General features: G+C 37.9%; 1 long non-coding RNA gene across 2 annotated transcripts; it reads left to right on the top strand.

Moving 5' to 3' along the window:
- Positions 1-43,574: 43,574 nt before the first annotated feature.
- LOC106890980 lies at positions 43,575-70,356 on the top strand. Of its 2 annotated transcripts, none has more exons than XR_001412605.1 (8): positions 43,575-44,308; positions 44,670-44,769; positions 45,198-45,345; positions 46,389-46,700; positions 47,431-47,499; positions 64,946-65,132; positions 66,616-69,142; positions 70,221-70,356. It is a non-coding gene; the product is annotated as an uncharacterized LOC106890980 (long non-coding RNA). The 2 variants fall into 2 exon arrangements; XR_001412606.1 differs by having other exon boundaries at positions 64,905-65,132.
- Positions 70,357-72,089: the final 1,733 nt, after the last annotated feature.

Below are 72,089 nucleotides of genomic sequence, written 5' to 3'. Positions count from 1 at the left end.
AGAGAGTGTCAAGGCAGATAGATCCAAACTAAGCCTCTCATTTCACCTGTGTGTTGAAGATTTTTTTGAATGCCATCTTCCCTATCTTTCCTGAAACGTTCTAAATTTGCATGAAAATGGTTAGTAGAATAGAAAGCTTTGAGGATTACTGATAGAGCATGATAGTGGTGTGGGTTCCTGTAACCATGCTATGGCTTTATAAAGGACAAGTTAGTGAGTTATAGAAACTCTCTGTCTTGATTTTTCATCTAAAGGATAATGTAAATACTTATTGATTCCAAAAAGATACTGTGAGGCTTCATTAAACAAATATAGCCTTTTACAGAATAACAGCTAGATGTTGATTTGAAGTCAATGGTGACATAGCATTGTATTGAAAGAATTCTTGATATTATTTAGTAAAATGCTGATGTTTTCTTTTATTCATATCTTGTAGGTTTCTAAGTGTCAACTATAAGATATTTACAGAAGTGTAAATTACTGCTACTTATTACCCATTCTCCATTTTGCATGTAGGTTGTGGCAATTCATCAAAAGTAGCAGAAAAAGTCCAGTAAAAGAATCCTCTTGGATTTTGTACACAGACTGTATGTATGAAACAAAAGATATTCTTGTAGCTTAATGATTTTGTATGGGAGCAAACTTGAATGAAATGGTTGGTGGTTTTGTTTCTCTGTCTTTGAAAAGCAAACCCAGTCTGCAGCTGGCTTAATGCCTGGTAGCTAGTTACAGTGGCACGTTAAATCTGTCAGCTGAGAGCAGATAACCATCCTGCATTGATCTAGTTGAGGAACTATCTTAAGCAGCACTGTGTCATGGATGCTGTCACAAATGAAGTGTAAGATGCTAGCAACTGTTGTGTTCCCATTAATTGTCCTGATAATGATACTGGAAAGGATGATCCTCATCATGGAAGTGATTAGCCTGCATTCAAAAGGGTCTGCACCTGCTTTTATTGAGTTCAGAGGCAGCTCTGAAAGGGGTTAAAGTTAGCCACTAACAGTAAATTTGCAGTATAGCAGGCATGAGCACACTTTTATTCATCCCCCCTCCTCCCTTTTTTTTCAACGGCAATTAATTTCATCAGTGATTCTCCCTCCTATCTGGTTTATTGCTTAGATACTTCTATGGCCACCTTTGCACCATGTTGGACTAGTAGTATCAATTTAATTGGAGGCTTACTGCACAGCTCCCACAAACCCCACTGATTACTGACATGGGTGATACTACTGGAGCATGAATGATATCAGGAGATACAAGGGACGAAGAGGTTTACGTCTAGAGCTCCCGAAAGGAGTATCTGTGAAGCCATCTTAAGGTGCCAATTCCCAGCAAGCAAAACTGACTCACACATAGGCTACAAATATGCAGCCTCTGGATAACTTGAGCATCATTTTTGGTGAGTTAGTATTCCTGTGACAGAGGCAGTCATGCATCCATTCGGCCCATGCTCAGAGACAATCAGCTGGGATCTGGAAGCTGCACAAGTGCATGAATTCTGAGCTGACCCTGCCATAAGCTAGATGAGAAACACTGCATTTCAATTGGGATTGCACTCTATATCATTGTGGCTTCCAGACTAGAACTGGATTGTTTCTTGTTGATTTGGAGGACAAGCCACTAGAATTAGTACCCATGGGGAAATAAGTTCTGCTGACTGATCTCTCTGGTAAGAGTAAAGTGGAGATAACATTATGCAGTGTGTAAAGATACAAAGCAATTTAAAAAAAAACACTGGCGTCTTCAATGGAAGGCAGCAGAAAAAAATATTTCATTTCTTTTGTCATATAATCTAGTGTGCTGCAACTGAAAGAATATTTACTTTCGAAGTAAAAAGGGTTACATTTACTTTCATTCAATATTTATTTTCATTCAATTTTGAATTAACTTTTTATTTTAAAGTGACTGGGATAGGCAAGTGGTAAAAAGAATCTTGCTTATAATGATTGGAGAGCTGTTTTAAAGTTTTCATTCTGGACAGTATGCAGTGTGGAGAAAAATCTAAGGATACTAGTATTTTCACATTGCTCAAAAGGTTTTTAAGGTCAGAATAGATTATTCTGATCAGAACTTGACATCCTGTCTGCAGCATGTGCCACAAAACTTAACTTGTCAAAGGAGTTTCTTTTTCTTCTTGCTGCCTTTAGCTCACCTTGACTAGCTTACTTGGAATATTCAGGATCTGACAGGCTGCAAGGAAAATATGCTGGAGTTTAGAAAACATACCCGTCAAATCAAATGGGGAGACAGTCTGAGTCTAATATTATATTTTAAGGGGAACCAATCACCACAGTATTATTCTTTTCTTTAGTGTGTATACATGCACATACTTCCCACTCATCCTGAGTGATTAAACTTACCAACAATGGCTTACCTTCTGATAGACCCTACTGACCTAATTACTGCAGTGAATGAGTTCACCTTTCTGCACAGCTCAGGTTTGGGCTTTAAAGACATCCATTATGGGCCTTATGGTACATAAAATGCACAACCAAAAATTATTATTTTCACATCAGAAGGGAAGTTACGTAGCAAGGATTAGGCCATTACCATCACCAGTTTCCCATTTTTTTAATGACTTTCCCAGTTTCCTGAAAAATCAACCCAGGTAATACTGATTTTACAGAATATTGAGTAGGTGAAGAACTGCAATTGAGATCCTTTGATATCCTTTTATTCCAGTAATTTCTAAAGCCACCTCTTACTTACCACTGCTTCTTTTATAACGTTGTTTATGTCATTATATTCTAGAGCTCCCTATCCCAAAAGGTTTTGGGGAATATCTGAGAAGAAGGTTAGGTAGAAGGAGAATCTTTTCATCTCACTTATTTTTAATTCTTTTTGGTCTTTAATGTTCTCAGTGTATGTGTGTGTGAAATATCATTTGGCCAAGCCTTTTTTACCTATTCAGATCTACTTCATGGTCTCATCTGTAATGGAACATGACATGACAGTGAGGAACAAGTACTCTCGGCTGAAAGCTGCAGCATAGAGACAAGTAGCCAAGTTACTTCTCGGCCAAGGCAAATTACGTTGACACCTGAAGAAAAGTGACAAGATTATCAGGCTAGTTTTGACAGCATTGGCACGGATTGAAGGCTTTTGTGTCTACTTAAGGCCTACAGCAGAAATGACCCAATTAAGAGGAGTGCCCAAATTGAACGATGCTAGCTCTTCACACGTCTGCATGAGGAAAACAAGCAGATCCCCTTAACTAATCATGTTAGCGCTGCTGACAGCCCTCACTGTACCTCGAGGATTTTCCAGCTTTGTTGCTGTGCCAGTGGGGGTTGCATGCGGGGGCTGGTGAGAGCACGTGCATGGAGCCATCCTTTGGCTTGTCAAGAGCATGGTGGATTACTCTTACAATTTCATGTTTCGGCTGGACTTGCAGAGAACTTCTCCAATAGCTATAGCTCCTATTTTTAAACAGCCACAAGAAACTGATTTATCTGTCAGTGCAGGAGAATGTGCTTTGCAAAGCAGTAAGCTACGTATCTGGGTCACACACTGTATGGTGTGAGGCAACTGTGTGCAGCTCAGTCAGGAATTAGACAGCTATCAAATGTTGGTTTTGTGGGGAAGGAAAGAAAGAATCCTCAAACAGCGGGGAAAGAGTTGCCTTTGGGATAAAAATCACCATATGCTAAGCTTCTACTTTGCCACAAGCTTGACAGCCGTACTTTAAAGACTGTCTAGAGGAATAAAGTCAATCAGTCTCTTTGTTCCACAATTTTTCATGAAAAAGGAAAAGCAAGCGTGTTTTCATTGGTTGAAACTTTGTTCTGGACATCAATAACTGGAACAGGTACCCATAAGCTCCTTTCTAAACCATCCTAACCTACGTATATTATTATTGTAATTTTAAAGGCGTTTGGAGGAGGAAGGCATTTTCATTATAAAAGCAGCCTAGCTTAGCATTCTTTAGGGTAAGAGAAAGACATAAAAATCAGTCTTTTGCTTGGATTCCTGTGGGAGTCTGATACAGTCATGTTTGTCTTAAACACCTTCGCTGGAAATTGAATTGACTAACCGTTGGCTGTACCAGCTCATGAAGGGGTCTGTGTTGCGTTGCTCAGCTTCCATGAAGCTCCCACCTTGAAAGCAGATGCTATGAGAACTGAAGCTCAGGTAGTTGGGAAGGCTGCAGGCTCTTCTGGAGAGTGAAAAGTGTCTCAGCTGTAGTGACAGCAGTGGTGAGGGAAGATTGCTAAGCTGAAGAAAGCACAATCGATTTCAGTCCAGGAACCCAGTGAGAAATCAGAAGACATTGGGAGTTTTGCTGCTTGAGATCATAGTTTCAGGCTTGAATCTGCCCCTTAGAGAAAGTGGCAGGGCTTAATTTCTACTCCTTTGACAACATAATCCCTTACTGGGAAGAAAAATCTTTCTTTTATTTAACTATGAAGTCCATGCAGATCAGAAACAGGCCTGGATCAGGATCAGTCAATACCGCTGAATCCTTCTAAAGCAGCTTCAGATAACATGCTGATGACATTCCTAAATTAAATTTTAGGTTGGTGGCTTTTAAATGACAGAAGAAATTGTATCCTGTTTGTTTTGCTGAGGACTTGCTGATCAGGGATTTGTTGACGTGGATTGACCAGCGTTAGAGGGTGAGTAGAGCTAATAGGGCTTTGGTGGCAAATACGTGTGCAATACAAAGCAGAAGCAGGGGGAACGCATGACTTTACATTTCAGGATCTTGACACAGCATGGCAGTAGTGGCAGAATTGACATGGTCAGAGCGCAGCTATCTATCTGAAGACAGAAGTACAAGACAGGGAACACTAAGCTTCAGAAGGTGATGAAGTCCCATTATCATGCTGTCCTTGCCTCGCATGGCCAATGCTGGTGGACCCTGGACACCCCACACCTGGGTGCAATATGTGGCTTATGACAGCAGCTCTCCAATGCCTGGGTACAGACAGAAGAGAACATGGCATGAGAAAAAAGTATAACAATCATTAAGAAGAATGAAAAATGTCCATGGATTGTTGCGTTATGTTGCCATCCTCTTTTTCTTCCTAATTTTCTTTAGTACAGCAGATTATTGTAAGTTTTTAGCTTGTGTGGTACTCTAATACAAAATCTTTGAAGACAAAAGAAATATTAATTCGATTAATTGTCTCCTTTGGGTCTTTGTTGCCTTTGGTGTTTTTGAGTTAAACTATTGTGATGAAATGGAGAAAAGGACTTTACTGAGAGGTTCAAATAAGCAATTTATTTGGACTTCACTCACAGGTCCAATACGTCACTTTTGCAGGTTCTATGTGTACAATGATGATTACACTATTGCAATTTAAAAGCAATTCGTGGAATACACTATTGTGGCCTACAAATGATCCCAACCAGTAACAACACAAACCACAAGCGTGCTAGATATGAATACCTTAAAAGAGTGCACCAACCACAATCCTAATAGCATGCCATATACCATAAGTATGTTTCTTAATCACTTACCCTCTCTCTCAAGTAAGGTCACTCAATCCCTGGGAAGTTACCCTGTACAGCATCCTGGACAAGGAGGGGACGAATGTCCTATAGGCCAAGGTTATCGTTGGAAGATTCCCCATTTTTCTCCCCAAACCTTGTGGTTTATATTTCCTGATTCTGTGAGGGTGCAGGATTATGCCTGAGTGGATTACCCTATCTGGGATATTTACCTCTGGTGGTGTGATAGCTAAGACTCTGTTGCCAATTTTGTGAAGTCTAGCACTCAAAGTCATGGGAATAGTGGTGGGATGGGACTCAGGGCAGTTTGTTTGTTAAGGGAGCTATGGCTCCCATCAGTTTCAGTTCTTATTGTGATGCAATCTCAAGACAACCCCGGGCTGAGGCATTTTGCAGCTTCCCCCAAGTTATCTCTGCATAGAAGAGGCAAGGCAGAAATGAAGCTGAGTTGGATGACAACTCCCTGCATCTCACCTACTGTGCTCTGAAACTGGTTTGGCTGGGTGCTCCCATACAACTATACAATTGGCTTGGATAGAAGTGAATTGGAAAAGGTAGGAGTTTCATTTTTTATTTCATAAGAGCTCATCAAAATGGATTGATGCTAATTGACCTGTGTAAAAATGAAAACTGTAAGCTAAAAACTGTATTTCCTACATTGAGGGCAAGTACAAGATAGCAATGTCTGTCTTTTGAATGCTTTACTAGGAAATTGTTCTTTACGTCCCTTGTCCTTCCATTTTTCTCCCTCTCCTCTGGTCCCTGATCAATTTAGCCACTTTCTGGCTGGCAGCAGCCCTAATGTGTGGCATTGCTCCACCAAGCCTGTTGGTTCTGAAGAGGCTCATTAGCTACCTCTCTGTTCCCCCAAATACACTTATATTCTGTACTTTTATATCCCTGTAATGAAGTGTTCGGCTAAACTGAAGCTCCCTTTTTTTGCAAGGCCTAACTTTCTGAATGTAGTCCAAGGCTCATTAACACTATTTAATTCCGTGGCAGGTTGCAATCTAGTCAAAGGCAAAACAGATTAAGTCAAATTGACATCTACCTCACATTACACAAAAGTGTATCTATTGTCTAAGAATGTCCACGACATTCTTGTATGTTTTCTGAGATATATATATACACACACATAAATATGTCTAATTTAAAGGATACAACCTTGTTTGGCCACTCCAATTTCACCGTTGTACTAGCAGTTGTGCAATGGTTTAAATGGGTAGCAACATATACTTGCTGGATTGAGAAGACAGTATCTGATTTGCATGTTTTTGAATAACAGCCAATGTTACAGGGTTTCAGTAGTTCTCTTTCTGAATTTAGTGTGCCAGGAGAATAAATTATAATATAAGAATGATTCTAATCTATTTATCTTACATGAAATACTGTATATCACTTGTTTGTATTTCGGTAATTTGATATTACTGAATGTGGGAAAAGGGACATCATAGCATATATATAATTCACAACTAAGACTGTTCTTTTTTTTTTTGTGGAGACCTAGAACCACTGCTATGATGATTATAAAAAAAAGATAATTTAACGTAGTAACAAATGTAAATACAAGGCTTCAAGTTACAAAACCTTACTTTGGATTTGTAGGCTTTTGTCAACATGCACCACTTCAGCTCATATTCTCTGATCATAATGCAGCCAACTGTCTCATGATGTTCAAGAAGGGAAGATTTATGCCCCATTTTTTCTGAGAGTGAAACTTTATACCTCTGGCATATTGCAGGTCTCCAAAGTAACTCAGGCTTCCTTTCAGAGATTCAGGCACCTCATTTTCATAACCTCTTACATTCACCTCAGTAAAACTCTGTGCTGGAGTTAGCATGTGGAACAGCTTGCATGGAAAACTTCATATCTTTCCCATGCTTTTATGCAGAAATGTAAAAATGTCCATCTGGCAGTACGTATTGATACCTACTGGCCGGTTCTGTTGCTGAGAATTTGCAGGCTACAGCTAAGGTTAACCAGTACATTTTAAATATCACATTCAGATTTTGAAGATCATACAATGTAAAATATCATTTTACTAATGCACTTTTTGCATACAGGTTGTATGTGAGGTAGAAATGTAAAGTCTTTGCTGAACTTGGACTTAACTGTTCTTTTTTATAAAGGTTGGTAAATTTGCAGGGAATTACATCAATCTGGAGTCAAACTTTAAGTTTGCCATGGGGGCATAGTATAAAACTTTCCTTTTGATCACGGCCATGGTTTTTATTTAAAAAATAATAATAATGTGAAGTCTACTCTGCAAAAGTGTTGCAACTTTGAGCAGATATCTGAAAGCTTCTGCACTATTCTAGCAATATTAGTTATTGAACTTGAATAATATGCATGTAGGAAGGGATTGCAGGGTAGAGGACTCACTTGAGTCAAGTGTTTCTATGACAGAATTAATATGAGCTACTGTAGCTTTAGATCAGCGTTCTCTGATGTAATTGCATGGCTTAGGAAACCTTGTGAAGTGATATTGAACTTGTAATTTTCATTCAGTTTCCTCTTTTTTTGGTGACGTCCAGTGCATACAGACTTCAAGTTGAAATACTGCTTTTGAGTGGCCATTGACTATCTTATAAATAGTACTGTACACATTTATAGATTTCAGGCAGATAGGGTTACAAAACCAGAATAATAGTTTGAATAGCCAAAATAGTAGTTCCTCAAATACCACCAGGGGAAAAATCCATTATATCTTTCCATGTCTACTTTCAAATTGCATGAAAGGAGTTTTTTTCAGCAAAATTAAGTGTTCAAAATTCTGTTACTCAAATTCGTTTTGTCCTGGAATCCTACAAAATAACAGGAGGGATTGGCCGAAGCTTTAGATATCACATTGTGAAAATGTATATTTCTTATTTTCTTGTTTAATCTGGTGTGTAAACTATGCTTTAGATATCAAGCATGAAAAATGAACACAATAATAAAAAAGAAAGAATACTAGATATTAACTCCAGGAAAGAATCTCACTTTCAGTTTAAAGCCAGACCATGAAGGAAGGTGGCTGGACGAGTAATTAAAGCTCTCTTGTGGAATTCTCTTGTGGAGGCATTTTCCTTAGTAGGTTTAGCCAAATGTCTGTTCCTATAACTGCCACCCAAAGGTAGAGCACCTGGTAATTATTGTGTTCTGTTTCAGTACAGGAATGTTTCACAGAGAAAGTTATATAGGTTTTACTCCTAAAAATTGTGAATGTGTTTGGGCTAAAAGATTCTAAATACAAGTAAAATGCATTGTGTTGTTCACCACCTCTCCAAATAAAGAGGTCACAGTTTTTTGTCTCTTCAACAAATCAAAATTTTCCTAACCGAAGTTGCCATATATTAAGACATGTAACTATGTATCACATATTGATTCTGTCCTGAGAATCACTGTACTTTTAGAAAGTGGTTCTTTTGGTTATCTGGTTATGTGAGAGAATACAGTAATGCTATACATGCATTCAGAATTCATTAAAAAAGTCAAAGGAACAATGTGGATTTACAGATCAGAAGCAAGTAGGCACATTGGCAGGTGTGGCTGTGGGGTTTGCAGAAAGCCTTAGTGACTGATCGTTATGGAGGTAGGGTGACTGACTACTGGTGACTCAGTCACACCAGTAGGGACTTCACCTCTCTGTAAATCAGATTATTGCAGCACATGAGATATTTCCTATCAGCGGAAGGAGAAGCTGTTTCCTTCCAGTGAGTTCTTGTGGACTTAAAATATTCCTTGCCTACCGATAGTTTTACCTACAGCCCAAAGGCAGAGCACAAGGAAGGCTCTGAAGCTGATCTGTGAGGTCCTTCTGTGCCCCCAACCATGGCCGAGTTTAATGATGCTCAGGGCCCATGTAACTATTGGTCTTTCCATAAAGCTTCCAAGGGTGAAGGATCTGGCAATGAAGGTGAAGGCTCTGAACAAGGAGTAGCCTCACCCTTGGTTTGGGTGGAAGGAAGCCAGGCTCCTGTGTGATGCCTTGGAACTCCCGTATCCTCCTGAAAAACAGACAGGGCTGTGCTGCCACTTGCATCTCAAACTAAGCAATAGGCTTTTTTCTCAGAGACCTCATTGATGTGAAAAGGATTAGCTAAAGGTCTTTCTACTGGAGAAGGTAGTCTGGGGCTGGGAGAGACATTTAGGAGATTAATTTCTGACTAACAATATACCTAACTGTTATGTGTTAAAATGTTATGTCTTACCAGTCTACAGCCTTCCTAATACGGAAATATATTTTAAGTGGGTAATCAGATTTATTTTCAAGGGTAATTTTGCCACAACAATTGTAGAAAGCTGGTATTTGAAAATGAAGGCAGAGATTTTTCTCAAAGCAGTGCTGAGTAATTACAGTCTTCCTGGTGCTCATATATTGCTCTAACTTCATTTTATTACCCAATGCATCTTTCTTTTTTCCAATTAGCTTCAAATAATTCCCATGCTTGAACCTTAGAGCAGATTCAGAATTATAGAGATGACATTACACAGCCTGTCCTCTAGGCTTGCAAAACATATTTCTTTTAAGGTGCCAGGAAAACAAATGGAGAAACAACTTCTGTTGAAGAGTAGAAGTACCTCCAGGTATCTATTTATTTCAGATTACTGTTTCACATCCAGTCATAGGGACTTTTAAGTCAAAAGGTTTCTTTTCTGATGTAGGCACAACGTTATTCATTTTAAAAGCATGCCTGTTAGCAGAAACTTTACTTATGTTCACTTAAAAATGTGTCATTTGGAAAATTATGTAATTGGGTGTTCCCGTTCTGGGTGATACTTATACATCAAAAGAATTTTCTTTTGGGGGAAGTATTGCTAAGTGATTGAGATCATTTGGGGCACCTATAAGTGGAAAAAAATAAATACTGAAACAGATCAGTGTATTGTACTTTATTGTTGTACTACTGTAGATAAGTTTGCTACTCTGCAGCCCTGCCAGGGACTGGGGAATATCTTCATCAGTGCTTGGACATGAGTAGCTTTTTTGCCTTCATCTCTATATAGTAATTCCTAGTGTAGTGGGGTGGACCCCTATCAGCTGTACTTACTAGGGTTGTTCTTAATCTGTCATAATGAAGGGAAGGACAAGGAACAGAGGGTAACGGATGGAAGAAATTGTGTTTGCTGTCACATCAGGGTAGTGGTGGGTACAAGGAACAGGAGGTGATAAGTAGAAGAAGTGATTGTAATATTATGTTCTTTGCTGTGATTTGAGGAATGTTTTGATGCCTTAATAGAACAGACTATTTTCCACTCAAATGGAGGAAGAAACCTTTAAGGCTGAAATCCTACAAAAACGTATGTGCATTCTGAACTTGGATTGGAACTTTAATTTCCTCTCTGATCAACAGATGCTAGGGCACATTCATATGCTTCCACTGAGTTTATTAATTCTATAACCTTTTTTCTGCGATGTATAAACATAGAAGAGTTTGGGATGAAAATATGCTCATAAAAATTACCTTTTGCCATAATTCTCATTCCATGTCCTGTCAGAAAACAACATCCTTATTTGTAACAGGAGATATAGACTGGCACTCTTTGCCTGAATGGTATTCACTGTTATTACTTCACTAGTTAACAATGCTAACTACAATGTGATTCGTGTCAGCATTCCTGCAAGTATCTCTCAGTAAATCAAAGTAGGTATGCCAGGGCTGTTACTCAAATTCCTTTGGAAATATTTACAGGAGTATATCAAACCTGTTGAATTATAGATACTAAATTGCTGGGAACATACTCATGAAAACAAATCTTGTTTGTATAAGAAAGCAGGCACAATCATTCTTTGAACTGTACAATAAATCTTACTGCTCTGAAAAGGCTGAAAGTCATTTGCATTTGGAAGAGGTAATGAAACACATCTTAATAGACTTAAATGTTCACCATTTTTAATAAAGAACAGCAGAATATAACCATTTTATAGGTGTGATCAGGTGAGTTCTGTGAAATTAAGGTTTGGTTCTGCAGCTGGATCTTGTTCATTGCCAAAACTTTCTTTTGTGGCAGCAAATCATGCAATAGACTTGCAGACAAGTATAGCATCAGAGCTATTATCTTATGGAAATAAACAAGAGCCATTTGTTTAGTCAGCAAATGTATGCTTAATAAAGAATACAGATGACTACAACATTTTCAGAACTGCTGTTAACTTGATTGGTAAAATGGTCTCTTTAAAGAATTTCACTGAACTCAGGAACAATAAAATATAATAGAATTGGTATCCCCAGGGGTTTGCATGATACTTGTATAATTGTGAGAAATTAGCTTTAACACAGCAACTCTACCCAAAGGTAGAGTTCTATGCAGCTTCTCTTTTAAGACATAGTTAACATTTGAAAATATTCAATTTTCTTCACTTGTTTTAAAAGAAGACACTAATTTCACATGCAGCTTTGCAAACTCCGAACGCAATCCATTCCTGTAAGAAAATGAAGCTATGCCATAATAAAGTCTGAATGCTATTTCAGAATTAGTACCCAGTGGTTTTTTTTTTGTGACAAAGAACATGGGTGTCCCAGGTGAAAACCTTTTTCCTTCTGAAGAAAAAAAGTTAATTTTTTCTGTCTCTTCTTCTGCCTTTCGTTATAAAAATAATTTTAATTTGTCTATGAGGAGATATTTATTTTTTCTCAGTACCAATGCAGAATGAAAAACAAATGCCCATCATATCTTAAGGAACATCTTGTTTATACCACCTATCTACATTTCCATTACTGTATATGTGCACAGCAACACTGTACACTCGGGGAAGGGGATGGAGGTATTAAAAATTCATTTGATTCTTCCTATAGGAGTCTTTTTATGGAAAGATAGCTTTTTCCATCTTTTATAAGTTACTGAGACATGCTGATGTTTAAACTGTGGAGGTGCTTTTTTTTAGACTTTGACTATAGAAATTTTGTTTAGTTAGGGGTCAATTCAATTCTTCACAGACTTTGTAATATTTGATTGCGTTTTTTCGAAATTGGCAGGTAAACAGGCATAAATGATAATAACAAATAACCAGAAATAAAAGCAATGAATAGACAGTTGTATAAGACAGCACCCACCTACAACTTTCTCTTCTGAGTTATTGCAACTCTAGAGAAACAGACTGAAAAGGACTCCCCCCTTTCCTATTAAAAAAAAATAATCAAAAAGAAATCTACTCAGGTGCAGCACTACATTGTCTTTCAGAAGAGTCAGGGGGATTCTCATGCGAGGCCCAAGAAACTGTAAGATTTGCTTGTTATTTGTGGCTATGTGTATTTTAGGAAAATCTATCATATCGTATAGAGGAAAGAGAAGAGTAAACCCAGTATCTATCATTCTTCAGCCAGAGCCCATTTGATATGTCAGAACCTCAAGAAGAGCAAGAGAGCTGCCAGTGCTCCCTGGAAAGCATGACCTCATTTTATGTAGTCTCTTTTTCTTGTCACAACCACCTCTTTGTTGCCTTACCTGTCTTTGGTGCCAGGTAACCTTCTGCCCTAGAAATCTTCCTTATTCTGCCCTGCACCCAGGTGCCAGCCCCATGACCAGAGCTACCATAAGTCAAAAGCTCCCACGGTTTCAACCCCAGAGGAGCCTCCTTTGCAAATCCCCATGCTGCACGGCAAATACCAACCAGCTCCTTAACAAGCCAAAAGGTCTTTTGAGAAGGTCTCTGAATTGTTTCATCCACCTGAGAGCTCCTTTCTGAAGCAAACAGTTTTGATGCTCTGAATACCAGCCCTTATATCTAGTCCCCAAAGAGCAGCATCTTTTTGAACTGAAGAATCAATGATGTTACCTAGGTGGATTATTTGAAGCCAGTTTTGTTGTTGCTCTGTAACCTTAGTTCAGTGACAGACACTATGATGGGGTAATTCTTCTGATTCATTTGCTTCCTCTTTTGTTTGTTTTATCACATTTCGCTAACCTGTCCTTTGCTTCTGATAGTATCTTATGTGATCTTTCTTTCAGTTAGATCATCTTGTATGATTACAGAGACATTTGATAATGCTTCTCTACAATATTCAAATGCAAACAATACAATATAATATATGCCAAGATATTTCAGCTTAGAACCAAACAGAACTGAAATAAGAAAAGAAGCTGGTCTGTGATTTGTTGTCCTTTGACAACGCGAGGACGATATTGTTTTAAGCATAAAGCATGCCTAAAAGTTGCTTATATTACTTTAATACGACAGCTAGGTATGAAGGTGGCAGACAAAGCAGTATAAATTATGTAAGCTTGAAGGCAGAACAATTGCAGTGGAAATCAGAAACCTTAGTGTGTATAGCAGTCAGGTCTTTTAACTCAAGAAAGAACATGGAAAAATAGCAGCAAAATTATTCTGTGACATTCGCACTCTGAGACAACAGCAGAAGCAAGCAAAGTGCTTTGAAATTCAACACCTATACCAGGAGTATTTTAAAAAGTGGAATCACCTTTTCTCCCTCTTATTAAATACTAAATACTGCTACTAGAAGAAGGAGATGCGTTTGAAATTTAAAAAAATTCAAGGGGCCTTTTACAGCCACAGTTCCAGAGGAATTCTGTTTCAAATTAAAAAAAAAAACAACAAACTTTCCTCTGTCCCTAGGTTCATGTTATAATTTGCTTTCAGCTGGTCTCAGAGCTGCAGGGAAGGCCAATCTCCAGGTGCAATGCATTCAGGACACAGCTTCGGTTTGAATTCTGAATTGGGTTCTTGTGGTGTGAGGAATGTTCTGAATATTTACATGTGTTTTTTCTCAGAGCACCACTGTCCTGAAATGCGCTACGTTTTTGGATTGACATAACTGCTCTGTAGGAGCCATTTGAGTCTCTCAGGTAAATGCAAAACTAGTATTAGAGTCTTAAAATGTATATTGTGTGAATTCTCTTTACTTACCTGACTAACCTTCATTTTCAAAACTATTATAATCTGTTGTGTATATCTGTCATTAAAAGCTCACCTGTAAGCTAATAGATTGTGACAGCTTTTTTTCTTTATTATTTGAGCAATCCTGGGCTAGAATGTGCATGAATTTGTACAGACCTTGGAATCTATGGATTATTCATCGATCACGAATGTGTGCTAGGACTGCAAGCTGAAAATCCCCTTGAGAGTTTTATTGGAGATGTTACTGCATTTTCAGCCTCACTTCGAGATGAAATAACATCTTGATCATTTTTATTTTTCTCCTTGAATAGTCAGCACATAGCATTTGAAGAACGGTTTGTAAAGGTAACTTCATCATCATTGTGTTAGAAAAGTAATTCATCTTTCTCTCCCATTTTGGGAGTTGTATGTTTTCTTAGGGAAGATGTCCCATGGAAGAGTGTGTGTGTCTGGGGGTGCCCTTGCTGGGCATCTGGGAGAGTCATAGCACCTTGTTAGGAGCGGGAGCAAGTGCCATATTGAATGCAATGATTTCTCCCTTGGGATAGGGAGAGAAATCATCACAGGGACTCACAGGGGCATTCAAGTATTTTCATAGGGTGGAATTTACTGTGCAGAGCTTTCATTTTCAGCAATAAGTTGTACATTCAGACTCATTTATTGTTTCACTACATTTTATGGATAAAAAAAATATTTGACTTGTTGGCAAACCAAACACAAAAGAAAAAACAACCTACCAGATTTCTAATAGCTTTATATAATGTTTTTATTTTCTTTGTATAATTTTAAGATTTTTGCAGTTCATTGCATGTGTGGGGTAGGAGGAGCAAAGATATGAGATCCTTAGAAAACTCTCCAGGGACAGGAATCTTTCTTCCAAGTTCTGACTGCTACTACCACACCAGGACATAAAAGGAATACATCTGTCCCCTCTTGATGTAATTTGAATGTGAATTTGATCTTCCTAAGGAAGGAAGATCAAATACCTTCTATCCAAGCACAAATAAAGAAAGAGAACTGGAGAGTATAATACTGTTTGACGTTGTCGGAGGTAACATGTAACCTACTGCTGAGCATATGTTACAGACCTAGCTATGTCAATATACAGAGAGTGTGTCTATTATAGTCCCACCTAGAGACCTTGATTCTTCATTTCAGACAGTAGCAACTGAAATCTTCAGCTCTAGAGATATAGCTGTAGTTTGACAGCCTTGACCTCAGTCTGTACACAAGGGATTAAACATGCTTGTTCAGGCTGTAGACTGTGCAAAGAAGGATTTATGTAGTGCTCAAGTGCACCCCCTCTTTGAGTCTTTGTTAAAATGGAAATAGCAGCAAATTGGGGAAGAATCTACAGGGGCTTACTAATGAGTCTAAGTGCTATTTGATACAACATGCATGGCTGGCTGCAGGTGGTCCCAAGCTGCCTGTCCTTATTCTCCATGCTTGGTTAGATACGAGTCTACTATTCCTGGGTGGGATATAGAGCTATCATCCATTTGGCTCTGATAGTTTTACAGTACTACTGATCACAATAAATTACCTGTACTAATGTGAAGAGTAACTCGATGAGGACAGTTATTTTGTAGCAAAGCTAAACACCACATGAAGAAGGAATGGAAGAGCATATATTAGAGATTTTTTTTTGACAGGCTAATGCAACATAAAATTTTGTTGTGCTTTGAGAGAGAGAGGTTCAGAGATGCCGCTGGAGAAGAGAACCAGTCTCTGCTGGAGTCGTGTACCTCCTCATTACAAATGTCCTCACAGGACCAACAAGACATGAAACTGCAGGAATAGCATACAAGATTTTTTCAGAGTAGTACTTTTTTTTTTTTTTCATTTGGAAAAATCTTATAGTAATAGAAATTGAAGATTTTTTCTATATCTGTTAGGATTTTTTTTTTCTGATTTTGCTGAAAAAGCTATTCTAGAGCTAAATGTTGTGCATGAATAGGGATTTACTTCTATTAAAAAAAAAACCAAACAAACAAAATCCCAAAAACTAACTTAAAGAAAAAGAAAAACAAAAAACTTTAAAATATCAGTAATTATGGGTCAGGAGAGAGATATTTTCTCTGTCCAAGTCTAGCTGTGAAATAACTGACCTGGAGGAAACTACGGTCACTCTCTGTCCTTGCAAAGCCCAGCATCATACAGCTGTTGTTATAGCTGTGCACTGGACATGGTTAGCATCATAACTTTAGCAGGTTTTATTGTCTTTCCTTAGACAGATATGAACATTGTATATTTGTTCTTTATACATTGTTTGTTCCTGGAAATCAATAAGAAAGTTCAGACAATGCAGTAGTCTTATTTCCTCATGTTTTGAAACAAAATCCCGTTGTAATGCCTGAAACATCTTCAAATGATTTCTCCTGTCCTGATTACCTTCTGAGGGCCATAATATGCCATTGATTTTATTTCTTTTTTTCTTCTTCTTTTTTATATTTTTTTTTTTTAAGGTAGAGCTTCCTACTGAAATCAATGGGGAGTTTGCTTAAAAATCAATAGGGTGTTATGGCCCTGAAACCTAGACAAGGGTGGCTCTTTAATCATATCAGAAAAGGTGATTAAGATGCCACAAACAAACCGCTAATCCGCAGGCATAGGAACAGGTGTTAAATTAAGAGCAACCATCTTTACCAGAACCTAACTTCATTTCATTTCAGTGGGAGCTTTGCCTGAAAAAGAGCTGTATAATCAAGTAAGAAATGCGAATCAGTGTCATCAGATTTATTAATCAAACATTGGTTGCTAAGATAAGGTCACTTACCAAGAGCAGGTTGGTCTTTAAATAAACTACACAGGCAACATCACTGATTTATTGGTTCAAAGAACTTTGGGTCCCTGGGGACTAGGAAAGCAAGAAACGAATCTGGCTGTTCAGAGCATCAAACTGCCTGTTCCCAAATGAACAGGCTAAACTGACGAAACAATTCCAAGTCTTTCTCAAAAGACCCTTTGGAGCTTCAGAAAGCAGACTGGACTTTGCATATCAGGGATTTACGGAATTACTCCCATGGGAAACAAGTAAGTGGAAGCACAGATTGCTTCTGGTTATACCAAACCTTCCCGTAGTCCGAAAGGGTTGCATTTTGATTCTTTTTAGTAAGCTGAAAACAAATAAGCATCTTTAACATTTCTTATTAACCTTAATTTTTTTCCCTTTGGAATCTGCAGCTTAGTTGACTTAGTTGTTGTGTGAAAGTCTCCCCATTGTTTTCAATAGAGCTCCATACCCATGCAGGGAACAGAAGTTAAGAAGACCCTAACCAGGAATTTTTGTTCACCAGTCCCATGCTAGGGTATCTTTTTCACAGTCCAATTTTGCATATGGTATATTTTTGGCAACTGAGTAGTAATAAAGCCAATAAAACTCTTGATAATAGTTTTGTAAGCAGTATGGCAAATAGGGAGATAACTGTGTTTAAATAAAAATGTAGAGACTGAAGACTAAGTTTCTCCTTGTAGCAATAAATGTAGTGATACATTTATTTACAGTATTAAAGATATTTCTGAGAAAATTGGTCCTGAGGGAAAATGTAGGCAGAATGTGTATGGTTGCTCTTAAAGAGGTGGTACATGTGTTTTCTCCTGTATCAGTTGTACCTTAGCTCTGTGCTTAAGGTTAGAAAGCTGGTCATGGTATGAACTTGGTTATTATTACTTCTCTTGGCTACTTTTACTTCATCCCCAAAAGTGAGTTTGAAGAGTTGTAACAATTTTCAAAAGCTGGAAGAACTGGAATCCAGATTAGTAGTTCAGCCTGTAAATTCAAGAATCATTTATTTTCTAAAATCTGCTTATATTATTTTGCCACTGAATACTGAGCAAGGCTTTTGTTCATTCTCCATACGTGGTCACTACTGCAAACAAATAAGTTTGCTTTGTAAGCTTGTTACGAGAGGTGCAGTGGAAAACAAGGGATGAAAAGAACCTACTGCATCTGTGGTTTTATTATTTTTATTAAGAATTGTTTTCTCCCGAGAACTCTCAGCCTGTCAGATTAAAAATGTAAAAAGACCTTTTACTCTAACAGTCTCACAGTTATTCCCTTAGAAAAGTTATCTTTTGTGATAATTACATTTTACCATTAACAGTTGTTTACTAAATGAACAGCTTTTCTCTGCTGCTTCTAGTCTTGACGGTTTTCCTCTGATAATTTGTGGTTACAGTGAAATATTTAGAATTATGCATTTGCCTTCTGTTTTTTGTTTTTCTTGTTTTGTTTTGGTAGTAACTGATCTTGGTTGTGGTTCAGGTGATTATGGCCTACAGGAGTAGTTTAGGAATTATGCCTGAAGTAAGGTAGCATTAACACTGCTATTTGCATTGAGAAGAAAACTGCAGGCTCATTCATTTTCCATGTTAATAGAAAAGGAATTGTTCTCTGAAAGGAGGAAGTTCCCAGCTTCTGGGATGCCTTAAAGAGGCAGAACTTCAGGATGACATCCACTCCAACACTGAGTAACGTGGTTTTTTGATGGAGCTATTTCATATGTGAATGTGTGTGTGATCTCGCCCTACAAAAATTTTGCTTTTTTTCAGGTTTGTAGCTAAAATGAATGCATGAATGAACCTCTGCTCACATATCAAATTGTAAAACTATTATTACTATAGCAAACCATAATGCTTATTAACACCGATAATATTTGATCAAAAAAAATTCCAAATTATTTCGTATGGTAGTGGCATCATTACTCTTTGAACAAAGAAGAAGATAAAACTTTGAATAGGTCAATCTGACCAGGCATCTCTACATAAAAAACAAATAAATATTTTCTCATTTTAATTCAATTAATTTTTTTAATATTTAAGCAGGTTTGTTTTGCATTTCAGCTGATTCAAAATCATATTTTGGCATGATTCCTTTACATTGAAATATATGAGTCATAACAAACTTGATACAAAACCCCTTTCACTTATAAATCAGGATTAATAACATTTAAAATCTTTTGAATGTGAATTAAAACTCAGTTCTAAGCCTTTGATTTTTGCATATACTTGTGAACGTCAAGAATTTCTGCTGTATATCACTTAATCACATCTGCTCAGTTCTGCAAAAAGCTGCTCAGAAAGAGCTGAGAGAGGACAGAATTAAAGGAAAAACAACAATACTCAGGACTGACTAAAAATAATGCTGGGATTTTAAATTATTAAAAATTTATGTTTTCCTACCTCTGCTTCAAAGGCAGCCTTCTGTTACTGAACGGAGCTATGAACCTTCAGCCTTCTAAGCTCCTCCTAGAAACCTGGGCCATCAGTAATATACAGTATCGAGCTAAATCTTCTAAAAAGTTTTCCGTATTATCCCTGTGATTTGGAACTTTTCTGTTTCTGCAAATGTAAGTCATAATCTTGGGCAAAAAATTCAGATCATGCTAGTAAATTTGTACATTGAAGAAATCTGAGTGTGTAGCTAAAAAAAAAAAAAAAAAAATCAGGAAAAGAGCTCAGGCTGACAATATTTTTAAAAGTTCAACCATAAGAAAGTCCCAGCTGTCTTAAGAATAGGGCAAAAAAGTATTTTTCATAGTGGTGGCATATCTAATTGACAGTGCCCTTGCCATCCATGTTACAACCTTTGTTAGAAAACACATTAATAATTCAACAGTACTGGTAGTTGGACGAGATGTATTTCTTCATCACAGCCCCTCATACTCACTTTCTCCCCCTGTCTTCCCCAAGATCTTAGCATAGATTTACTAGAAAGGGTGAATCAGCCTTGCTGGTCTGTAAAATGGGTTTCAAGGCAGAGATACCATTGTCCTATGCTATTTTGGAGGGGTGGGGGCTCACACAGGGGGGAACAAAACCACGGTGTCTGCGGCACCTTAAGTAAAGCCTGTAGAAATGACCGCATGGTCGATAGTCTAAAAGACAAATGCTTTTCCATTGCCACAAGGTTATTAGGCAGTTCTACCATTTTCCACGCTAAGTCTGAATGTGGACTAATGTGTCCAATTCCTCCTTACCCTCAAAAAAAAAGTCACAAATTGTCTTGCTGAAGGTGGAAAGTCTGTGCAGGATTCTCGGTGTGTGTTAATAGGGAGTCAGGAATTTTAGCCAGCTGTTACATGTACTTTTTTCTTTTTCTTTCTTTGTAACACAAAAGTAGCTGGCTGGATTAAAGTACTATCAGTCTAACAGTTTAAGCCCCCAAATTGTCACACATTCAGGGCTGAAATAAGAAATATTGTGTTTCTTGCGGCTACTCTGCATATTATTGCCACTGCATCAAGTGAAAACATAACAGTGGCAAGTCTACATTAAAATCCCATTAACAATGAGCTGAACAAAAAAGCTGAGGAATTCAGAGACAAGGCAGTCCCTAATCTCCTCTCTGGCTGTAAAATTCTCAGCTGTCAGAAATCGGGAATCCAGACACAGCACTGCTTAAATGGCACTCTTAGAGGTTGACAGCAGCGTATCTGTAAGCAGAGGCAGTGTGGAGCAATTTACTTGCCTTTTAAAAAGCATTTGAACCTTTTTTTTACTCGCTCAGGTAGTGATGAACTTCAATGCGTCCATGAAAATAAAAATTCTGAACTATTTTACATGAGCAACTGATAGCTTTATACTGATAAATCCTGCAGTACTGTAACTTAGTGTAGATAACCTCCACCCTAAAAGAGCATACAGCCTAAACAGACAAAATGAATAAAGGGTAAAAAATATGTTGTTATTCTTCCCTTTTTAGAGATGGGGAAGCCAAATGAATGAAAGGTTAAGTGTCTTGTCTCTGGTCACACAGGGAGCTCGCGGCAGGGCTGTGAATTAAATCCCTTTTCTTGTAAGAACTGTGCTGTCTCCTTAGGAAATATGAATAGCAGAAAGAAGAGAAACCACCTAGCACAAATTTACTGTATGGTACATGAATAACATGGCAGGTAGCACTGGAACTGAAATAATGAACTGATAGCTGGGAGTGGACAAAAATGTATTATAACACTGAAGAATGCTAGAAACTCGGTAATTTCTTCTTGCCCTCTAAAGCCTTTTTGCTCATGGAAACAAAACGTATGCGTTTGCTCTGTCAGTCCCTCCACCTTTCCACTTCCGACCGATCTTTACACAAAGGCAGCATTTCTGAGGATGCCACATTCCTGTGCCTGTTGCCAAAACTCGCCTCTGGAGCCGAGGAGAAAGCCTGCGATTTACCCCCAGAAATGCCACTCTGGGAGCTCCTTGGCTACCTGTTCTGCCTGGCTGGCCAAACAGCAGGCATGGCTGGTATGGAGGATACCAAGCTCTGCCTCTTGTCCTGCCTGTGGCTGCGGAAGGCAGGGAGGGTCTGTGTGCCAGGCTGCCCAGCCAGGGGGTGTCCACAGGGGCTGGGGAACGTGGCAGAACTGCAGGAGGTCCCCGCAGCAGTGCATTAGAAATGACTCATGCTGTCTGGCAACAGAAAGCCTCTTGATGGTGATGGACCATGGTCCATAGGAGAAGAAGAAGCATTTAAAATAAGTTTAATTTGTTCCTTATGGGGTTCGTTATGATTTTCTTCTTATTTGCTCTAGTTATTTACTTTTCTTTCCCTCTTGCCCTAGGCAGTTCAAGTAGCATTCCCAGTTGTTTTCACTTTACACAAGTATGAATTCATAGCTTGACATTGAGGTTCTTACTTGGTAGAGTTTGTTTTTATTATTTCAGGCTTTTCAAGCAAGGGACAGAGGACAGGTAGTTTGATTAGCTAGTATGAAACAACCATATCAAAGCAAGGATTTTTCAAAGCATCTAATTGAGCTTAAAGCCATGTAAACTTCATTAACTCTTCTAATTTCCTATAAAAACCTTCAGCTACAGCTTTTGATTTTATAGTTGCAGATAGTATAAAAAATAATACTTTTGACATTTATAGACTAGCCAGATTATTAGGCAAGCAAACAATGTTTCAAGCTTGTTTTTTTTCCTTTTTTCTTCTATTTCTGCAGGTTGGACATTGTACAATGTGTATGGACTTCTAACATAAGATTCTTTCAAGTAGTTTGCACAAAACACATTATATTTAATGCAAACAGCTCTTTGTCTCTTCAGATAACTTGCTGAAACAGCTAGAAGGATATTAACTTTCCAACAATCATTTTCTTGTCAAGATTTTTTTGTTTGTTTCTTTCAGCTAGAGCTTCTTCCCTAGAAATGACAAAGGGAGGGTACTTCAGCTCTTGGTGGTGATTTCTGGACATACTCTAAAGATGTAACTTTCAGGATACATGTGAAAGCAAAACAGAACAGCCATCTTTATTAGTAAAGAAATTTGAGAAGTCAGGTATGTTGTCTTTTATTAATTATACCACTCTGTATATACATAAATAGCATTTTTCAATATTTTGCTATAGAGAAATGCGCTGTTTTCCTTATATATTTATAGTTGTGAAAATACTTGTTCATAGTAAGAAAAAAAAAGAGGAAGAAAAGAGCCCAAAAGAAGCTGGTATTTCTTCAGAAAAGCGGATGGAATAAGGACAAGCTTTTTCTTATGAAAAAATGATAAGCAATGAGGAGTTGGATAATTCAGTGCTTTATCTTTTTGCCTGCTGTAACTAAACTAAGAAAAGAATTCAACAGAAAATCAGATATGAAATTGCTCTTCCACTTCTAGTGGTGTGAAAAGAAGAAAAAAAAAAAAAGGATATGTCAGTTCTTTTTCAAGAAGCAATCTACATGTCAAAAGAAGCATTATTCAAATTGTTTGATGAACAAGCATCAACTTAAATTCATGGATCTGGTGTGTGTGACCCAAGCTTTTCCTTGTCTCCTGTGTATGGACATGAACTCTGGAGGCATTTCTCTGCTCTGACACATGCTGGCTGCCTGCTCTTTATTGAACCACTTGTTATGCAGAGAAGCACAGTCACTCAGAGACGAGGAAATATTATTGCTGCTTGATACTAAAAGATAGGCTCAATTTCTCTAGCTTCCCTGTAACCTACTCTTTAAATGTCCTGGATTTCTTTGCTTGTTTTCAACTCCCCACACTGAAGCTGCAGATGGCTGTGATCCAAAGGGCTTTGAGATTATGCACGAAGGACAGTAGCATTGCACTGGCACACTCAGTTCTAGAACTGGAAATAGATGCTTCATTTCACCTATCACTTCTTTCAGTGAAACAAAACGCCAACTCTTTCTTGGCATAAAACATCAGTATTTCCACCTTCCACTGGAAGATGGAAACCATTTCTGTGAAAGTTGTCCCCCTTACGTCTCTGTAACATTTAATTACTTGGGTATTCCATTTTTTAAATTTTGTGTGAATCCCATGAAATCTCCCTTCCCGTTTAAACAACTTCTTAGCAGCATTTCTCCATGCTTTCTGGAGTACCCACCATGACTTGTTTTGTTTGTTTATTTGGTTTTTCATTTGATCCTGGGCCACAGATATGTTTGGAAAACTAGTTTGTGGGAAATACTTCCTGTGCTTTATATAAGTGACTCTGGGTGGCATAGTTTATGTATTCAAATTGGGCGACCTCTTCAATCATGTGGTATTGCTCCAGTACCATTTATCTGCCATTTTCAGAGATTTCTTAAGATATAATCTCACACTTTTGTAGCAGCACACTTGGAGTTATGAAGGTGTCTTTATATGTGCATGCCTGCAAGACAGATCAAATGTCTGTTCCTAGTGGAAAATTTTGCTGCTAGACACTTGACACTAATGAAATGCACCGAACATATTTCTGCATGCCATGCACTACCTCCGTCTGAGCAAAAGAATCAGCTCTCTGTTCTTAAGTACGTGCCTAACAAGGGACAGCGGGATGCTCCTGGTTAAAAGAACACATGGCTCTTACCTCCAGCTTTGTTTCTAGCTGGCAACTTTTGAAAAAGCATTTGAAAAGTTTAAAGAATGGCATACTATTATGCACTACAGAAGGGGAAGTTTATTGTCGTGCACTTTGTGGTGACCTGTGACCAAAAGGCTGGGCTTACCGCTGTTTAATGTGCTTATGAGCATCTACATGTGAACAAGGAAGGTTGGCTTTTACGAATTTTGCTTTTAGAGGTGCTGGCATCATATGTTGAGTAGAGACAATATTTCCCCCCCACCTCCATTTCTGTTTTCCCCTGCTGTATACAGATCTCTGGCTGGTAAGAGCTTGCATGTGATATGTACACGTTCAGATTTCTGCTCTGAACTGGATGGGGAAAAATGTTTAGATCCTGGATCTAAACGTTGTAGCAAGCTCTGGTCACAGGTCCCTTGGACATGAGCCACTTCTCTATGAAATCCTTGTTTTATGTTTACCATTAGAAACTGTTCTGTTAGAAACAAACCACTGAAAACAAAGGTAAGAAAGTCTTCTTCCACATCCCATGCAGTTCTGTTCTCTAACAGTTCTTGGAAATGGTAGTGAAAAGCATGACCTGATGGTTCATGGTAGACAACGCAAGAAAAATTAATGCAAGAGATCTTGAAATAACTGTCCTACTTAATTTCTGTACATTGTTTTTCCTTTCAGTAATGGGGCCTGATATGCAACGTTCCTAGCTTTTCTGCCAATGTTTAAGGAAAAGCTTTTCCTCTCTTAACTAAACTTCTCCTTTTAACTTAACTAAAATTCTGCAACCTAATGATGATTTACTTTAAATCAAACTTGTTTCATAAAAAGTAAGTATAATCATTTTCATTTTCTGTATCAGATAGGTAGCTTTTCCAAGTGAAACTAAATATGAGAAAGAGGGGATCTGTGGGGGGTTTTCTTGAATTTGCTGTTTGAAATCTAGCCTAAAGAGAAAGGAAGTAATTTTTCTCTTCCTCCAGTAATGTATATGGCCTTACATGAAATAATGCCTGTAACTTTATTTTAGCTACTTGCTAGTTGTTGCTTTTGATAGTTGATCAAATCTAAGCCTCCACCTACAGAAACAGTTCTTCTAGCTGGCTTCAATACTGCAAGCAGATCTATACGAATTGCTCTTTTCAATTGTGGGGAACTTCACTGACCTTTCTGTACATCTCATAGGCTTCACTGAAGTTACAAGAGGGGATAAATTTGGCCCATTCTTTTCCCATTGTCATCTTCTGCGTGTAGTGTTCACATGCTCACTTTGATACAACACCCAAAAAATGTACAACTCAGGATACGCAAAATCTGATACTTCATTCCGATACATTAAAAATATGAATATATCTTTTAAATAAGAATTTGTGGTTACATTTTACCTTTTTTTCCACAGTCAAATGGGCGAATTGAATGTTTAATAGGCTACTAAGTGCTAGCGTGACTGATGCCTTTCCCAAGAGGTTTTGTTTTGCTCACAAGAATAATGCTACTCAGATCCTGTGCAGGATTCCGTTTATCTGTCATTGAGTCTGATCATACAACATTAGTCACTTTACAGTTTGGTTCTCTAAAAAATGGATTTTTTGTAGCATTGGGGAACTTTTATACACACCAGTCTTACCTGTTTGGACAGCCTTTTTGCATTCAACTGCAATCAGACTATGTGCAACTTAATTTCTGATGTAATGATTATGAGCACACTGACTCAGGCATTCGGCTTTTGTCTCACCTCAGAAAGTTCTTATAGTTATATGAAGGAATAATATGTAGGGTTTTCCCAGGTATATAATTTTTCTATTAGATTTAAATTTACATTTTTAATCTCTTTTCTGTCTCATCTTTCTATGAGCAAACAATATTGCTGGAGACTTGGGAAATAACACTCGGTTCAATGCTCTCATGAAATACTCTCCGATGATGACAAATATGATGTAAGAAAGACAGGAAGTGCCAGTATTTGCTCAGAAGGAACTACATACATGAAAGTAAGTCCAAGTCTTACCTCCTTGTTGTCCAACAGGACCTGGAACTTAGACTGCTTCTTGAGGGCGAGAAGAGGCAATGAAAGCTAAAGCAGACAGACCAGAGTTTGGAGATTTCCTTTCTTAGAATATTGTATAAACTTGAGATGAGAGATAAATATAGTGTTATCTTCAAGCTGACTTTAACTGTGATTTTAATGCAGGTAAAAATGCATAAAATTTATGAAATGTAACAACTGGATTTGGGAAATTGTAGAAGTGTTCTAGGATCATGTTGTATCTCTATACATAAGAGTTGAAGATAATTTTCAATTCAGATTATCTTCTACAACTTCCCATCTCTTTCTGTAAGTATTTGGTAATTTGGGGGTTAAATTTTGCTAATATTTTCAGGGACACTGACAGTGAAATTATTCAAATAATAAAGAACCATCTGGTTCTATGGCAACTGCAAATAACACTCCTCTTCCAATGTCATATTATTTTCTCACATTCCTATTTTTTTTCTAACAATATTTCTAATTTGGTGGGCAGAAGGTGGTCCACAGATAACATCTCAAACCTTTTCTCCTCCCATCTCATTTCATCTGCCTCTGCAAATATTCTTGCAAATTTATTCCATGGAAAGCCTGACAAAAGTAACTTTCCCAATTTATCTTTCTTTCTCCTGCAGGATTCTCTCCTCCCTGCTATAGACACTGATGTTTCTGGTTTGTTCTCTGCTGTTTTTAGGTTGCTTGGCTAGGGCTTTTTGAAACCACTCTTGATGCCTCCATCAGCATTTCATCCTCCCTCTCCTTTGGTTAATTTCTTCCCAGCTTAAATAAATGCTGGTGTCCCATTTACCTCTGCCTGGAGTGTTTCAGCTGTGTTTCCATTCCTTTTCTAAAATTTAGCTTCACTCCCTCATAATCTACTTCTCCCAATTATTTCCAAGCCTTTTATTTTTGTTTTCTAGCCAAAACTGTATTTCCTGAGGTGCTAATAGCCTCTGATGCTGTTATCCATACTTGTCGTGGGATTTATACTTTCACTGGCTTTCTTGCCTCTGTTCTCAACAGATCATCCTCTGACTCCTTCTTTAAATGTATAAAGAGTGTAGAGAATTATTCTCCTCATCTTCCCTCTCAAAACTATAATGTTTTGCAATAATTACAAGCAAGAACTTCTAGACCCAAAAACTTAAGCAAGGTTAAGCTTAGTGTGTTCACAGGATGGCTCTTAAAGCTGTAAGTGGGTTAGTTTTCTGTAAGAATCGTAAGTATTTGTAACATATATTTAGAGCCTAGCAATGCTATTTTAAATTAGTTATGTCTGGAAAAAAAAAGGGAACTACAATAGTATAGTTCCCTGATTGTAAAAAAGGGTACAAATGACAAGGGAATGTTAGAGGTATATGCACGGTACGTTACATTCACATTGATTTAGATTGGTTTTATAATTAGTCTGTAACCACAGAGTAGTCCCACTGTGCCATATGTTGTATAGCTAAACAGAAGAGGAATATTTCAGAATGACTAAGCAGAAAATTAGAAAAAATAAAATAAAAAAAGAAAAAATAAGGTGCATTAAAAAGAAAAGGTAATAGCTTGCTTTTCAGAGAAGATTTCAAGATTGTCTCCAACCTGTAGATTGTTTTTGCTAAGCTATGGTGATTGCTTGTGCCAAGTAGGAACAGGTGATGAACTTCTTACTTGCAGTGTTTTGTTTCTCTCCTGCTCCAGCAGCCCCACATAAGGCTGCCATAAAAGGACCTTGGTGCTCCCCACCCTGAGATGACTGTTCCATTGCAGGCCTCTGTAGCAGATGAAAGATTAGCCCGGGGAATTAAATAATTGAAGTGACCAGGCTTTGAGTAGTCAGAGTTAAACTAACCAACAGAGACTAACCCTTCAGGCTGGATATTAGGAAAAATTTTTTCACTGAAAGGGTTATCAGGCATTGGAATGGGCTGCCCAGGGAGGTGGTTGAGGCACCATCCCTGGAGATGTTCAAAAGACAGGTTGATGTGGTGCTGGGAGGTATGGTTTAGTGATGATGCTCCTTGTTTGTTGTGTGGGTGTCTATTTTTGTCAGTTAGGTTGACGGTTAGACAAGATGATCTTTAAGGTCCCTTCCAACCTAGAAGATTCTGTGATTCTGTGATTCTACCTCCTTTCTGCTTTCTTCAGCTGGTTACCTTGTCTCTTGTCTCCCTCCTCCTCAGAGGATGGAGGTGGTGCTCTTTGTGATGCACCACCTCAAGTGAAGCTCGAGGTGATAATTCCTGCAAACATTGATTTAGTTCCCTCATCCTCTCATCTAGTTAGTTATATATTTTTCTCAAACTCGCATCTCTCCTCGTTTTTGACATCTGATTCAGGCAGGTAGCCACCAGGCCAGCTCAGTACGGCTAGTGGACCTCCTGCCCTCACCCGTACCCTTCAGTCAGGCCCATGGTCTGCTCACTTTAACTAGAGAGGCTTTGGGACAACACCTCAGCCCTGCAGATTCTACTTCTGTTTCTCGCTACTGAAAAGATTTCCATACAGAAGACTTTCTATCCAGCCCATTCAGCCTCTCCTCCGTCTTGGCTACAGCAACATCCCTCACTCCGGCCTTGACAAATAGCATTCTGCTCCACTTGTAGCTGTGAAGGATAGCGCTGAAAAGACCACTTTCTTTCGTTATCTCTCTCTTGCATCTTTCTCTTTCTGTGCTGCATCAGAAATACTGCTTTTGCCTTCCAGGTCCTTTAGAGCCCAACCCTATTGTAGCTATTACCACTCACTCACTGTCAAGATGCTGACTCTTGCCTTTGATCAACCTATTACAGCAGCCTCCACTGCCTCCTTGTTAAATTTTTAAACAGCCACTTGTGTATGTACTCCTGAGCTGCCTGTCATGCTTGGAGGAGCTTCTTCATTCAGAAACTTAAGCTAAACAGACACTTTCCCTCCTTCTGCTTCTAAACTCTAAATTCAAAGCCCTAAATGTTGTTTTCCCCAGCATAAGTAGCTAGATCCCTGAAACACCAGAGCTCACAGGTGGTGGGCATTTAGCATATGAAGCCCTGAGGGGTGGCACACTGCCCCTGGGGCACCCATCATCCAGGAGTGTTCCCTCTTGCATTTCCTGATGCATCAAGTAGACTTGTGCTGTGGGAAATTAAGAAGACCACAATAAGAAATTAGTTGTCTTCTGGTGACACCTTGCAATCACCAGTTTAAAGCAGGTATTCCAGCTCAATGCATAGAGGAGTCTCTTCTACAGGCCTTTGTGAAGTGGTGTAAACCTGAGCTATGCTCTCCTGTCTTTCATCAAGAAAAAGGAGAAATAGATCTGTTGCTTGTTTTCCCTTCCCTTCTTTCTTCTATAGTATCGCTTCTAATTGACTTTTGCATGATAGGTGCCGAAAAGAAAACAGGAACATGGCCTGACTGTTACGTGTGGTAGGACAGAGGTAGCCCCTCACCATGCATTTTAAACATGACAGAAAAAGGAGATCGTATCTTGTCAAAATAGCTAACAGTATGATGGTTACTGAATCTGAAACATTTTAGGAAAGTTTAACAGAAAGGCAAAACAAAACAAAGCAGAGAGGAGCAGACTGAAGGGGAGGCAGAGGCAAAGTCAGCACAGTATGAAGGAGTCTCACTTTGATTAAAATCCTGGCCTCTGCAAAATTAAATCCTGCCTCTAGCCAGTTGTGCTTGCCAGCATTCTCCCAAGCCTGGGAAAAGTGGAGTGACTAAATAGCCTCAGAAAGCTGAAAGCACACAATTCCCATCAGCTGCACGTGCAGGTGCTGGCTGGGAGAGCTGCTGCAGCTGGGGCAGGTAGCTGCCTAACCCTTCAGGCTGCTTTCAGAGCAGACGTGGGGAACTGCGGAAAAGGAGATCTTTAACCTTGCTCTCCAGCAAGGCAAAAAAACCCTCTGTTAGATTTAGAGAGGGGGGCTGGGGGGAAGGAAAAAGATAAGCAAGAATTATTAATATGCTACATTCTTATTAAAGAGGAGTTTATTTATTTTAGTTTTAGTAATTTTGTAATAAATTAATATAATAAAGCCATATAATTTTGCTAACTAAAAATGGTCAACAGAAGGCAGATCTTTTTCCCTTAAAATTTTTACATTTAATATTAAAAAAAATCCCATAAACGCTTATGGCAGAAAAAATATTCAGACCAGCATTCAGTCTCATCTTTCAGTATTTACCCATTATGAGGTAAGTTAACATATTAAATGCTTATTAAAGGGAAAATCAATTACTGAATGAAAATAAACTCATGTATATATAGTTCTGTTTGTCAAGTACAAAGAGGCTCTGCTTCAACCACAAGTAGCATGAACAACTGTAGTTAAGGTTAAAGTTTTTTCTTTTGCAAAGTTGCAAAAGAAAATTACATTTAAAAAACGGTGTAAGAAATCTGCATGAGTTGAATAGGAACAATGTTCCTCATCAAAATTAGCGTAGAACATTTGGGAAGCTGTTGAAGAAGTGTACATTGCAAATTAGGAATTACAGATACATGTGAAAAAGTTAAAGAGAGCGTAAGAGGAGGAAATTCTTTCAGTGTGGCAGAATCATGGAAGGCTAACAGTGGTGCACAGCTGCTACTAGACAAGGATGGTAAAGCTGTCAACCACAGTGCAGAAAAGGAAAAAGAACCCAATAAATATTTTTGTTCTGATTTGGAAAGAACCAGCGTGATATACCCATATCTGACAGTGATAAGGAGTACTTCCACCTCGATCAATAAATTGGGAGACTGTTAAACAGCAACTGTCAGAGCTAAACAGTTTTTTGAATTTACAGGGCCAGATAACTTGCACTCAAGAGTGTTAAAAGAGCTTACTGAGAAACCCTCTGAACCGTTAACGCTGATTTTAAAGAAAACATAGAACAATGAAGAAGTTCCAGAGTACTAAAGCAAATTCAATGCACCAATAACTTATGGGAGTAAATGTATTGCCGTAAATTGAGTTGGCAACCTGATATTAATCTCAGAAAGGCTGACCTGGAACTCAATCGGTAGAGATAAATACATGTACCCTGTTGTGTTGTGTTATAAACTGTTTAACGGGGAGGTGAGGGGGGCATGTAAAGCATTAAGGAGAAATTATCATCATTTGCTGGTTCATTCTGTCTGAGTTTTCTCTTGGCCCAGCACTATTCAGTATTTCTATTAATACAGCAACAAGCGCCACTGGGCAATTCTTCCCACAGCCCAGCTGTGCGACACCGAGGAGGGGATCCCAAGTGTGCCCTCCCTGGAGCTGAGAAATACCCTGTTGCATGGGCAAGGCTTGAGAAATCACTGAAACTCACAGTTTACCTAGAACTGCTATTAAACTCAGTCAGGGAATAGAAATAATTGGAAGTGAAGCCACTTCACATGATCAGAAAATAAATCCCCCTCTCCTATGCACTTCCCACAGATATGCTCTTCTGAGCTTTACCTGCTGTGAAATTTTATACAGTGTCACTCTCTAATATTAACCTTTGTCCTCCATCCCCACTGGCTTTACCCAAACTGTCAGACAACATCCTACTAACTGCCTTCTCGGAGCAATTCTTAAATAGACTGTTAGCTTCCTCTAAAATGCTGTAAGTTTATCCCAAGTTTGTGATTGTTTATATATATATTTGTATATGGGATCAGATGTATCTGAAAGGATTAAAAAAAACCAAACAAAATGTGTTTTCTTTTCAGCTCTTGCTTCAACTGGGTTTTCAAAACTATCACTTAGTTCACCCTGAAGGTATGAGATGAAGCTTAGGTCACTTGGATGCAGATCCTGAGTCAAGATGACACCTTCCCTCAGGACTTATGGTCCTAATATGCTTCAGAGTTGCACATGCTTCACCTCTGAGTACTCAAATAATGCGTGGGCTCCTGTAATAAAACGTGTCTGTCCATGAGTGACAAAATGCAGACTGAATGTGGGCGGGAAAGACATGGATGTACCCACTGCCGACAAAAAGACCTTGTCCCAGTCCAGACGCTGGAATGCCTGAGTCCCTTCGTTAATGCTCTAGTGTGGTTTTTGACTTTCTGCTTCAGTTTCCTTGAGCATAGTTCCCAATTAGGCCATAAGGATATTGAGTTTTAATTAGCTAATGTTTTATAGAATGTCTCTGCTACAAATTAAGAGATTTTTACGATGTGCCTACTCAGTACTCTGCATTTTATTCATTATAAGTTACTAATAGCAGTGGGATTTTTTTTTTTTTTTTCTCAGAGTTGGGGCCTGGACACCACAGCCTGAGCAGATGAACTGATGATTATCCCAGAAATGAAAAATGGAGAAAGGCAAGTCTTGCAATCTATATGGAAAGCCAATAAAAAGGTAGTTTTAGTTTTTAAATTGTCAGTGCATCTCCTGTAAAGAAAATAGAAGTATTTTTATGTCAGTAAAGCCTACAGCATGTGTCAGTAGTGGATCAAATATTAAAAGTAATTTTTAATAAGTGTGCATCAGAGAGGGATTAGAAAAGCTCTGAGGATTTGGAGATGAGACTTGAATTCAGGGAATTCCACAGCTCAGGGGCATAACAGGTGAATGCTCTGCTACCCATGGATGAGAGACCTGGCAAGGGGGCTGATGACTTTCAGATTTATTATTACAAAGCAAGGACTGAGGGTACGTATAAATGGAGACCTATTTTGATAGGTATGAAAGGGATGTTTCAGACGGGTGATGAAAAACTCAGAACAAAATTTTAAAGTCAATGCATTGACTGATAGGAAGTGGGTATAAATCTGCCATAGCTGAAGTAATGCAATTGGATTTATTGCCAAAAGTAAACGTATGGGATGTGGCATACTGAACAATGGGGTCATTTGTGAATATTATTCCGTATAGTGTATGCCTATTACCGTAATCTAAAAGCTATAAAGATGAGGTTTAGAATGGGGCAAGCAACACAAAGAGTAGCAGCAATACCTGCCTTACACCTGCAAAGTGGAAACATGTCACCTAAGCGATTGATCTTGACAAAAGCTTTTAAGAAGTTAGCAGTAAATGAACTAAGAAACCAAAGAAGAATATAAAGTTGAAAGTTTTGGAGGATTCATCAGATGTACACAGCTGCCACCAGATGGGAAAACAGAATATGACAAACAGTGCGTAAATGAAAGACAGATGAAAAGGGGGAGGGTGAATTTGGGGATTTGATTTCAGAAAGCAATGTCTTATGTATCCATCACAAGTAATGCCTTCTAGCTCCTTCGTGTGTGCTAATGTGCGTGCCTTTTTCCCCCTCCCTCTGCCCCCCTCCCTCCCTCGCTTTTTCTTCCAGTGATTGACAGCTCACAGTTTGAAGAGAAGCTTAGAGAGAAATCCATACCTTTCTTGTCATACATCATGAGCTGAGTAATCTCTTGAGAGTTTTAGCAGAGTAGGGGCCTGTGAAGAATTTGGATATGGATCCTCCACAAAAGATTTTTGTACACTGTAGTAGGTAAGAACCAGATCACTTGGGTCAGTGCTGAAACTGCATATTGCTTAGAAATAATGTTGAGAGTTAACTCTTTGAGCAGTCACTCAGATAACCTTTATCTAATTAATGACATTGTAAGTTCTTGTGCATTTTACTGCTGTTATTGTTGGCTTCATTTTTAGTGTTTTGCATACCTGAGAGAAATAGGCATTAAATGATGATTTTTCTGTCCCTGGGTGGAATTCAATACTGGAGAGCTACAGCTACCTGCTGTTACCTCTGCCTCCTTTTCTGAAACCCTTTTGTGACAGGTTTGTGATAAAAGTGTTCAGCATTGCAAAGTAATGAGATATCTTTGTGAATAACTCATCTACGTTGTATGAGAATATCATATCCTTTATCCACAAAGTCTTATGCATTAGTCAGAATATTCCAGTATTTTAATATCCACCATTAAAGGACTTTTAGTATTACAGTTTGGTGAACCTGGTATCTCATGAAAACATAATCTTGTTTTACGATGCAGTTCCTGCTTGTTCTGGAGCAGGTTGCGAACGGAATTATGTGGTATGTCCGTATCTGGAAGGGACAAAGACTGAGCTGTGCTTGGCTGCAATTCTACTGCCTTGGCACCCTAAAGATGTGGGTTTGAATCTTGTGATTTCAGTGGCCTAAACTAGAGCTAACAGGGGAGGAAGGCCTTGAACAGATGATCTATTTGGTCACAGAGAGAACAATTCCTAGCACGACTTTCTTACTTTGTATACACTAGCACATTGTGGTTAACAAGTTTAGGAAAGTCAGCATGTTCTTTTCTAATTCTACTTAGGGTAAATAACAATGTCCCCTGAAAATGCTCTGGCTGGCATTTAATTGCTATTATCACGCCATTTTGCTCTCATTTTGATGCCCTGTTATCACCCACTAGGGATGCGAAAAGCATTGATATCTTTTCCAATCATTTTAGGTCTCTTGATGGCTTTATAACTCTGTTAAGCAAAAGGTTTTTCCTGTCCCAAAGGTAAAATAAAGTATTGTATAAGATCACTGTATCTTTCTGTTTATAGGGAAATGAGAGAGCATTGCTAAATATTGGGTAATACAGCCTCTCTGAATACTAATTGAGGGCTTATTTTAATTTTTTTTTTTTACAATATTAAAAGAAACATTTATAAATACATCTATAAACATATTTAGATGCCTAAATCCTACTGATATCAGATAAAGTTGGAAGTCTATACACCTTTGAGAAACTAGGTATAATCACTTGCTTACCGTTTCCACAACATCAGGAAAAACAGGCAGCTTACTGCAATATTTTGACGACTTCAGTCATTTTTGATGACATACTGTTGACTGGAACAGACTTTTTTGCATTTTGGAATTCAACATCTATTAATACTTGCTAAGATGTTGCTTTTGATTAAATTTCCATTCTTTCCTTCTTTTAAGTTTTCTAATTTTACCACATAGATGTGGTTACTTAGATGACTTAGATAATTTATCTCTCCAAAGACATTATTGTGCTGCTCAACCACTTGTTCAATAGCAAGGTTTTTTTCCAGAAAATCGAGAAAACTTGCATTCAGTGTACTTCTTGTCAAGGTATTTGTGTGATTTATCTTGGCTAAAGCTTTAAGATCCCTTCAGGAGAGTACTGAGGAGCTTTGACCTGTTTTTGGGAAGTATGGAGCTCATTAGGGTGATGTTATTAAAGGTCACATTTAGACTCCTGATTATTTGTGGAACTCCAACAGATGGTGTGAAAGAGCAACTTTTCTTCTTTCTGGAAAACACACAATGAAAGAGCTGCCGGAATATAGCAGAGACCTGCAGACTGATGAAATGGCTGGGAGAGATGAGTAAAAATTGATTGCTTGCCATCTTGTTCGGTGTGGTAACATGGGGATGTAAACTTAGTCAACAGATAAGTGGTTCCAAATGAATGAGGGAAGAGAGGAGGGGGTGTGTGGGTGTGTGTGATGTATTTGTAACCCAACCAACAATCATGCTGTGATGTTTCAGGTAGGTATTCCTGTGCAATTGTTCCATCCACGTGTTCTCTGAATACCTTCCTTTGGCCTGTCCTGAGACAGAACATTAAACCATATGGGCCTTAGATTGACATACTGTGAATTTATTATGATGTTTTATTTGTACTGGGTGCACTGGTCCTCATCACCTGTTCCCCAGATGTGTGCCACAACTGTAACCTCTGCCAACATTTCCGTTCCTTTAGTTGGGATGCAGCACACACCTCCCTTGATGATTGATTACTACTTCCCATCAGAGCAGAGCCGCATCCAGAAATGGGAAACATCATTCAGGAACACCAGCGTGATGGAGAAAAAAGAATGAAACATCTTGGCCCATGGTGGGAACACATGGAATACACATCGGTCTCATGTAAGTTACTGTTCTGCTTTGAGTGGCACAGGGTTAATTTATCTTTCAGTAATTTTAGTTTTCAGTAAGGTCTTTTCCAATGCTAGGGAAAACTGAATTTTTAGAAGACTCTGTTATCTGAATTTGTGAAAATATTTGCTTTATAGCCAGCTATGGGTATGTGGGTTTCAAGGTCTCAGTGTTTTCAAGCAAGCCAGGTGCAGCGACAAGGAGGACCAACGGGATTATTTTATACCATGAACATCACTTTCAATAGAAATTAGAAAGTTTGCTGAGGAGTTCTCTCTCTTCCTTGATGGCTGCAATGCTGAGAGCTTCTTGCCCTGGTGCCGGACCCCTGAGGCCTTCCCTTCCTCACGGAGGCGTAGCGCTGGTAGTGTCTGACATTTGCTGTCCACTGCTGGGAGCGCACAGCTTCCTGCTGGTAGAATTGGCTGAGCATAATCCTTACATATTTTATATTGGTATCAGGATCAATACTGGTTCTTTAGTATTATTAATGCTAATTATCTAGTCTAATTCTATTAAATGTTTATATTTCAGCCCCAGGGTTTCCTTGTTTTTTCCAATTTCCCTCCCGGGAGGGGTGTGTGTGTGTGTGTGTGTGATGGTGTCATCGGGTGGTAGAATAACTGCCTAAATGACAATAAATTGTGGTGGGTTCTTAAAACCGTCACAGTTACACATTTTGGTAAAACTCCGGCGGTTTAGGGTAAAAGGGGTGCCCCCAGATGACAGGGGCGGTCTGCTGAAGGAGTGAGGGGGGATGCGCTGCCCGCCCTCCCTTCGGGCCGCAGCAACCGCAGGGGCGGGGCGGGAGAGGGGGCGTGGCCGAAGGGAGGGGCGTGGCCGAGGGGAGGGGCGTGGCCGAAGGAAGGGGGCGTGGCCGCATTCCCACCCTGGGGCCCGAATGGATGGGCGGGAGGTTCTCTGCGGGACTAGTTCTCTGCCTCTTTGCTGCCTTATCTTTTCCTTCCCCCAGTCCTTCCCGCCCCCCATGAGAGAGAACAATTAATCCGAGAGATAACAATTAATGCCTTTTCGTTTGAGGCACCGCGTGAGGTTGACGGTTGGACAAGACGATCTTTCAGGTCCCTTCCAACCTAGAAGATTCCGTGACTCTGTACCCGCATGTGTTTGTGGGTGTATTTAGAAACGCCAAGGGATGTGGAGTGAACAGCCTGGTGCGCCCCGATTGTTTGGGCTGCAGCTCGCTGAACTGGCACAGCCAGGAGTCACACACCTGGCTGCGTCCTGTGCCGTTTGAGGTGCCACCACGTGGATTTCGAGGTGTCGTAGGCTATGTCATCAGGCCAATGATAAGTTGTGCTATGAATTCATCGTTCCTGTGGCCTGGCGGCGAAGGTCAAAGGCAAAAAAATTGTTAAACGTGCCCCCGGTGAAAGGGCGCGATCAATTTCACATTTTAATAAGCATTCTTGTAGATGGCTCTTTCCCTTTTTTCTCAGCCCCCTTCCCCAGCACTCATTCAGACTGGACTATTCGCCTAGCAGTGCTAGCTGTGACCTTCAAAAAGAAGTGAAAGGATTTGTTTCTATTTTTTGTTTCTTTCTTTTTTGAGAAATACTATTATAGAAATAATTGTACCAAACATTTGAACCTTTTAGTAGATCCTTTTAAAAGCATGAACATTACAGCCATTAGGGTAATGCACTAGTTTTCAAAAATAGAAAAATCAACGAAAAAGTTACTTTTCTGGTAAAGATTGAGTTAGGGCAAGCATAGGTATATATTATCTTTTCTTTTAAAATCATAATATGTTACAAACTAGAATTTACTGTAAAAATGTGTACCGAGCAGGAGTTAATAGAAGTTATTGGCTACATGGGCATTTCTAGGTTGGGATTCCTAGCTTGAGACAATACGGGACTAGCCATAGTCATACCAGCAGCGGACTGATGCCGGTCAGATTTTAATCTGACCTGGTGGCTGTGTCTAAACAACACAGTGCAAGTGGTACAGAACTGGACCCTTGCATCTTAAAAAGGAATACATATATATATACATATAAGATCACTGGAAAAGTTATCTGTCCCACCTGATTGATTCACCATTCTGTCTATCCTTTCAGAGGCTCCTTTGCTCACCTAAGTAGTTCATCATTATTCTTTGATCGGTCATTTCTTCAAATAAAAAAAAAATATTGCAGAAACCACTGCAAGCAGAAATGTAACTGTGCATTGTACTCATGCATTGTACTCATTTCTTTGTTGTCTGAATTGAAGGAAGTTTAACGTGGGCTACATCTTTCCAATTAGCATACACTGGGAAGGATTTTCTCAAAGAAGACATTGGTGCTGTGATGACAAAAAGCTGGCCAACTATCTAAAGTATGGCACTGTTATAATTAAAGTGGAAAAGCAAATCCATTTTATGAAACATCGAAGGTTTGAAGCCTATTTCATTTTGCAGTAAAATGAATGTGAGACTAGGTTTTCACACAGGAAGAAAGACTTCATGCTGTCTACTACTGAGTGTTTAAAGCACAGAGTGAGGATGGCTGAACTAGATTCTTTGCTTTGCCTCAGAGGTTTTATTAATTTTTGCCCATTCTGATTCAAGCAATTGTTATTTCAAATCTGAAAGATTCTTTCCACAACCTGTCCTTTTCTAGTTCTCCATCCAAGCCTTCTGCATATGTCTTAGCAAATGTTTAATTGAAATTGATTCATTCTCACAAAACATTTAGCTTCAACCAAATTGCATTTTTCTCAGCAAGGAAAAAGAAAAAAAAAAAAGATGGCAGGTTGTAATTATATTCTGTATATAGCCATTGGGAAGAAAGTGTACAAGATCACAATGGTAAATCAGAAAGTCTGAGTTACTTTTTTTTTTTTTTCACTCTGCTGTACAGAATAGTAGTAAACCTCATCTGTCTTAGAAAGACATGGCACACATCCAGACACTAGACGTGGTCTTTGTCCCCGTATATAGCAGTCACATGAAATGATCAGTGTTGAACGTTCAATGGAAGCAGATTGCATGCACAGCATAATTAGGTTGCTTAGGTGACCAGCCCTTGGAGTAAGCAGTGAATCGGTATGCTTATTCTCAACTTCTCCAAAATATACATGCCACTTATTTATTACAGCTCACATTTTCTTGTGCCAGGGTAAGTTTTATCCATGAAGTATCCCAATGTGAGATTTTATTGAGGAAAGAAGTTAGGCCTGTGCAGAACCCTTTTAAAAAACCTCAGCCATTGGAATGAGTGGTTGACATTTTAGTCAACAGATTTGTTTTTCCTAGTGGTTTGGGGTTTTTACATTTCTTTCTCCCCCTCTCAACCCCTCACTCCCTTCTTGGCAGGAGTCTATGGTTTTTTTTCCTACTCTAGATAGTAATCTTGCTATAGTCCGAGTACAAAACTGATAGGGTACATGCCAGTGTAGGAAGACTCTACTAAAATGCGCTGTTGTACATCATGTAATGTTCTCAGGGTATCTTTTGTCAGAACTAATGAGGTGGCTCTTTAATGAATGAATCAGGTTAACTAAGCTGTGAGGGAGGCTCTGCGAGCCTGGGATTGCTCAGCTGGCTCATTGGCCTGGTGGGAAACAAAGGAAGGCTAAAGGAAGACGTTTTTTGCCAGATGGCTGTGCTGACCTGCCTCCCTGGAGAAAACCCCATTTCTACGTGAGGTGAGGCAGGGGAGCAGTCAGAAGGGGGAGGTGGAGGGAGGCAGAGTGGGCACTGCCTGACCTTTGGCAAATGGGGTTAGGCACACAGGAGGCTGTGTCTCAAGGTGGTGAATACAAGAGAAGAGTGAGCTGGGACTGGCACTCTGAGCCTCATGACAAGGTGTCGCAGCAGCCTGTGAGTTCACCCTGTCTTTCAGCATCCAAGGTACCTCAGGGAATTTAGCTCTCTCCTGGCTGTTTCCTGCAGCACCTCCTCCCCTGCCTGCTCTGTGTCAGACCTCAAATTCTGAATGTCCATTTATTTTTCCATCTTCTTGGAAGAGGCTGAGAGTGGTTTCTTTTTTCTGTGCATAAGTCAGGAGCAGCATGAAAAGATTTAGTTTTTCCTGCCATTTCAGCTTTAGCTGTTCTGAATAGTATCTCATGTGTACTCTCTTGTGTCTGTAAAAGGTGGCCGGCTATCAGTAGTATTTTTCCACTGCTCTTTTTGTGTGCATAACATTTCTAAAAATACAATATAAGCTATTATATAATCAGGCAGTCTCCCTTTAAGCCTTCTATTGAATAATTGTTCAATGTTGAGAAGTTACTCAGTATTCTCATTTTGAGGATGCCAATTTTATGGTACCAAACAAAAGTGTGAGCTTTGCCACACTGATACTAGTTTCTACAGGCTTGTAGAATATATGTAGCTGAAGGCTTGAATTGTAAAATACACTTAAAATCGTAGTCATTAACATAACTTTTAAACGCATAATAATCAAGTTGTAGTCCACTGCCTGTTCTCACCCCAGCCAAGGTGCCAACTCCAGTGTATATCGATGTTATATGTGTTCTTACATGCTAGAGACTTGCATTGTTAAATATTTCAACTTCTGGATAACAAGGAGAATAACCTTGAGCCTGTAGCTACCCACTGTCTCATAAGAGAAGATTCATCACAGAAGGGACTCTTATGATCATGGATCTAAATTGCCTTTGAGTGTATTCACACGCATAGTGTCACTTTCTGCTCTTCTCTTTGCTGCTTTTCTTAATTGCTACCATTTCTTTTTAATTTTCCTTTCCTGTCCTTTGACTGTTTGCTAGATATTTCTGTGTCTTTCTGTAGTTTTGCAGTCTTTTTAGTTACTTTTAAAATCTTCATTGCCTACCTCTTTTCTTTCAAAGTATTTCTTTCAATGACCTGCCATGTTTTCAACCCAAGGAAAGATACTATATCCTGAAACAATGCAAACCACTTTTTGAAGATTTTTGTTTTGCAACTGGTTCAGTCACTGACAGTAAGACTATTTTCCCCACTGCACAATCTGAGTTTTATCTCTTCATGTTTAATATGACATCAAAACCATTTAATGAAATGCAGGAGATCATATTAATTTATGTGTCAGTGTCTAAATTGTAAGTCATAAAACTTTTTCCTATTCAAAGTGATTAACACAGCCTCTGAAAGTTGCTGTCTCTTGAATAGTCCCCATAAAGGATTTAATTAAGATTTCCTAGGACTTTTTTTCTCAGGTCTTGATTTCTAATGCCATTGCTGTTTGGCCTCAGATTATGATTTCATAATTTCTCTAAATCAATAGGACTTGGACTGAATTTCAGATTTATTGAAAACGCTTCACAGGTTTCTTCCTCACTTTTCTTCCTGTCCTGGTATTGTGAGATTAAATTCTTCATTTTCTAAAATAATTCTTTTTAGGAGAGCAATATTTTCAAATTTTATAGGCTAAAATGTTAACTGGTTTTGACTTCTTTAATTTATCTATAGACAGTGAAACAACTTCTGAGTGTCTGAAAGGTTATGTTAAGAAAAGACAGTTTTCTTTAGTGTATCTCCACCTGACTTCATAAGGAGACAAAGCTCTTTAATTTCTTCCATTTGTCTGCTGTCCTTGCTAGATTGCATAGACCCATATTCCCTTCACTTTTCATCTTTTTCTTTTTTCTCTATTTTTAGATTAGTTCTACTCCTTCCTTATACCAGATGTACCCTGGCGGGGTTCGCAGGGACAGAGGGTCACCAGTTACAACTGCTTAGTGCCTGGTTGTACAGGAAGGAGATAACTATGATGAGTCCCCAGACCAACAGGCAGAGCTGTCTAGACCTTTTTTTTTTCATGACAGTGAAATTCCCAATGCAGATCAAAAGATTTTTATGTTAGAGAAAATTTATGAGCTTTTAGACTACAAACTAGTAGGTTTAACTTTTTAAAAAGAGAAAGCTAGGCAAGCTGGGTTAGGCAGAAAAGGAGAGTAAAGGCTTTATAACCAACTTTTTCCTCAGCCTCAGCGTCCTTGAATAAAGGTTTGTGTTTCCATGCTGGATTTTAGCCACCTTTGAATTCTAGCAAACCCTATACAGCTCCCTCTGGGAGCCGAAGAAGTTCTTTCTAATGGAAGGCTTTTTGCACCCTGTTCTCCCAACATTTTCTAAATTTCAGCATCATTTACAGACTTCTTGCTCCCTGTGCGTGCTCCCTTCTTCCAGGACTTGTGGGAGGCTCAGTGGTTTCTTGCCACCAGAAAGGTCCACCTGAGCCACTCACTCCTTTTCTCTTAAAATAACAACATACACAAATTCAGGAAAGGCAAACCAGAAAATTATTGCAATACTTAATACAAAGGTGACAAAAAAGTTGCAAAAAATGCAGAAGCTTGTCTCTGACAGGTTGCTAAAATCCATCAGTGACAATAGCAGCTCTCTCAAACCAGCCTTCCCATTCTCTTAGGCAATTAACTATATAACCGGGTTAATTGTGATATTCTGGCAGTTTTCATAATAGTTAAAAGTATGGATTCATTCTGCAACTGCATAGTTTGATTGCTGAGGTAAAGGAAAACCTTTCCTATCTATTTCTATTTATTCCTCTTTCATAGTTGTGTCTTAAAGCCCGCTATATCATTGGGTTTAGCAGTGTGGGATCCAAGAGATGGGTATTTTTGTTTGGTCCAGACCACAACATGGCTGCACACAAGTATCGCTAACTAAACCAGAAAGGGCTGGAACATACCCAGGGTGAACCTTTGAATCATCCCTTTCACCAGCAGCATGGACCTGGAGTAGCATAAACCGCTTGTGAAAATACATCCCGATTGAGAGGCATGAAGCCTGTGGGTTTCAGCCTTAGGAATGACCGTTCCCAAAATGCATGAATTGTGCCTGCTCCTGTGCAGGAGATCCTCGCCTTCTGTGACTGAATGCAAGCAATCTCCAAACTAGAAACTATCCAGTTGCTCTATCATGGTACATTAGTTCTCCCTAAACAAAATATTAATGCAGGTGATAACTTCTAGGATGAGGCAATCTGCAGCTAGTTAGCGTGGAACGTAAGTAGGGGAGTTTGTACATATCTGTCTAAATATGCTTCCCTTAATTCACTGGGAGTCCCAAGTTACTACTTCCCCTTTATTTCTTTTGAAAATGGGGTGAAACTTCTAAAACTCTTTGGCATTATAGAAATTTTTACTCAGTTTTTTTTTGTTATTTTTTATGTTAAAGCATATTTATTTCTCCTATTCTTCCCTGATTTGGTTTGGTTTTGGTTTTTTTTTTTTTTTATTTTTAAACTAACATCTTATTGACTGTTAAAGTGAAGAAGAAAAAGGAAAACTCTACAACTAGGAATTTGTGATTTTTGTTAAATATTAACATTGATGCTATTTTGCAGGGCTTTTATTTTGAGGACATTATGTTTTCCTTCAATGACAAAGAGGACACAACTTCTTAAATGGTGAAAAAATAGAAGGTGGTATGTAATTAAATTGGCAATGGGAGAAAGCTTCTCTTGTGCTCTGTGGGTAACTGCTGCATTTTGTTGTGCAGCATGTATTGCAGAAATATTTTGTTTTCTCAGTTACAGGTGCTTTTTAACAGCTGTATTCTGCTGATGTTTTGATAAATGTTTTAAATACATAAATTTAATTTAGATTTCTGAAAAAAATCCCAAACAAATTAAAAATTTCTTTGGATATTCTGTGCATAGTCCATGCTGTGTCCTTCAGTGTGACGATCAACGTCTGTGGTGGAGAATCTGTACCTTCCTTCCAGACACTCCCCCAGGGGGTTCCTGCTGCAAAATTGATGAAATTGTACAGAGATAAGACACTTCTAAATACTCAATAGAAACTGTTCCTGCAGAGGCAGAAAAGGTCACGGAACACAGTCTTTTGTATGTAAGATACTTAGGAGGTGTTTTTAATGCAGTTTAAAGAAGCCAGTTGCAATGGATCCTGCATGTGCTAGAGTGGTCACGTTAAGACCATGGTCCAGCTGGATTATAGGAGCCAAGCAGAGCAGAGATTCAGGGGATCTTCTTTGTAGAAGACGCTCCCACAGACTATCTGGTTTAACAGATTTGATCCCCTCTTCCCTGTGAGCAATAATCTATGCCAAGATCTCAAAAATAAATATAATAAAAGTTCTGCCTATTCATGTCTATGTAGCAAGTTTCAGGTATACTACCGTAATCTGAGCAATAGTCTGGGCAGATTCTTGAAAGAATTTGAGGGCATCTAGGAATGGATTTTTTAATTTCAGGAAGATACGGAATTGGAAACAGAGGTGACTTGATTTTCCAAAATGAGACCTGTGAAGCATTAAGCACTTTTCAAAATTCACACAACCACGTGAGAGCTGATTGATCTGTGAAAACCTGGTGCTAACTGCTGCGCTCCCCCCACTGTAGGGAAAACATGCCTCCGGGTTGAGTAGCTGGTGACAATGTGACTATACAAACCAGTTAAGGTAAGTACAAATAGTTTAATGTAAACTTCTGAGGCTGTGCTCTGTTCAATGAAAAAAAATTAAAATGAGATTAATCATTAAAAGGAGCAATAATTGCAACTGGAGCCGATAATTAATTATCTTTTGGAATTTCTTTCTAATTTTTCTCTAGAAATGTATTTCTTTCTTTAAAATGATTGCCGTTTCTGAAACATGTTAAAAATTAGTATATCAATTACTGAAGTTATTTTCCATTGAGAAAATGCCTTCTGCTTAATGCATGGCATAGAAAAACCCTATGCTTGCTGTCTGATACTGTAACAGACAGTAAACAATTATAAAATGTCCCGTTGTACAACCGTTTCCTCTCTTCTCTGAACAGAGTTCATATTGATTTTCTTCGTTCCACTTTGAAACTCCCCGGAAATGACCTCTTCTGTCCTGCAAGGACCTCTATTTGTAAATGGTGGCTCAATTTCACAGTTAAGTAAAAGTCTTCTATTGATCCCTGAAGGGACCACTGATGAGTTCCTCAGGGACCCATGGCCAGAACAGGAAGCATTGCTGTAATGAGTACTCTTTGAGAAACATACTGTGTGAAATAAAAGAGAGAACCTGCAAAATGTCCTTAAATTTATATTTCCATCAAGATTTCAGATAAAGCATAAAAGTCTCTTGGACTTCAGTTATGTTTTTGTCATTCAATAATCCCATTCATTTGGGATACTGCTGTAGGAAACCAAGAGAATAGAAAGCCACAATCACCTTCTTAGAATAGTCTCTATGTAATCCTCTCATATTAGTTAAAAAAAATTTATTTTGATTCCTCCATTGAGAAGATGTCATTGTGGGAAGAGGTTCAAAAGCACCTGGACTCTCAGGTTGAGTGTATTCTCATTGTAAAATTTAGCCGTTCTAGGGTGCTTCTTCGCCCTCAGGTTCCTGAGGTGAAGATGTTGGGATTTGTGTAAAATAACAGAGATGGAGACCGTCACAGAGGACTAATGCATTAGAAGCAACATGTATTTCCGTGAATCCTTTTTTGCCCGCCTCAACAGGTAAGTCAGAGCTGCATAGGAAAGACTGAAAGTAAATATTGCGTGTGGGAAGGACACATGAAAGAGATCAAATTTAGGAGATTTAAACATGCCACAAGTGTTAAATTTACTAAGCATGGGTTTTTTTTCTTTACTGTGAAGAAAATGTAGAAGTATTATTGTCTAAAATGAGGTGATGTAAGGGTAAAAGTGCTTTCATACAAGGTTGGATGTGTATGTGTATGTGTTTGTTTTTAAATGGACTGAGAATATCTGCCATTATGTCTTATTTTCCTGAGTTTTGTCAGACATGCTGTGAAGCACATCAGTGATAAAGGTGATTTCTTTGGAAATAAAGACCTATAGATTTTTTTCATCTTCACAACACTAGGTATATGATTTCACACAGACTAAAAATAATTTCTCCAGATGTTTCTTGTAAAATGAATGACAGACAGAATAGCGAGAATTCTCACACACAGTGTTTCCTTCCAGAAGCTTTTAAAAAAAAGTCAGAATTTTCATTTACAGTAATTCTTGTGTACATACATCAGCTGTATTTATCTGCCAGACTGAACTGAAAAATCAACCCAAACATTTCCCAAATAATCTGTTCAGTACAGTAACTGGCATTTGCCATGGCAAGGTGTAATATTGTTTAAAAAAACCAATGATTTTATGTGGATTCTAATACTTTAACACTATATGAGCAATATAGATGTCACTGTTAAGTGACCTCGGAAGCAGGGTAACATCTAAAGATTAACCAAGATCAATAGAGAGTTATGTGGGCAGAATCCAGTGAAATGTCACCTTTATTCATTTTTATGATTGTCAGAGAATGGTTGAAACAATTTTAACAAATGTAAGTCCTTATAAGTAATTTCTCCTGCTGGAAAATGTGAAATGTTTTTTGCATGTTGGCTTAAGTAACAGCATTTCAGCTCTGGTTATGAGTTTAAATGTATCAATGCAACAGTAATTTATGTTCCTGGGTGTTCTAATTTACAGTAGGTGTCCGAATATATTGCTAAACTTGATTGTTCAGTGTTTTCACCTTTCAGGGGAGTGGAAACCTGCATATCTCAACACAGTCCGAAAATCCTATGGCGCAAGTCTTCACCACATCTGAAGTGTCATGTCTTCAAATTCATAGAATGGTTGAGGCTGGATGGAACCTCTGAAGGTTGTCTGGTCCACCACACCCTGCTCAAGGAGGGCCACCTCGAACCACTTGCCCAGGACTGTGTCCCGAGGGCTTTTGAATACCTGCAATTCACTGTGTTTGGAGAAGGGATTGGAAAACAGTGAGGAGTGAAAGGGATCTATTCAAGGGTCCCTTAGGAAATTTGCACATCACACTTTCTGTAACTACGGTAAGTGAAAGCAAAAGAGCATGAAGCTGACAATTATATGCTTATATGACTGATAAAAAGCTAAGATATTTACACAAGCTTTTAAATACTCGGACTCACAGGATTTGATGGTAAAATGAGTGAGTAGTGAGAAAATGAATAGCAAAATGGGATACCTTTAACAAATTGTAAATCCCATGAAGTCCACTGAAGTTGACTGCAGCAATTTTGGTGATAACATGTCCTAAGCCTAAAAGAAGCAGCAGAATAAAGCAGAATCCCTCATCAAAAAACCCACCCTTTTTATTCGTTTAAATGTTACTAGCAGCAGCAGCATTAGGACGTCTTTGTATTTAAACAGAGCCCAGGTGTTTTCTGGAACTAATGATGTTCGGAGATTCCTGGATGGTTGCTGCTGTATTTGCCCCTGACTGGTGGAGCTGCTCTGCTGGGAAAAGTCATCCCTAGAAATGCCGCAAGATTCAGGTTGGAAAGGAGGCTGCCTGTTCCAACCCTTGCTAATTGTCTCCTGTGTAATAGGCTTCTTACTATTACTCTGTTTTTACCTGTCAGTTGTCCCTTTGCCAGTGAGGCCTGATTTAAGACGCTGTCAGGCTTGGGAGGTGTCCACCAGTGCAGCTGCTCAGGGGATCCAATGCTGCAGTGGGGGATGAGGAGTAAAATATAGGAAGCCTTAGAAAAAAGTAATTGCTTTTGCTAATGCTTAACAGACTTTTTCTGTTCAAAGCAGAGTGGAAAACAAACTCTAGAGGAGTGCCTGCTGCAAACTACTGAACTGTCTACAAGGACATAATGTTTTGTAAGTAGAAATCATTTAACTTCTCACATTTCCAACAGTTAAATGGCGATACAATCCACTTTGTAGGTGTCTGTTTTGCTTGTTTATTTCTAAGTGGTCCTTTCTTTCTTTTTGGTGAGAGACTTTTCTGTATTAAAGTGATTAGTTTTGTCCTGTCGTTAGAATACAATAGGTACGTTTGGTTTATTTTATCGAATTCTGATGTATGTATTAGGCAGGCTAACTTCCAAGACTTAAAAAGTGTTATGCCAGTGGATAACATGCTTGAAGATAATAGCAGCTGAATGATCACAAAGAATTTCGTTCTATCTAGTTTAAGGGATGCCTCACTGAATTGAATGATGCAGAGTATCTAGATGGCGAACAATTGTGAGATAGGTAAAGGCGTATGACAGCAGAACGTGACTGTAAAGAAACATACATGTGAGTGACTTTCTGACAGGTTTGCTGTAAAATTGGTCTAGCAGCAGGTTATTTTTAAATCTAAAACTGATCAAACTTCAGTCTATATTTGTTGTATACTTTGAGTGTGTCTAATTTAAAAAAGCAAGTTTAAAAAAGTCCAGAAAATTTAAGGAAAAATGGAGAACAGTAAAACTGTTTTTGCCTAGCCATGTAGAAGAAAATAAAGATTTCTATTTTTCTCTCCCCCAAAAATAAAAATAAGAAGGTGAAAACAGCTTTAAAAACAGTTACGTATTTTGAGCACCATATTGCAGGAATGTAGAAGAGTATTGTCACTGGGATGACAAATGGTTGCATGTATTATAACTGTGAGGAAACAAAAAATTAAGCCTGTAGTCTTTATGAAGGGGGAGATTAAGAGAAGCCACGATGGAGGTGTTTGATGTTCTGGGGAAGGTGCAGTGGATGCAGATGCAACAAAACTGCAGGAGAGTATATGAGTTTTGAATATGTTGTTTCCTTATAGAGAAAATTACTGATGCGTGAAGCAGAAAATATTTGAAAGTTTTGGAACCTTGAATATGTCAAATGCAGTTTCAGTAATAGGAAGAAATTTGATTGCATGGGATCCCTAGGTCAGTATGAGCTCCAAAGTTGTGTTGGACTGCATGAGATGTGAAAGTGTTTCACTGTCCTTTGACATCGTGCCTCCAGCCCACATCTTTGAATAACACTGTCATGACTTCTTTCATTTTTAGAAGGGTGTCTTAATCCACATGGTGCAGACGCATGACCTGTCACAATTCCTTGCTCTCATTCAAACCAGCTGAACAGTAGGATGCTCTAAAGTGTGCTGTCCTTCACTTCTGGCTAGCACCTACAGTGAGTTATGCGTTGGACACTGTCTGACTCAACAGAGGCCAGTTACTTAGCTGAAGAATTCATGATACAGATCTTGGGAGTCTCAAGTTCAATCTCTCTACATCAAAGCAATTGCAGATAACACCAATATAGGACATCACAATGACGTTTTATGTCCTGTGAACTGTGGATGTTTCACCTGCTATGTCTGACTTCTATCCAGGATCAAATGGTCCACTCCACTGAGAAGTGAAATAGCAGCTGCTTGCAGCATCTCAGATGAAGCCAACATCTCAGATTTGACACAAGCTGGGAGTCATGGATTTGCATCAGGTTTAATAGTACTTAGGGTTGGCTGCTTGCTGTTAATAAACAGAGGGCAGCTCTCCATCCAGATTAGCTTGGACCTGTCTTTTGCTTTTGGCATTGCCCACAGTAACATAACGTCCTATCTGATGGAGGCTGCAAGACAGAGAGACTCCCACTAAAACAGCATTTTTTTCCTTTTTTCCTTTGCCTAGTAGGAATGATTAAAACAAACAAAACAGTAAGTACTTCCAATTTCAAAGCTCTTTAAGGATTGTTTTCCTGTTCTGTTCTTAGCAGCATTTCATAGAGCTATAGGAGCTGGTGAGATATTTGAACTTTGACATCAACAATATACAGATATAATTTTCTCTGCTTACCCTTTGCAGTGTAGGAAGACATTATTGTTGCCAACTTAACCCAAGCACTGGCTCATATTTGTTATCAGATGAAGAACAGCTAGATGAAACCAAACCAGAATAAGGCTGAGCTCCTGCTGGTTGAGAGAAGTGCACAAATAGGATCCTGGCCCATATTCAGAAAAAAGAATTGAAGGAATATTGTTGCTCTTCTAGTTGCATTTCAATCTCTTGTTGCATGTTCCATTTGACTTAGAATGGACAACATTAACTACCTGATGAGAACAACCATGCTTTTGAAGTTTGTAGAATGGCAGAGCAATATTGAAGTGCTTAAATATTTTCTATAAAGTTCCAAACTTCTGAAAGCCATCCAAAGCAAGCTTACCCTTTCAGGTTTATTCATCACAAGTACTATTCATGCCTCTCTTCTTGAACAGCAGCTTTTACGGCTATCTAGGATGGATGTATATAGCATCATATTTCACAGAAAGACAAGTATAAAGAAAGTGTCCATCTTTTGGTCAACTTACAGACTGCCAGCACTGCAGTTTACCTCGGGAAAGAAAAGTTTAAAAATGTTATTAAATAAGGCATTTTCTACTATGGAAATTTATTGAGGTTTACTTCGTAAAAGTGGATATCATGTATAAACAAAAGTTAAGAACTCCCAAACACCAACTGGAATGTACTTAAAAGCCAAAATATAGCTGAGTTCAAGTTCCTAGAATTGACAGAATATATAGTTCTAAGTGCCCTTTCTAATACCTGAATGGAAATAAAGCAGTGGCACAAACATTCAGTCAAGGAGAAAATGTCCTTTGACTTAAAATGGAGTAATACCAAGTTAGAAAGTATTTTCTTACAATTATTTAAATTTCTTTGTGCCCAAGACTAATAATACCGGTGTTTGATCTTTCTGAGATTAATCATTGCAGAAAAATTATTCTTGGTCTATTTAGGTATTATAGGGGTATTTACATGATCATTCTGTGCACAAAAGGTAATGGGTTATCAACTCTATTAAAAAAAAAAAACAACAAACAAAACGCAACCAAATAAGAGAAAGGATTGTAAAAGAAATGTGCAAGAATAAAATTCACACATTTAAAAGTGTTTGTGAGAGGGTAGTCTACCCACTGATTCCACACAGTGAGACCAAGGAAGTAGAATTTTGGGGTCACATGTGCAGAACTTGAAAAACGATTGCCAAATCATAATACAAATTTTAATCACAAAACAATATAAATACTCATTGTAAAATATAAAAGGGAATTAAGTCTGTGCCCCATTCCCCATTCCCTGCTCTGCTCGGGTTGGAGATGGTAGAGGAACAGGGAGTGAAGGACTGAAGTTGAGCCTAGGCAAGGGTGAGAAGGTGTTGTTTTAACTTTTTGCCTTTGTTTTTCACTACCAAAATTAATTTTAACTGACAATAAATTAAATTCATTTTCCTCAAGTCAAGTCTGTTTTGCCCATGATGGAAACCAATATGCGATTTCCCTTGTCTTTATCTTGCCCCATGAGCTTTTCTGTCTTATTTTCTCCCCCTTTCCAGTTGAGGAGAGTGAATGAGAGGGTGGCAGGCTGGGCATCTGACACCTGGCCAAGGTTGATCCACCACAATACTATTTATTGTGTAAAGATTTGGAAGGCATGAAAGACAAAGGCTTTAGAGGGAGTCTACAATATTAAGAAAAAAATGTTCAAGATAATAAAAATCCTTTAGAATAAAGAGATCTTACGCTATCAAGAAGACACCTGTCTGCTCTCCTAAATAAAATACATTTCCGGTCTCCTACTAAGGCAGAATACATCTCAAAGATTTTTTCACTGAGCACTTACCATTTGTTCCAGACCCCAAATACCAACAGAATTAAACAGAATACATTCTTAATAAAAATTACTAAGTTCAGGTGGAACTGATGTAGTTAGTTATATACATGAATTATCTTGCTTAAAAAGTGTAGCACATTTTAAAACACTTTGCCTGAAGTTTCCTGCATTTGCAATGAGGAATATAGTATAATATGCATGAGCTTTCTAACCAAAGCTGATATATAAGAACAGTTTATAAAAGACTGTGCACACAAAAAATAGAGATGGTGGGATTCTGATAAATTGTGAGCTTCCATCTGTGTTTAATACTGGTGTGGTTTACCCAAGGGGAAAAGAAAGTGGCATCTAATATGGGGTGAAAGAGTACATTTAGTTCAGTGAAGATTGTCTCGATATTTTTCAGTTTTCTGAGTTACATTTCTCATTAGAATGAATGTCTCCGTAATGTGAAGATGTTCCAGAGATAAAATGTAGAATCCAGTTCCAGAGTTAGTTACCAATATCTCATTCTTTCTAACGTGTACATGTACAAATTTTGCTTGCAATCTAAAATGACAATCTGGAGAGTGAAAAACTAAACTACCTGAATCTTTTTGCTTATACTTAATGATGTATTTGCATTATTTATTCGGAAAAAAGTTTAATAAGAAACCTGTTCTGAGTCAATAACCTGTTACCTGTGAAGAAGTTGCCCAAAGTTGCGCATCTCTGAAATTTACTAGCTGAAGACATAGAAAAAAAAATTGCAGTGGCTGAAAACTAGGCAGCTAACTTGAAACTAATAGTAAAAAAAAAAGAAAAAGAAATATTAAATTTTTACAGTTATAGTGATTAAGCACTGGAACAGAATAGGAAGAGATGTGATAATTTCATTTTGACACAGAGGTGTTAAATCAAGAGTGGGTGTCCACCTGAAAGATACAGCATAGTTCAGCCATGAGCTGAACTAGACACAGGAAAGGCTAAAATAAGTGGCATTGCTTCTGTTGCACATAATGGCTGACCACATTCCCCAAATGGTTGCTTCTAGTTTACAGAAAGGAAATTCTCTTAGACATAGCTATTGGGAAAGAATGATGTAAAATAAATTAAATTGTAGGAAATCAGCAATCTCAAACACCACTCAATGTTTTAAAGACATATAAAAGAAGAATGGCTGAGCTAGTAATATGATTTAACATGTAATTTAACCTTATGTTGTTTGCAAGAAGGTTGACTTGTATGTATTAAATATACTTGAAGATGTCTGAAAGTTGTCCAAATAAGTATGGACAATTAGCTGTCAGAAAACAAAGAGAGCTCAAAAGTCTTGTCTTACAGGAAATTAATTTACTTGCGTACATTTCATTATTGCGATTTTTGTATGTTTCTGTGTGGATAGTATAGCATAAACTAATTTTGTACTAGTTTTATATATCTCCATGAATGCTGTTTTAATAATCTCAGATTTATGGAGAGGTGCATATGTGTTTTATTGGAATCATGCGTTGAAGAATCAGATGATAGTCCTTAGTTAGAAGTGAAATACCAGGCTCGATGCACTGTTCTTGTGTTTGCTATACCAAAATCATGTGTTTCTATGGCAACAGAGTTAATCTATACTGTTTCAATTGGATGAACCCTGATAAATTTTGCTACCTAAAGTAATCTCAACTATAGCCCTAGTGACATTAGATTGCATAAAATAAATTGTCTGAGTCTAGTCTTTGTCACTGTTTAACCAGGATGCATTAAAGAATTTGACTAAGGTAACACAGCAGTCCCAATTCAGTACTACATTGTGATGCGCAAAAACTGCTTTCTCTAAATCATGTTTTCTTAGATACTGAAGTAACTAAGTCTAACCAGTCTGACTTTTTACCTGTTGTCTGATCACCTGCTATGGATATGTTTTGAAACTTAACCTCTCTAAAAATTCAAATTTTATTCAAACCGTTTTGCCACACAGCCTTTCAGAAGCTCAGCTAGGAAGACACCCTCACAAGACTTCTAAGCTTGGCTCCCACCACCCTGGGTCAGTGAGACCCTTTGAAAAACACAGTCTTGTATCCAGCTCCCAGATCCATCAAAGGCTTCAACTCAACCCTGTCTAGTATGCCAGCAATGCAGTTTCACCTTTGAGGAATATATAGCTTTGAACCAAATAAAGACACCCTTAGATTTTTATTTGTAAAAAAAAAAAATAAAAAAATACCTTTTTTTTAGTGCAAGGAAATGCAAATTAAGAAATGAGTGAATATCATGCATGTCTGCTCTTTCTATTCTTTGGCCTTAGGCTGTGACTTCTTAAGGAGTCAGGGATTTGTTCCCTGTGGCATTTCCCTGGCAGTGGAAACCTTTATTCCTGTGAAAAGGAAAAGCCTTTTTTTCTTCTTCAGATGAACTTGCAATTAGTAAAGACAACACTGCTTCTGTAGTTATCTCTCTTTCCAGACCTGCTCTTGGCCTTATTCCTCAAAACGTGGCTTAAAACTTAAAAGAGAACTTACATAGCTTTCAAGTTTCTTTGTCAAATGACCCTGGATGAGTGTCATCAGTTTATTATATTTTCTTTGTAGGTGGTTTGATACTTCACTTTCCCATTAGTTCTTTATATCTGGAAGTGTGAAGCAGCAAACACACCCTCTTTTGTTCATAGCTTGTACCACTTGGTTGAGGAATCACAAAAATTTAGGGATATCACCACTGTGAAAAGTGTAACATTTGTTTTTCATCTCTACTGGATTCCAGCTCACTGTGGAGGAAAAGGACAGCAGACAGGGTAAAAAAGTCTGATTTACAAAATGAAGTTCATACTCTGACACAAATACTGGCAAAGTCCTAGCCAGACTTCACACACATTATATAGGAAAGAATCCTTGAAATATATAATACTCTCAGATACAAGCAACAAAAATACTCCTTAGATTTCATTTTAAAACTGCAGTTCAATCAATGTACTCCAGATGGCACACAATGATGATAAAATTATGCATGTGCTACTTTGAGGGATGGAATATGCAAACAGAAGTAGTTCATTAACACAAAGGCCCTGGAAGCTGCCTTCAGTACTGACAGTCATCTGTACACTCAGAAAATAAGCACCACTTTAAAGTCTTTAAAAGTTAGTGGAAGTTGATGTTCTTGGGTTTGTTTTTTTTTTTTTTTGTGGAGGAAAAGGACAGCAGACAGGGTAAAAAAGTCTGATTTACAAAATGAAGTTCATACTCTGACACAAATACTGGCAAAGTCCTAGCCAGACTTCACACACATTATATAGGAAAGAATCCTTGAAATATATAATACTCTCAGATACAAGCAACAAAAATACTCCTTAGATTTCATTTTAAAACTGCAGTTCAATCAATGTACTCCAGATGGCACACAATGATGATAAAATTATGCATGTGCTACTTTGAGGGATGGAATATGCAAACAGAAGTAGTTCATTAACACAAAGGCCCTGGAAGCTGCCTTCAGTACTGACAGTCATCTGTACACTCAGAAAATAAGCACCACTTTAAAGTCTTTAAAAGTTAGTGGAAGTTGATGTTTTTGGGTTTGTTTTTTTTTTTTTTTTTGAGGGGGGAGAACCAAAGAAACCCCATGCCTAATCTCAATTATAATGCAGAAAACAGAAATGTTTGAAGAATTATCATCCTTTATATGCTAATAAATATTGAATGACAGATGTTTTCCAAGCAGACAGATGATTAATTTGGCCCTAAGTTACAAAGAAATACAAGATATGTGAATTTATAAGGGAGAATGTTGCTTGAACATAATTAGAAGGGATATACAAATAGCTTCTTATATTAAAGATGTGTTGCACTACCTATTTCTCATTCTGGGTAAAATTTTTTTCTGTGATTAGTCCTAATTAAAATGGGTACTGCAAACTGCAAAGGGCAACCATATCTGAACATTCATGTGCTTAAATTTCAAGAAACATTCCATGAGACATTATACATGCCTGTATATATGACACAAGTAGAAGACAATTCTCTGATTGCATTTTAGCAACTGATCAAAACCCATCTTGCATAAAAATTTTACAGACTAAAATTACAGAAGTTGATGAGGCTTTTGAATTGAGGGATAAAATCTATATTTCAAGGGAAATGCTGTATTGTGCAGGATGTAGGTGATGTTTCTGACTGTGTACTGAATGAGGAGTGTGGTTTTGAATAATTACAGAAATAACACAAAACAATTTCTGGAATGTCTACAGTTTTACAATTTCCAACAAAAACCTACAGAAACCCTTCAAAGGACTTGCAAATTAGTCTTCTTCCTTTGCAGGCCAAACGGCTACCTCCAGACCTCATGAAAACAATTTTTCTGAAGCATTGGTCCCATCTTATGCTAAGCAAATGGTAAAGCCATTGTCTAAAAGCAACAGAAAATGGCACTAGTAGAGCAGCTTTCCCTGCAACTACCCTCTGAAGCATATTTATTTTAAATAGTTTGTTCTGTAGCCTAGGTGGTTTTAGATAAATGCCACAGCAATGCTCCTTGTAAATGCACAAATCTAGGTAAGTACTGTATTGTGCGAGGGGGCAAGGTTTACTTTTTGTAGTTCCACACATTGATTTTGATGAACATTTCATGCAAAAGGAGTTTCTGTAGTAGAACATTTCAGAATTCATGAATAGTAATTGAGCCCTTTAGTTCTGCGCTAAACTTAAATCCATTATTCTCCATTTAAAGCAGACACATCATGTTGCTCTACAGAACACTGCTCTGTCAATTCAGTGCTTTTTTCAGTGAGCTGGGCTTGAATATTAAGCGCTCTTTGCTCTCAGTATTCTTGCTGTGCTTGGCACATTTGGATTCCATTTGAAATAGGCAAATAGCAATTCTGTTGTTCATAATGAATAGCCTATACGTGTATATGCACCTTGCCTTTGAAAGGGGGAGCATATATTATTTGCCACATCTTGAATCTTTGGCAACCAGTTTGCTTCGTTTCCTTTCTCTCTCTCTGCACATAAGCACTGAAATGTAAAATGTAATAAAAGTCCCTGACAGATTTCTGTCTTCTATACCAAGCAAACCAGTCTGCTTCAGCATTCAAAGTGTACGTATTTTTTACTGTCATAGACAAATTAAAGAAATGCAAGTAAAAACAAAGAGTTAGGTAAGAAAGATTAAAGTTTCTAAAAGTCCCTGTCCATCACAAACATTTTTCAAGTATTTGCTAGAATGTAGCTATTGCTGTGCCTAGGCTTTAGTATGCTGATGCAGCCAGATGCCTGTCCCTACTGTGCTAGCAGAGATACAATTCTTTCTCTTCCAATATGATTTTTTTTTGTTGCTAAAGTTCTATGAATACACAGCTTAAACCCTGCTAGCATGTCCTGTTAAGTTTCTGCACTAGACGGATTTTATGTTCATCATAAGCAGTAAATCATGCAATTTTGCTTAAATGAATTATCTCTTTTGAGAATGGTGTGCTAAGCTGAATTTTATAAAAGCATGCCAAAATCTTAAGTTTCCAGACTTCCAATTTTTTACCTCTTAGCTACAGTCCTGTTACATTTAGATCTCCATTTATAAGGTTTGCCTGCACAGAATGTGGGTGCGGGGGGAATTGAATAGAGCATCTAAAAAAATGATCAGTATCTTTTGCTTAACCTCTCCTACACAGATTTCTATAACTAAGAGAAATAAGAAAAGGAAATCTCTGACTTCTATCCTTACTGTTCAAGTAACACTAAAATAATGAGATTCTGAGGAGAAAATATTATGATGCTTATACAGCAAGTCAATGTGATGTTTCTCTCTTATTTACCAGCAAAGTTGAAAAATAGTTGTATGGGATAGTTCTCTGTTTCTCTCTGAGCCACATCTTTGTGTATGAGGTTTGAGATATAAACCCTACTGTTTCTATCTGCATTGGCTGATGGTATTTTCATCTGTGCATCAAGTAAATGGTAAGGTAAAGGTGACCAGCAAAAATCTGGAGCTGCCAACATTATGATGATGGTTTAAAACCTAAGGTTGTTTAAAATAGGCATCACAAGCCTTTACCAATAATAACAAAAGTTAGATTGAAATGCCTCTCTGAGACGGTCCTTAGGGCGAGCGTGTACCTGGTGAGGGTTTCTTCAGGACAATGCATATGGGTCCCAGCTACAGCAGCACCCATTTATACCTCTCTTGCCAGCTGCTGATGGCACCAAATAAACTACATGATTTGTCTGCGATGGTAATACTAATGTAGGTGGAATCCCCAGTTTCCAGACAGCTAGCAGGACAAAGCAGCTTAAGAAGATCTACAAACATATTCCAGTCTCCCCAGCTCAGGAGATGTTAATGAAGTGCTTTAAGATTGCCAATTACAACTGTCTTATTTGAACTGAAAGATGTCTGAGGACTGGTGATGCTAGTTTAGAAAATTGTTTAAAATGCAAATCACTGTCTTGTCTCACAATCAATTTTTCAAGAAAATAAGAAGGTAACACTTCAGAATTTAAAGACTGTAATTTGAATTTAATATTAATGCTTGGATTGCAAAGGTAATTGACCCAAGCCTCATGTAGTGTACGAAGTAGGTGCTCACCCAGAAAGGCCAATGAGTTTTTTTGGTCAGAAAATGGAGACATTCTGCTACAGGATGGGTTTTGTTCCTTGCAGAGGTCAAACCAGTGTCTGTTTGAAAAATTCATGATCCAGAAAAGGTAATTTTTAATGAATATTTATGAGACATGTCCTTTCTTATCAGAGCTATGCAAGTTTTCAGAAGCTTGCCACTAGGTCTGGCTTCTGATTTTTAGCAAAAAGCTTATGAGTTCAGTCTGAGAAAATAGTCAGGTTAAATTTTTGTCTAGTTTTTTCTGGTATGTATCTTTTTGCATAGTAAGATGCATCACTGTGATGCTTGTGTAATACATCATGTATAGTGTGGGGTTTTTTCTATAGGAGATTACTACTTTAAGAAGGTTAATGTTTTAAATTCATTCTGTTATTTCAGTGCTAATCACTTCAAATTATCATGAAAATAAGTATAAGCTGATGAGCTTATACAATTAATTTCTGTAATAAACTGTGTGTAGCTAGAGTTGCTGAAGATCAATAACTAGAAGAATTTTCTAGACCAGTTTGCTTTTTTGAGTCTCAAATCTTAACTGCAAAGCCTCAGAGTACTGCCAAACAGCAGGCAAAAAGACTATTTCTTTTTCAGGTTGCTTTTGGTTTTAACATTATTGCAGTACCTAGAAAAAAAAAGCTGAAATTGGTGTCTGGTCTTGTGTTCATAATGGCTCTTAAGCACTGTGTGTCTGAAACATGGCAGAGAAAAAGAGGGGTCTGGAGCCAGAAGAGCTCTGGAGGTGCAGTGACCTGCCAAGTCTGCACAGGAGGGAAAGGATGAATCATTATCATGACCAGCTTCAATAGCAAGTCTTGTATTCCCTGGGAAATGTTGCTTTTAAATAAGTCCATGCAAAGTATTTCAAGAAAAAATATTGCTCCTCAGTCTAGATAGAGTCATAAAGAATAATTTGGGGGTCAGGAGAATGGGGCCAGTCTTTTTTCAGTGACAGTGCCCAGTGACAGGATAAGAAGTAACTGGCACAAACTTGAACATAGGAAATTCCATCTAAACATGAAGAGGAACTTCTTTACTTTGAGGGTGGCAGAGCACTGGAACAGGCAGCCCAGAGAGGTGGTGGAGTCCCTGTCTCTGGAGACATTTCAAACCTGCCTGGACACATTCCTGGGCAACCTGCTCTTGGTGGACCTGCTTTGGCAGGGGGCTTGGACTAGATGATCTCCAGATGTCCCTTCCAACCCTATATCATTCTGTGTAAAGTATAGGATTCTGATTTCCTCTCATAGCTATACAGTTTAGAATGACTGTGAGGAATTTAACTCACTTTCCTCTTCTCTCCTTTTTTTATACCTTTTGTGTGTTGAAAAGGCTTTACTTTTTTGTGTCACTTTATTTCTCACATATTAGACGTTTAGCTAATATGTCCTATCCTCCTCACCTAAAAATATTTTTTAATCTTTTATATCTTATTTATTATTTTATTTTATAATATAATTATATATATGTTATTTTAAATCATGCCTTTTTAAAAATGCAGTTTGATCAGATCTTTTGTATAATGCCACCTTGCTAGATGCTTTTTTGCCCTGTGACGGTCCTGGGGCCAGCATCAAAGAGGCAGATGTTTAAGGTACGTTCAGTGCGGAAGGACTCTGATAATGCCACTGGCATCTGAATTTCTACTCTGCCTGCTTAAGAGTTTCCTTTTATTTCTGGCCTCCTGGGCTGGCTCCCCCTGGATTTCTTTCAGAGTTAATCCCATGTGGATGGGAATTATTCATGACTTAATTTAATATAGGAGTACAATTCTCAGCGAGTACGTAGGCAGGCATAGAGGTAGTGCGTTGTCTCAGGGTTCTTTTTAGGGGTCTAGCTGGTAAATGCTGACTTTGTAGACAATATCAAAAGTAGTATTACCTTTCAATGGAATCTGGTAAGGTCCTGATGAAAAACGATCACCTAATGTCTTGAGGTCCTTTTCAAAGATCTTAATTATGTGTATAAAATATACGTTTACCTGAAAAATTAGGAAATGTATATTAATAGGAGAAATGTAATCTCATGTGAGTGTCCAAAATCATAGTTGAGTGTATTTGATATTTTAGGAGGAACAAGGGAAAAAGGAAAACAACCAACCCCCAAGTGAGTAATAATTACAGGTAAATTTTCTTAAATATATAAACAAGGTAATTTCACTAGTGTTTAGGATACCCAAGAATCCACAAGTTCCAGTGAGTGTCACTGAAGTTTACTGATAAAATACTCTCAAACCTGTTATTGTTATGCGTGCCTTATACCTAATAAATAGAGAAGGAAGAATATTGAAGAACAGCTATTTTTAGAAAATAATGAAGGTAAGTATGTGACTACTTGTTTTGACTATCTGTCCTTGTTTTACGTAACTGTTTCTAATGGATTTGATGAGAAGTGTGATAGGGTGTCTGGTATAAATCTAAATCTAACCATTATATCTCAGTCACTGTGAATTACAACAAAATATTAAGGATCTAAATCTAGAAAAATAGAATGGATGTCTGTCTGTTAGGTCTTCTGTTGCTTAGAGTTAAACCTGGCTGATGCTATCTGGGCTGTTTTTCCCCCCTCTTTGATTATGTATTTCTCCTCTCATATCAATGAATGTATTGGAAAGAGTAGTTCTGTGCCCCATCTTAATAGTTTCTCCTGTGCCTTCAATGCTCATGCATAATTTAACTTCAAGAAGATCAGGTAGGAGTGGTGGTTAACCTGACTGCAGCCTTCCAAAATAGATTGATTCGATGAGAAAAATCATACAGTCTTTATTGTTGGGTTGAGGTGTTGGTTTTTTTTCCCCCAAGAACTTTGCAATGGTGCTTCTGTTCCTGAAAAATGGGAAATGTTCTCAAAGTGCAAGGTAAAGCATCTTTTAGAAATAACAATAAGTGCATAATGAGACATGCAAGTGGCTGCCAGCCAACAGTACCTTTTTCTACCTCTTTTACATACCTTTTGTACAGTCCTACATCTATATACAGTTTCTCCTGTATTCCCTCTTGTGTTGTTTGGGACTATGTGTCAGACTTTTTTGCATGGAAAAATAAATACTAATATACTGACAACTCATAAAGATACCTTGTTTTTTCTCATCAGAGACTGCAGTCAAGCCTCATATTTAATTGATGGCTTAATTGATTAGTCCTATTTAAGAAATCATTCCTGCCAGGTTGAAATATATGCCTTTTTCATAGCAGGCAGTCTCTTACTCCATCACTACCAACTCTCCTCCTTCACTATCCCACTGCACTGATTTCTTCACTCAGATTTTGGTTGCTCAACTTATTCTGGCTGGACTCTGTAGATACCATTCAATAAGCTGACTGAAATATATCTTCTCCTCAGGTCAAATGCTTTTAAGAAGCTGGTAGTTTCCAGCTGAAAAAAAAAAAAAGAAGAGGTAAAAGCTTTGATACTCTGGGTCTGTCTGGTTGGCAGGTCTCTGGATAAGCAGAATAACAGAAACAACATTTTTTTCTTCTTTTCTCCTTTCTTCTTCTCTAACATCTAGAGATAAAGGTGAAAGGTCCTGTCTTTTACAACTCAACACTATACAGAAGAATTATTGTAGTAGAAATGCAAAACATCTAAACATCTTCAATAGTGACTTGAATTTTTGAAATTGCTTGTAGGTTTTAGAGAGAATAGAAACAGAAAGAGTAACCACAGGAGGATTTTTTTCTTTTGGTAGGATCTGTAAGTAACTCTGCCAGAAGCCAAGAGAAGGTTTGAATACCTTCCTTGTCCTTTTGTGAGTATTCTGAGAGCAGAAACGTGCAAACAGGCACATGGCTGATGATGCAGGACAGTCTGCTCGCAGGAGAAGCGGTGGCCTGCACCTGCAGAGATGTGTGCAAGGCCAGTATATGCTTAAGGTCGTGGGTGTCATGCTTTGTCACTGTATATAGCAGTATGCAACATGTTCCTAAATGTCTGGGGGGAAGGCAGAAATCAGCAATTTGGGAAATCAGGGTCAGAACTGAATTGATAAAAAGATTGTGACTAATCTGAACTGTCTTTAGTATTTATTATTTTAGACTGCAGATTTTTTTCTGAAAAGAAATGGTTGTCTACTAGCTATAATTTTTAAAAAGGTCTTTTAAAACAGAAGTTTAGGAAAAGCTTTTATGCTCCTTTCATACAGCCATCTGTTTTTTAGCTTACATATACCAATTGTTGAGCTTTGTTCCAGATACAATGAAATAGTCAAGCATTTGTTTAATGGCTTCACTGAACTAGGGTTTAAGTTTTAATACATGTTTACTTTAAAAGAAGTTCTTGCAAAGAACTAGTCATTAGTCAGCCTCTGGAAATCACTTTTAATAAAATCAAGTCTGTTTATCTCTGGACAAAAATGTCAAAGAAGGTCTAGCCTAAAGTGGCACTTTGTATTTTGGGTCCTTTTTTTCCCTTTTTTCCTTTCCCTTCCTCTCTGAATTCTTCTTAGAAGGTTAAACAAGCCAAGTCAAAAACCCAAGCATTCATTCATGTCAATGAAATCTGTAAATACTGAGAATGAAAAGCATCTGTACACCCACAATAATGTGATTGCCACAGCTTTTTTTGTTGCAAGGGTGTCTGCTGTTGATTTCTGGACAGTGAAATTCCTTTGTCTCCCCCCAAAACAAGCTGCCTATCTTCAAGGCTTGGAGCCTGACTGGACTCGGCAGCACTGCATCACCTCACTGTCAGGCAGGAGTTCTGCAGCTCTAAAATCTGCCTTGGTGTGGATTTATCTCTCAATTTGATGTCACAGCTTGGTTTTGATGTACCTTCTCCTCAGGGAGCTGCTGGGCAAGGTGTTTATAAACTCCTACTGAGTGTCCCTCCAAATAAACATATAAAGTAGACTCATCTATATGCAGTAGTTTCTTCCTTTCTGAAAGTATCACGGTAAAAAGATTGATTATAGAAATTCAGTCTCCCTATCTGAAAATAGAAGAGGACATTTTTAGAAACCCTATAGTGTCAGAAGAAAGCTAACTACTATTGAATGTAGTGAAATGTAATCAGATTGTGAATAACCTGTAATTCACGTACTTTACAAAGGGTTTTAAAATAGCTTTCTGGGGTTGAAGTAATTTTCCCTCTATTATTATACCTACAAATAAAATACCTTTTTAGGATTTTTTTTTAATTTAAGGAAAGGAGATTCTAAGATCACAGTAGGCTGCAAAAGAAGACTCCAATTTATGCAATAATTGAATAATCTCCTTAATATACTCTCTGTTGGGTACTTGGACACATTTGAAAGCCACTGCAAAATTTGATACTCCTTTGCAACTCTGCTGACTCTGTTGTGCTTCAGAAGTAAAAAGAATGGCACAGAACAGAAAGGTAGAAAGGGAACCCCCATCCTGTATGCTGAGCAGATTATGAGCTCCTCTTAAATGCACACAAAAACTATTCCACAGCAGTATACAATCAAAGGTGGGTTTTTTTTTTTAACAAACCAGTAACTCATATACCACCACTGGATTGCTTGGGTATCCCTTCTTCTGTGACGAACTGCAGCTAACATTTTGTCTTGGGGCAGAAATGTGTGTGTGATGGGATGGAAAGCTTCGTCATAGTATTTCTTAGTCCCTCTTTTCTCTTTGTGGGAATCCCATAATTTACCATGTTTGTTTTCAGCCTTCTGGTATTCTAATTGATTCTGTGTTTTGTGACCTTTTGAACTCAAAGAAGTAATGTTTTAACACTGAGAACTTGGGAGGTTTTGTACAGTTAATTGGTGCTCGTCAGTAGAGGAGGAAGTAGCAGTCACTGAAGTCATTGTCTGGGCTCACAGAAATGTACTGCGTGTGAGGGAAATTAGTACTGATTATTTCAAAAATACAAATGTGGTAAATGAATTTTTGTTTAACTAAGAATATATGAACAAATAGCTCATTAAAATAGTGAAAGTTAGAGAAAACAGTAAAAAAATTGAGCAAAATCAAGTGCACAGAGGAGCTATCTGAAGATACGTGTTACTGGACAACATAGGAAATACCCATTAATACCCATTTGATATGTGACTATTAGTTATCTGTTAATTGGCTACTGAAATGAAATATAAACATACCACAGCAAAATGTATATTCCTTCTAATTATTCAGGCACTGCTATTTGGAGGGGAAAGTGAGTGTTAATGAATTCTCTTTACTTTTGGAAAAATGTTGTGTTCATATATTCGAGAATATTCTTTTAAAAAGCAGTCTAATCAAAGCTTCTTGATTTTAAAAGTTTGATTTTGACTTATGTGAAGGAGACTAAAATTAACATTCTTTTCCTTTCTAACTAGTCAGGAGCCCACAAGAGCCAACCTAGAATTTGTAACCTGCCTTCTATCTAAATATTTTCTCTCTTTGTTTTTTTCTCATTGAAGTGAGAGTTCAAAGAAAATCATTGTGAAATTCAGCCATTTATGTGGTGTAAGATCGCTGTATTAGAGCCAGAATACAATTCTTAACAAGATAAAGTGGGTCATAACATTGAAAATCCCTGCAAGCTTCTCCCATTGATTTTAAATTTGTTATTTTCCATTTAAATAAAATAATTGGTGGTCTTTTTATCTCCAGAAAAGAGTTACTCAGAAGAATTTAGTGAACAAGTGGAAGACCAACTTCACAATTAATTTGGTCTGATTCTGTGGCAATGAGTTGTTCTTGCAAACTTTATTAAACTCAGTGCTTGACACTCTGAATAGAACCACTGGGTGGTTTGTGTTAGTAGCTGGTGTTTGTAGATACTCAAATTTAAGCAAATTTCCCAATGACACTACTCAGAGAAGCACTGAGGGTTGCATAGTTAGTGTTCAGCTCCATAATATGCAAAGAGTATTAAAAAGAGCCTAACAACAGTTGTCAAGTGAGAACTATTTGGGGTGAGCAGCATTGTATTAGGAGTTTTTGAGTGATTGGGCTTTAAATCAATATAATGTGATTTTTTTTTAGCACTTGTGTTTAATTTTCTTCTGTGTATATTCAACCCTGCTGTATTTTTTGTCACAACACTATACAGCTTCCAGTTATCTGATCTCTTTGTCTTTGACAAAGCTGCCCTTTTTTAACATACCCATCCAGCTTTGAAGGCTATTAAAATTCAGTGGATGCCTTTACCTCAGGCCACGTAAATGGATCAACCAAAAGTCTGCAAGTCTGGGCTGTGAGGACTACTTTGGAAAGTTCACGACTGCAGCTACTATTTTGTGGAGCAACAGTGACAACCAGCGGCCAGTCACCTAAAACTGGCCAAATTGTTCATTGTGGATGTCCTTCAGATTACCAGCCACCCACATCCATTCTTCAAAGGTAAAGGACAGAGCTAATTTATTTTCTTTTACTTGTCTTAACTCTGGCAATGAGTTTAAAAGAAAAGAGTGCTTCCCTTCTTGAGAACAGATGTGCTCTAGCTGTTCAGTACAAATCTGTGCAATTAGATGAAGTGGGTACCTACTGACCCAGGTTGTTGTCCGTATTTCAGTAGTGTATCTACATATGTATGGCCACTAAACATTTTGGTGACTTGCTGGTAATGTATGAAACAGGGATTGAAGAAAATTAACTGTGTAAAAGAATCACGCTTTAGTTCCTCTGAAGAGAAATGAAAAAGGTTTGAAGGAAAGAGGTCATCCTTTTTTACTGATTGGCAGTTAATACATATACGTGGCACACGGATATAAATAATTTGAGAATAGCTTGCATTGTCTGCATTTTAGTTTGATTTCTTCCTTAAAAATACAAATTTTATCTGAGCAAGTTACTCCTGGTGATGATGCCTTAAAAGCCAGGGTAAAAATAATTGTATTGACTGCTTTTTAGTTTAATGAAGATAAGTGTTTCATTTACACTCGGATGTTTGAGCTAGCTGCACTTTGCCTGCAATTCTCTCAGGATCAGTGGGATTATTTTTGTGGAGAGGTGCCCTTAAAGTTGAGGAAGATGCCAGGACTCAGCCCATAGGAGTTTGGTTTATATTGCTTAGAATTGTTCCATGCATAACATTTAAAGACTTAACACAAGGTAAATAGTTTACATCATTTTGGAAATATCAGCCCTCTAAGCATCTTACGACATTTCTCCTCCTTGTCAAAGATCCTTTTTCCCCCACTATACTAAAGAGAAAAAAAAAGGAGGGGGGGAGGGTAGAAAAAAGAAAAAAAAAGAATCTCCAAACCTTCATTTCCTCTTCTCTGGCACTGCTTTACGAGTGCTTATGGCAAATTTGCTTCTGTAATCATAACTTGAACCCATCTGGGGATGAGATTGGCTGCTAGCTTAGTATTTCCACTTAACATATTCATGATTAGCATGCACAGAAGGAGTAGAATTAGGATGAATGTTTTTGGAACAGTATAGATAAATCCTTATAAATGTAGTACAACAGCTCTGGAAATGCACAGTGCTGAAATGTAATGAAGCTGAACTCTGTAGAGAGTTTGGTATTCTCAGTACCATGCCTCTCCTAATGAACTCATTTAGATTAGAAAATGGATTTAATATTTTATTGGAATTAACCTGAGCCAGTAAAGAGGATTACAATTTCTTTCCATAAATATGGTGATATTACAGGGTAAGGTAGCATGTTACATGAATATTAAGCATTTTATGAGCATTGTGATGAAGCCAGAAAGAGTATAAGGTAATTAGGTTTTAATACAGTGATACTGTTCTTATAATAATTAAATTTTAAAAGTAATAAAAGCATATTTGAAAATTATTTAAATCCATATTTTGTTGCATTTTCACAACTTTAAAAATGCTTAAAATGAAAATTATGCCATGTTTTCCCCAGACAATCAATTTCAACAGTTTGTTTGTAAACATGGAAAAGTAAAAATAACACAGATCCTTGAGACAGGGAAAAAGACACATTCTAGGAAAGAGGAAAGGAGGTAAGTTTATTCCATTTTCTCTGAAACATTACCTGCTGGTGGGAGAAAAGGTGTTCAAATCAGGAAAAAGCTTGACATAAATGCATTATTTCCCTTTGTTTTTCAAAACCTTGCAAAGCTGTGTCCTAGTGTTTCTTCTCTGTCTTTGACTGTCTTTTATACTCACAAATGCGTTCTTAATCACAGTCTATGTTCTCCTACTTTTGAAAGCTTATTTACTGAAAAAAAAAGAAGATTAAATCGTTGTTTTAGCTATCTTTACAGATTGCACATTACAAAAAAAAAAACCAACAAAACAAAAACAGAGTGATGCAAAAGCTTGCTGGTGTTGTTTGAGCATTACTGTAAGCAATTCTTTTATTTTTTCTCAAATGAAATTGTCTTTCAATATAGACTGTCTGTAAAAATCATCTCTTGAATATCTGAATAATTACTAATTTTACCAGCTGAATTGCAGTGTATGCTGTGCTGGAGAATAGCTCTGAGCCTGAGGGAAGTGCAGAACAAACACAGGTAAAGCTGAACAATTCAGAATAGATGGAATTGTATGTATGGACTTACTTCTTGAGAGAATTTCCCACTGCTATCACAGCTTTTCACTTAAAATGCCTGAATACGCAGAATTAATTTGTAAGGTCACTAAGAAGGATTGTCTCCTTTGTAGGAACCTTTCAGCAATTTAGTGCAACAACAGGGTAATACTTACAAACTGTTTAGGTTATGAGAAAGATGAACAACAGACAACACAGTCAGTCCTCAGAGTGATGATTTTTTTTTTTTGTGCTGGAAAAAAACAATATTAAATACAAAGTGCTGGGATGGGAATGTGGAAAGAGAACAATCTCAACGCTAGGAGCTTTTTGAGGATGGACAGGGACTAGCTGGGATGTCTAAACAAGAAAATATACCATGTCATGACTATGGTAACTTGAATAAAGTTAAGTAAAAGTTAAATAGGAGTATTTCATGTGAAAGATATTTTTTTTTTTTTCAGCCAATTCCAAAATGTACATTATGTAGCAGATTTTATAGATCTGCTACAAGACTACATACGTTTGATCACTGCTGCCTGGTCAGGGCTTTATATGATTCAGAAATTCTGAGGGACAGTCCAATAATTCAGAATTTCATTGGATTGCAATCCGGATTGAACAGTGGAATAAAAATTCATAATTAAAAAAAAACAAAAAAAAACCAACACAAAGAAAGAAAAAAGAATCAGTTATGAAATCTCATGGGTTTGCATTAGTTTGTTGAGTCTGAAAAGAAGTTTCCATAATATTTCCTTTTCTCAGGGAAGATGAATAATGGGTACTTCATTATTTTCTGTTGGTCTGGTCTTGTTACGTCTAAAACCACCCTAAAATTTTTTGTCTACCATTGAACCTATGTAGCATTGGAGTTATAACTTAGTTTATTCAAGAAAATTGCATCGCAGTTATGAGTCAAAAAATGATGTATGATAGGAGGAAAATATATTTCAATGTTTCGATGCGTCATTTAAAAATGCTTTTCATGTTGGTACTGATCAGAGCCTTAATGCACTCGAAATGCTTTCATTATTCTTAGTATCACATGTATCAATGAAATCTGGAGGCAGCTGGGAGTCATACATACTTCCCCTCAAGGCCAGATTTCAACAGACCTAAATTTGCAAAATCTTAGACGCTAAAAATGCATAACTGGGAGGTGATAAATTCTATCTCGGATTTCTACTAGCTTTGAAATATATTTGTGTTCATGGACTAGTGAGTCAATGTTATTAATTCTAAAAACCAAACAAAAGAAGACAAAAGAAAAAAGAAGAAAACAAGTAGGAAACAAGATCCCAAGATACTTTTTTTTAACAGTTGGGTTGTGGGTTTTTTCTACATTCTGGTGGTGGTGGTTGTTATTATTATTATTCTCTTGGTTTCCTGGATCTGGAAATATTTATATGCATTACTTATTTTGACTTCCTGCCATATTTATGAAGGCAAGTTAGAGAGTCACTTATCTACATAATATTAGTCTGATTGAACAGCAATTATGGCACCAGTCTTTTCCATTATTCTGAGTGCTACCAGCCTCAATGCTTCTTCAGGGAATCTGCCTTTCTATTGATTCACCAGATTTGCCTTTTTTGCTTCTCCAACCAGACACTGTCAGTAGTGAGAAGGAAAGGAGAATAAAGCAAAAGGGATGGAAAGTAATGAAAAGACCTGCTGAATACTTTCTTCTCCCTCTTCTCTCCTCAGCTCTGTTCAAATAATTTCATTTGTTTCCTGAGCCTCTTCTGACAGCAGTTTTTTTCCTGAAGTGGTGGGAAAGCAAAGACAACAGCCTATCTGAGAAGATTTGCCTCAAGGAAGGACTGAAATTCCCTAGAGGGCTAAATGCTGTGTATCATTGTACAAGTGGCTTCTCCTTGCAAGAGAATCTCAAGAGGTGGCGCTTCTTTTTATTGACTTTTTATCTTCCTATGCTTACAGTAGAGTAATACGTAAAATTGCATATTGGGCTTGAGCAGTAAGCAAGTGGGTTACAATGACAAATAGTAGAACAAAAATTTTAGTAACAATGTCTTAATAACAGAACATTGAGTTGTAATTGTCCTTTTGTTATAAATACATTTTCTTCCTTGGGCTTTTATCTCTGTTCTCACTCAATTTTTTCATTTTCATAATTAATTAAAATGGCGATGTTCTATAACCAGTGATTGAATTATATGATATTACTTGCCTAAGGCGATCAAAATTAATCAAAATAAGGAGTGAAAGTTTTGCTATTTTTAATACAGCTGATTTGATTCCTGGGGTTTTGATCAAATTAAATGAAGGATCAAATTAACCAGTGATTAAATTGAGTAAAAGACACTTTGTATGCCTGAAATATATTTTAATTTAATTAATTTCAAGACACAAAATATTAACTGGTGTTTTAAAAATTCAATTCTATTTCACTGTTTAATTTTCTAGAAACTATTTCTTTCACAAGGTTAGAATCTTTTACAAGAGAAAAAACCACACTTTTAAAATAATTTCCTGCTTAATCCTTTCTTTCCCCCCCATACTTTTTGTGCCTGTAGAGAATCCTTTGCACTCACTCATAAACTATTATTCCAAAGCTTCTGAACTCAGCCTACAAACACTTGATGTGCCAAAGGCCAGTTTAACAGAAATCTGAGACTTCCCAGAATAGAACCTGCCAACCTGAGCAGAAGTTTTGATCACAAAAGACCTTGAGCCGTTACAATTTAACACACACATTTGCAGAATTGTTACTGTTTTGTCATAGAGAATTTCATTTATGTTTTGTTATGAGCTAGTTCATATCATGTTTGTTTAATGGACTGGGGCAACTTTTTACTGTACACTGCTACTTGCCAAGAAATTGAGAAATGAGATTTTTTTTTAATGATCCAGAAATGGTCTGCATAAGAACAAAATCATTCACAATTTTTTGTTTGCATAGAAAAAAAAAAAAAAAAAAAAAAAGCTTGAAGCCTTGCTTTTGACTCCTACAGACAGTTTGCAACGACCGGTGGAAGGTGGCTGATCCAGATGGGGCAAGAAGCTGGGGCAAGAGGTAGTTTTCTTAAAGGTGGTTTTTACTTAACACGTAATGTTCCTCAGAATCAGAGAGCATAACTGAAATGCAAGGTGAGTAACAGCGTCTGATTTTGTGAGTAACAATGTTAGGTGTTACCTTACATTGCTTCCAGTCTTTACTATTAATAGAAGTGAAATAAAACTACAAGTGTGTAAACATACCAAAGATTGAGTAAAAATACTCGATGTTGTATATCAAGAGTGAGTGTATTTATGCATTTGAGGCACTCAGAAATTTCAAGCAGAATGTATTATTTGTAAGACTCTAATCTCATTATTCTTTAAGTTCTGGAAAGGGTATACTTAAAGGATTAGATCTATTAAGTGTGATCAACATGGTCAGTCCGTTGCAGCTATTTTTGATTAATGCATTTGTTCTCTTAAAAGGAAAAAAATGTTTTAGAGAAAGGAGAGAGAAAATTAAAAAAGGACACTTAAAGAAGTATGAAACTACTATCATACTCCAAGTAGCATTGTGTTACCTGCTGTGTCATTATAAATAATCATTACCAAGAGGTGAACAACTGGCACAAGATGGACCATGGCTTATTCTGTGCCTCTGTGCTTGGAAATGACTCTTGGTCAGTGGAAACAGAAGCTGTGAGACAAAGTTTTCATACTGGCAGGTTGATAGTTCTGGTGATAACCTTGGGAGAAGCCTGTAAGAGAGGAAAAGGCACAAACTGCTGGAGATTTAAGAGATTTGTGGCTGATACAACCAAAGAGTGGAGAAGCATAGCTTATAAATATCAGGTTTGTGGCCTTAAGGATCACATAATTATAGAATGGTTTGAGTTGGAAGTGACCTTAAAGATCATCTAGTTGTAACCTCCCTGACACGGGCAAGGGACACTTTCCACTAAAGCAGGTTACTCAAAGCCCCATCCAGCCTGGCCTTGAACACCTCCAGGGATGTTCACAACCAAGGATGAGATCAGTTTTACTCTGCTGGCTCATTTTAGATGTAATGTACAGCACTCAACCTTTAGGATACACACTTTCTTTGGGTCTCAGTTTAACATGTGTACTTTGTACACAATGCCTACATAAAGATGAGATGTCCACTGGTGGTATAGGATCCCAGAATCATAGAATATTCTAGGTTGGAAGGGACCTTTAAGATTATCTGGTCCAACCATCAACCTAACTCTGATAAAACACCATTACTAAACCATTTCTCTAAGTACTATGTTTACCCGTCATTTTAATACCTCCAGGGATGGTGCCTCGACCACTTCCCTGGGCAATCCATTCCAATGCTTAATAATCCTTTCAGTGTAAAAATTTTTCCTAATATCCAATCTGAACCTCCCCTGGTGAAACTTGAGGCCATTTCCCCTTGTCCTATTGCCTGTGACTTGGGAGAAGAGACCGCCACCCGCCTCTCTACAACCACCTTTCAGGTAGTTGTAGAGAGCAATAAGGTCTCCCCTCAGCCCTTTTTTCTCCAGGCTGAACAACCCCAGCTCCCTCAGCTTCTGCTCATAAGACTTATTCTCCAGACCCCTCACCAGCTTCATTGCCCTTCTCTGGACCCGCTCCAGTGCTTCAATATCTTTTTTGTGGTAAGGGGCACAAAACTGGACACGGTACTTGAGATGGGGCCTCACCAGTGCTGAGTACAGGGGGTTGATCTCCTCCCGAGTCCTACTCACCATGGATCTAAGTCTGTAGGCACCTGCAGTTTTCCAGAGTGTTTTACTATATCAAAAAGCATGATGTCTTAGAAACCCTGCATGCAAGTTTCCGTATAGAATTTAAATTGATTTCCTGTCGCTTTTTGT

This window comes from Calidris pugnax, unplaced genomic scaffold (assembly GCF_001431845.1).
Source record: "Calidris pugnax isolate Ruff unplaced genomic scaffold, ASM143184v1 scaffold95, whole genome shotgun sequence".
Lineage (NCBI taxonomy): Eukaryota > Metazoa > Chordata > Aves > Charadriiformes > Scolopacidae > Calidris > Calidris pugnax.
This window is presented reverse-complemented; position numbering and strand designations above follow the sequence as displayed.